The 60948-nt window shown below is 53.8% G+C and overlaps 2 protein-coding genes across 4 annotated transcripts; both read left to right on the top strand.

Annotated features, from left to right (window-relative positions):
* The first annotated feature begins 950 nt into the window (after positions 1-950).
* Positions 951-11520, top strand: Sumo3 (small ubiquitin like modifier 3). Of its 2 annotated transcripts, XR_009226241.1 has the most exons (5): positions 951-1112; positions 5328-5456; positions 8341-8412; positions 8703-8873; positions 10246-11520. XR_009226241.1 is itself a non-coding variant. In XM_046439030.2 (4 exons), exons 1-4 carry the CDS (start codon positions 1092-1094, stop codon positions 10360-10362), a joined length of 339 nt encoding a protein of 112 aa, XP_046294986.1. In that variant the 5' UTR covers positions 956-1091; the 3' UTR covers positions 10363-11520. The 2 variants fall into 2 exon arrangements, 1 of the variants encoding a protein (XP_046294986.1); XM_046439030.2 differs by lacking the exon at positions 8703-8873 and having other exon boundaries at positions 956-1112.
* Positions 11521-13793: 2273 nt separating this feature from the next.
* Ube2g2 (ubiquitin conjugating enzyme E2 G2) lies at positions 13794-46177 on the top strand. Of its 2 annotated transcripts, none has more exons than XM_046439026.2 (6): positions 13794-13915; positions 25711-25746; positions 25847-25892; positions 35203-35321; positions 37118-37213; positions 38301-46177. In XM_046439026.2, the coding sequence occupies exons 1-6, from the start codon at positions 13873-13875 to the stop codon at positions 38411-38413; spliced, it is 453 nt and encodes a 150-aa protein (XP_046294982.1). In that variant the 5' UTR covers positions 13794-13872; the 3' UTR covers positions 38414-46177. The 2 variants fall into 2 exon arrangements, with proteins under 2 accessions (XP_046294982.1, XP_046294981.1); XM_046439025.2 differs by having other exon boundaries at positions 13795-13915; positions 37073-37213.
* Positions 46178-60948: the final 14771 nt, after the last annotated feature.

Genomic DNA, 60948 nt, shown 5'->3' with positions numbered 1-60948 from the left:
GGGTGTGGGTGACTTAGGACAGCATTCTAGAAATAGCAGAACCGTGAGTCACAAGGGTGTCCTCCTGTGTCTCCTGCCACTCTGTTCTCCCAGGTGCTTTCTACTTTTGGGGTTCCGAAGGCCCCAAACTGGAATTAGGTAGGAAGGAGGATGGAGAATGCAGTCTGGATTTAAGTGTTGAGTGGGAGGTGCAGCCAGCAGGACTTGGCAGCTCTCCCCTGTCTAGGGGACTTTGGATGGTTGGCTACCCCACCTAGAATTCAGGATCCAGGAATCTGTGCAGGCTCACTCAACCAACAAAATGTGGGTTATCTTCAGTGGATGAGGCTTGCAGGCCTGGAACACTCCCGGCCTGCAACTGGGACCTTCACCTCAAGTCAGTGAAGGGCGTAGAGCCTATTCCGAAAGCCAGGACAGGTCACTTGCTGCTTTCCCTGGGCCCCTGAAGAGGGTTGGCCAGGCTGCCCTAATTTTCCTTTACCTCCTAGAAGTGCAGTCCGCACCACAGGAAAGGGGCCTGGGCTCTGCCCACGGAACTGAACTTGGTAAGGGCTAGGTGGGTGGAACGGAACCACCAGGGCAGGTTGTGCCCAGGCCCCGCAAGACACCGTCCAGGCCCTGACCTTGCACACCGCTGGGCCTGCCACGCCCGAGAGCCTCCCAGGCCTGAGCGCAGGCACCCACTACCCTGAGCCCCCGCCCCCACCCCGGGCCCTGCGCACCTTGGCGCCGTCCCCAACCGAGAGCCTGGCGCGCCCAGGGCGCCCTGGGTCCCTCCTCACCCTGGAGCTCTGCGCGCCCCCGGCCCTGCGCGCCCCCGGGGCACGGGACGCTCGGGGACCCGCCCCGTGACGCATTTCCAACCGCCTGGAACCGCGACCGGCCGAGCGCGCCCCCGAGGCACGGGGAGCGCGCATCGTGCACGCGCGCAGCCACGTGACGCCGCCCAGCCAACCGGCACGCCGGGATTTGGGGATAAAGCGCGGCCCCGCGAGCAGTTGCGGCGGGAGAGCGGCGGGGCCCAGAGCGTGACTCGCCCGCTTCGCGCTGCCTCTTCCGCCTCCGCGTCTCGCTGCCGTCCCCGCGCAGCCATGTCCGAGGAGAAGCCCAAGGTAAGCGCGACGCCCGTCCCGCCAGCTGCCCGCAGAGCCGCAGCCGCGGCCCGCCAACCTGCCGGGAGCTCGGCTCGCGGACCGCGCCGCCGCCCCTCCCCCCGCCGGCGCCCGCGGCCCCCCCTTCGCGCCTCGCCACGCCCCCGCCTCGCCCGGCTCCGCCCCCATCGCGCCTCGCCACGCCCTGCCTCGCCCGGCTCCGCCCTGGAGGCCTGGCTTGCCGGGCCCCGCCCAGATGGTGCCTCGCTCCCATATGGCTCCGCCCCGGAATACGCCCCGCCTCCCGGGCCCGCCCTGGCTCCGCCCCCGGGCTACGTGCCCGCTCTCGACTCCGCCTCTTAGGCCCGTCAGCCTGGAGCTCTGGGGAGCCGCTGGGCTGGTGGCCTGGGACCCGGTCTGCTCAGCCTGCCGTCTCTGGCTGCCGCGGTCGCTGAGCGCAGAGCCTGCTGCCGAGTGCAGCGCCCGCATCTGCACCTGGCGTGTTCTCCTCAGTCCTCACTCGAGTGCAACCGCCCCTCTCCTCGGCATAACCTCTGGCTGCAGGTCGAGTCCAGCTTCCCAGGCAGCGCGTTACTGTGCGAGCATCAAGTCGTCCCTTCTGAGCAGTCCCATAGCTCCTTGGTGCTGGGACACCCCCATAGCAATCCTGTAGGGCAGGCACCTATGAGAGTCCTGGGCTGCACCCCTCTTTTACGTCCTGGGGTGCACGCCCTCCATCTGAGTACTGAGGTGGGTGCCCACCCCCCATCGCTGTCCTGGTTGCACGTGCTCACCTTGATCGCAGTCCTGTGATGCATTGCTGGCTATCGTGGTACTCGGGCTTGCGCCTCTCAGGCCCCACTGTAGTCCCTGGGAAGGCCAAGGTTGCTGACTCCTAATTAAATGTAAAGTTTTGGTCCTGTGTTCTGACCTGTTGAGGTCTGTTTTAATCAGTAGATAATAAAGTGTTGAGCCGAATGCTTTTTGCCTCTCCATCACCTGCCTGGTCCTGAAATAGATCATCCTCTCTTTCAGTTGAGGGCTCCTGGCTGTCAGGACTGGGGGAACCCACCCGAAAGCCTCCGCTGGCCCCATGAGTGATAGTTTTGAGGAAAGGTCCAACTGCAGCCCTGGGCCTTATTACACCACTGTCCACCCAGACCGTTTGGGTGAGCACCTGTTGATCCTAGGCCAGGCACAGATGCCCTTGTGCTTTGTAGGTAACTTTGTAGCACAGAGCATGGGGTTGGGTGGGTTCTTTGTCTTATGAATTTGAATGAAATCCAGGGACACAAAGGGCAAGAGCAAAGTAACAGGATTTATTGGAGTAATAGAAAGCAGAGCTCCTGAAAGGGTGGGTCCCAGGAGAGGGTTGCCAATGGATGTCTGTTGTCTGGGGTTTTATATGGTAAGATCAGAGGGGAAGAGGTTGGCCTTGAAGGCTGTTGGCTGGAGGTTAAAAAAACAGTGGGTCTTTGAGTCCAAGTACCAGGAATCTGGTGTTCATGTGTGCCCCTGTCCAATTAGGTTACTGTGTTGCAGTTTGTCTTTTTTTGGAGAGAATATGGTCACTGGGTCACAGATGCTTCACTGTCAGTTTCTTGAGCTTGCATGGGTTCTGGGTTTCTGCTTTGTTACATGGGAATGTGACCTTGGTGGGCCAACTTTCCTACTTCTCCCAGCTCTTTTTTTTTGGGGGGGGGAGGTACCAGGGATTGAACTCAGGGGCACTTGACCACTGAGCCCCATCTCCAGCCCTGTTTTGTATTTTATTTAGAGACAGGGTCTCACTGAGTTGCTTAGCGCCTCGCCTCTGCTGAGGCTGGCTTTGAACTCGGGATCCTCCCACCTCAGCCCAGCTCTTTTCTACCCCACCTTCCCTTAATGAAGGTAAATATAATAAGATTTATGTGGTCTTTTCATTTTCTTCTTTTTTGAGGTACTGGGGATTGAACCCAGGGGTGCTTTACCACTGAGCTACATCCTCGGCCCTTTTTAGTTTTTATTTTGAGATAGGCGCTAAGTCGCCCAGGTTGGCCTCAGCTTTCTTTCTTAACTCCTGAGTTCACTTGCTTATTAGATTCACTGAGGGCTGGGACAGTTCCCTCTTGGTGTCTCTGTTAGGGGGCCAGAGTGTCTCAGGCCTGCCCCCTGGCCTGTGCTGGCACCTGCTGTGCTTCTGCTGGCTTCAGGGTTCTAGTCCTGCATCTGTTTAGATGAAGAAGCCTGAGCATCCTTACTCTCTGGGCAGTGAAGGGGGAAGCTCAAGGGGTCCTGTGGCGGAGCAGGGGCCTTGGGTCATTCACGTCCCTTGATCGGCATTGCCACCTTGCTCAGGCCTGGAGCTGTGCTCTGGAGAGGGCTGTGGCTTGCAGGGCAAGCCCTGGCATTCCCCAAGAGGAGGAAGGCACTTGGCCACTGGCCCTCTCCAGAGGGGTGGGTAAGTGCTACAGGGACATGTGTCTACCAGCTCCTTGCTGGAGCCCCTGACCCCAGGTGCCACTTTTCAGGCCACCATAGCTCCCTGGACAGGCTCTGCTCCTGCCAGATCTCCAGGGCTGTGCACAGGGAGCTCCACGGCTCATGAATGTGCAAGCCTTCCGCACCTTGCTCCCCTTTTCTGGCCAGGTGTGCCAGGTGTTCAGGGAGAGAGTGAGGGCGCCTGACTCTCCCCATTAGGAAAAGAAGGGAGCAGCTGGCATCAGAGGGACAGGGTGCTTCCGTGTAGTCTGGGCTCTAGCCAGGCCTGTGTGTGAAGACATACAGACTCTGCAGACTGCCCTGGACTTGGCCTTCCTCTGGGTCGGGGGGCCTCACTGGGTTGTTAAGAAACAGGTCATTCCTGTGGACTCCCAGGTAGCCAATCTGGTGGGCCAGACGTACTTTGGAAAACAGAAAATAGCTCTGGAACCTCACTTCCTTTTCAGACTAAGTGGCCTATATAGGTGGCTCACTGCCCCTTAACATAAAGTTTGGAATTGATTCAAAATGTGCTTCCAGGCAACAAAGAACCCTCATTATGCTATTGTTGGGTAGCTTGTGTGTCTCTTGAATTATATAAAAATAAAGCACCGGGATGACTGCCATCAGATAGGCTGATGGGTTTGGTGGGTGGGGGTAGAGCCCAGGGCCTTGTGCATGCCAGGCACCTGCTCTACCACTGAGCTCCCCCAGCCCCAGGACAGGACTGCTCGGAAGTGGAGACTTCACAGAGGTGGCTCCTCTGGTCCTAGTGATGGCATCGCAGCGGGGAGCCCCCCGATGGAATCTGGTCCCCACAAAGCCCTCAGGGTGCCAGGGTCCCTCAAGGTTGTGGATGTTGATTTTGTCTCCCCAGTCAGGTAACCTGTGGACATGTGTTCTTATTACCTTCATAAGAGCGATTTTAGGACAAAGAAGGATTTCCTCTTAATTTTTTCCAAGATTGTTATTAAATGACTTTTTTTTTCTTTGACTCAATCAGCTTTTTCTGCGGGACTCCAGTTCTGCCCCACATTTCTTTATGCGTGGGTGCTTAGTGGGAGGAAGTTAGAAATAAATTCTGTGTAAAAATAAAAGTCACATGAGTGACTCTGAATTTTAAGAATTAGGTTGGTTTTAATGACTTTTTAATAAAACCAACTCTTACCTAAAGACTTGCCTTTTAAAATCAGTTATCTTTTTTTTATACCTTTATTTATTTACTTATTTTTATGTGGTGTTGAGGATGGAACCCAGCGCCTTCACTTGCTAGTTGAGCGCTCCACTGCTGAGCCACAACCCCAGCCCCTATGCACATTATTTTGATATGATGAGAGAACAACATTTAACTTACATGAAAAAACATACATAATTCATTTTTGTACTGTGCACCTGTTATTGTACTATTTTTATTTTGTATGTATTGTAAGAATTAGAAATGGGCTAAATTATTTAAAAATATTTTGAGGCAGACTGAACAAGGGGAATGGAGAATGTCATTAAGTTCAGATCTTTTCATTTATCATTCAATATTTAATAGCACATTGGTAATTGGCAGAATATTCTTTTTTTGGAGAGGTACTAGGGATTGAACTCAGGAGCACGTGACCGCTAAGCTACATCCCCAGTCCTATTTTGTATTTTATTTATTTAGAGACAGGGTATCATTGAGTTGTTTAGTGCCTGGCTTTTGCTGAGGCTGGCATTGAAATTGTGATCCTCCTAATTCACAATTATCTTGAGCCAACTTTTGAAGCTGTGTCCTGTCTTTTGCAGGAGGGTGTGAAGACGGAGAATGACCACATCAACCTGAAGGTGGCGGGGCAGGATGGCTCCGTGGTGCAGTTCAAGATCAAGAGGCACACCCCACTGAGCAAGCTGATGAAGGCCTACTGCGAGAGGCAGGTGCGGGCTGGCCACAGGCTGCTGCCCCAGTTCCTAGGCGGCCTGGGGACGCAGGTGCCCTCCCTCCACAGTTGCACCAGGGTTCTGAGGGCTGCCTCTGGCTGGGGCATGGGTATCTCCCATGTTCCTGCAGTTGGCAGATGGTCTTGGGCTAGTTCCCACCAGTGGGACTCTTTCTGCCCACGCCTTCATGGGTGGTGGTGCATTATGGGCAGGCACGGCGCTCTGTGATGCCTCCTGTCCAGCAACCCCTACAGTCTTTGGATCCTGGGCTTGCTGCTCTCTGCTGTGTGCCTGTGGTGGGCCAGGCTTGCTCTTCCTGGATTCTGCCCCAGCCCTGTGGTTGGGTGGCCCTCGGCAGGGGCCTGTCCTGAGTGGGCCCCTGGATGTGGCGTGGCTTGTGAAACTGCCTTTCTTCAGCACACTGTCACCTCTGCTTTCCACACTGGCTTTGGCAGTCCCTGCTTCCAATATGTTTTAAACAAAATCTCTGGAATGCAGACCTGGGCCTCTGGCCCCCACTCTCACACCCTGCTCCTGGGGCAGCCGCTGTCGGCCCCTGGGAGTGCAGTAAGCTGCACACTCACACTCCTTCTTCCTAGGCTGTGGCCTTGTGTGATTCTCAGCTGTGGAGGGTGGGAGAGGAGCCCCCGAGGTTGCCCTCTGCACACTGTCCCGTGGCCCCGAGTTGGCACCCGTTGCATGGTCGCAGCAGGACACGTCCACAGTGCTGGGCTGCTCTCTGCTGTCTTTGCTTTGCTGGTCTGTAGTGTCTGGGTGTTGGTGGATGGAGCCCCTGCATCTTCCAGTACTGTCCCCTGCCTCCCCTGCCTCTCCTTGGTCCTGCTGAGGGCCTTGCGAGTTCCCTCTCCTCAGCAGCCACTGCATCCCTTCCTTTCAGCCTGCAGCGCAGTTTCCATGACACTGATGACGTCCTGATACAGTCGTGTGTGGGGCCCGTCTTCTCTGTGAAGCTCTGTCTTGGGTATCCTGAGCGTCTTCCCGGGCCTTAGTTTCACCTTCCTCCTTAGCCTCCCTCTCCGTCTGAAGTTGGCTTTGACTAGGGGGTGCACTCTGTCCTTCCTGGTCGCAGTCCCTCCTGGATTCTTGACCCTGCTGCAGTCACCGTCCTCCACGGTGTCCTTTGGCTGGTTTTCCTCTGTCCTGCTCTGGGTGTACCTGTTGCTGTGGGTCCCTTTCTGGGCATTTCCCCCGACTCTGTCTTTGTACACGGCCATTCTTATTTCTGTCAGGATTGTAATTTCCAACAGTTCTTTGTTCCGTCTGTTCTTTGCTTGTGCCTGTTGCTCAGCAGCAGCCAGCGGCTGTCACCTTGCGGAGGGCTCTGTGTGCACGCATGGGGCCCTTCTGGTGCGTGTCCCCTCTCCTCGGTGCCTTTCCCCTTCTGTCTGAGCTCACCTTCTGTCTTTCCTGGAATGTCCTCTGCCCCTAGTTCCCTGTTCATGGTGAAGGAGGAAACACCAAAATGCTGATGGCGAGGGCTGTGCTCGGGGGTGTGCTGAGGGGCCCACATGTCCACAGGTGCTGGCCTGCTGGGACTGCTGACTGGGGCACCCAGATGCTGCCATCTGAGGGTCACTAAGCATCCCAGGAGTGGATGGCTCTGTCCTGCATCCTGGAACACAGGTGGAGGACTGAGGGGCTCAGGCCCATTGGAGTACGGTGCCTGCTCCCAAGTCCGCGTCTCCAGGAAGTGGACATTTTGTTGGTTGCTTTGGGAGGGACACTTGGTGCCATGACATGGGGATCTGCTCAGCAGCCATCAGAGTCAGCTGCATGCTGATTCTGTCCCCGGTCACTGGCTGACCCCTCCTGCAACTCACTGGTTTCTGCACCCTGAGACCCGAGGTCCATGTCCTTGGACCAGCAGTGACCAGCCCTGCGGCACAGCCTGTCTGCTGGCTCCTCCCTTCTCCATTTGTCCTTAGGGTTTGTGCCTTTTCATTTCTCCATGTTATTCCTTGCAGCTTCCTGCCACAGTCTGGCTGGGCACACAATCACGAGCCACCACACAGCTTGTAGATTCAAACAGCAGCTCTTTATTCCCGAACTCACACCAGCCGTCTACAATCACGTTCTGGGGAAATCCACGTTCTCTTCCCAAATCCACGTTCTCTGCCCAAATTCACCTTCTCTGCCCAAATCCACCTCCACTGGGCTTCTGTCTCCCAAAATATACTGTCTAAATCCCGTGAGAACTCAAGGGGAACTCAGGCAGCAGGATACGCCCTATTCCCAGCAGGAATAATCTTAAACCTTAAACCTGGAACCTAAACTGGGAACGCCCTAAACACGATTATCTTAAAACCGGGAACACCCTAATCTGCCTTGGTCCTTGAGCAAGGTCACGTACATTCAATGTCACTGCAACATGGGGTACGCTGGCAAGGAAATTGTCATACCTACTTGGGTAATGGCTCCCAGCAGCTTCCGGAGGCAGCCAAGCCGCAAGCCCTGTTTGTCCTGTTGCAGGGAAGCAGAGCTGCTTGACCAATGAGTGTTTCAGTCCTCAGCCACCTTCACCTGCTCCCTCAGGACGTGGATGGGTCATTGCCCCTCCTTCCTGCTGCCCTCCATGTGGCTTTCTTGCCACTTCCTTCATTGCCACCTGACCTGTGTGTCCATGGGGACTTTGTAAAGGGGAAGCAGTGGTGCTGGCTCACAGAAGCGCTGCTTGGCTTCTGGGTGGAATGGAGAGGGTGGATCAGGGAGGAGGAGGGTGTCAGAGGGCCACTGTATTCATACTCAGCTGGGTCATAATTCAGTGCATATTCAGAATTCTGGTAGTTTGACAGACATTCTTGTTTCTTGAATTAAGCTGTGTTATCTGGGATATTTAATGGTGATTGCTTTTTCTTTCCAGGGCTTGTCAATGAGACAGATTAGATTCAGGTTTGATGGGCAGCCAATTAACGAAACAGACACTCCAGCCCAGGTATGAAGCCAGCTCTGTGTGTCCAGGACCTCCTCCCCATCTGCGTTTGCACAGTGGCCATTTGGAATGCTTATTTGAGAATTACCGAGGGCTGCACATAAGAGAATGCCTTACATTTTCTTGATCATTTGAATTATTAGATTTTAAGTTTTGGCATTTGGGGATGTTTTTCAAATGAGAACATGGCACTGTCAGACCTCACCCTGTCTTTGAGGTGGGATCTGAGGGTGGGGCTTGTGCTGTAGGGCCATTGGTGGGACTGCCATTGGCTTAGTCATGTTGATTTCCAGGGCCATTGGTGGGACTGCCAGGACCCCTGCCGTGGCTCTGTGGACTCCTAGCTTGTGGTTGCAGTCAGTCAGTGGCTAGACGTGGGCCTGATTCCTGTCTCCTGTGGCATCTTGTGTGAGTGCTGCGGGTGGGCAGGGTGCCCGTCATGTCCTGTGCCATCGGAAGTGCAGGTGAGCACCCGCATTCCTCACGGCAAAGGGCCTGGTGCTGTGGTGCAGAGAGCTTGTCCCTGGAGCCAGATGTTCTCCAGCTCGAGTCCCAAGTGCAGCTCTTTCACCACACCCGGCCCTTGTGGCCTCAGTCACTTGCTTTGGAGTCTCAGTTTTGTCCACCTGTGAAATGGAGATGGTACTTGTTTTTTCTTCCTTAGAGGTGGTGAGAATCAATTGGAATGTTTCACGTGAAAATATTTTTGCAAGACATTTAATAGCATAAATATTGAAAATATTATTGTAATATTTAGCCACCTTTGGGAATATTATTGCAAAATATTATTGCAAATATTATTGCAAAAAATATTCTAGCCACCTTTGGAAATCATACATGACTAAGCCAAAGGGGTGGGCGCTGTAAGGACTCCCCAGGGAGGCAGACAGCAGAAAGGGTTGGTGGGCATTGGGCTGGAGTGGGGAGCCAGGAGCAGGTGGCATGGAGGAGCAGTGACGCTTCCTGGCTCCAGCCTCCCCAGGTGTGTCTGCAGCGGGCCTAGAAGGGACTTCTGGGACGCCTCCTGGGAGCTCCCACTCCTGTCCTGGGCTCAGTCAGTCTTGGGAATTGCAGAAGCTCCCGTGCTTAGAGAATGGGGAGAGGTCGGAGGATCTCTATCCCTCCTGTGTCGGAGGAGCAGGAAGCTTGTCCACCTCTGCCTTGGTCTCTGGGTGACAGGATCCCTGTCCGCAGTGGGCTTTTACTTTGTGGACCCTTCCTTGGAGATCCAGTTGCCTTTGGGTTTTGTAGGCATGACCATCACACTTGCATGGCTAACTGGAAGCTCTTCACTGGAATTTGATTTTGTGTAGTTGTCCCAGGAATTTTAGATATTTCAGTTTACTTTATTTATTATTATTTTTTAAAATTCCTTTTAGTTGTAGATGGACACAATGCCTTTATTTTATTTTTTTAAAATGTGGCGCTGAGGATCGAACCCAGTGCTTCCACATGCTAGGCAAGTGCTCTATCACTGAGCCCCAGCCGCAGCCCCAGTTTATTTTATTATTCATTTGTTTTTTTGGTGGTGCTGGGATTGAACCCAGGGCCTGGTGCATGGAGGCGAGCCCTTCACCAACTGTGCTGTATTCCCAGCGCTCAGTGTATTTTTTAATCACTGCTTTTCTATCAGAACTCTTAGTTGTGACTATTCTTCTGAGCTTTGCGGGAGCACACGAGGTGGGGAGCAGTCACTGTGATTTCCCTGCGTGCTGCACAGGAGGGGTGGCACAGCACAGCAGGGGGTGACTAGGCTGTGGGGGGGGGCAGTCGGACATCTTCCCTTCCTCTGATGTTCCCTGTCCCTTCTCGCTGGGCTGCCTGGGACTGTGACAGCTGGAGATGGAGGATGAGGACACCATCGACGTGTTCCAGCAGCAGACGGGAGGCCTGGCCTCCAGAGGGACCACCCCACACCCTGCCAGCGTCCTTGCATTTCTTATTGAATGGTGAGCGACCACGCTGATCACAGAGGAGTCCGAGAAAGACAAGGACAGTCACCGAAACGATCCTTGAAGCACTTCAAGTGCAGCTCAAAACTCTGCAGGGATGAGTCTACAGCTTACATTGGGCCAATCACATTGTTCTCTTTGTGAAATGAGTTTTAAGGTTTTGGGTTTGTTTTTGTTCTCGGTTTTGTTCATCGCCCCTCTCAAAACATGTTTTCCTTCAAACCTGTGGCCAAATGTTGGCGTTCAGTCTGTGGCCAGGCTCTCAGCCCTGGAGAAGTGGTCACTGCTGGAGCTACCTGTCCGAATCACGTGGAGAGCTCATGTTCACACTGTGCGTCTGTGGGAGAGTGTGAGGGGTGGAATTCCTCCAGGCGCATTATTAAAATTCTAAAAGCTGCAAATGACAGACTTCATCAAGCATATGGTATAGCTGGAGGCAAAATACTGGAACGCTTCTTCAAAGGTAAAAAACAAAATAAGTCCTTCAGTAATAAGGCCCAAGTGCTTTCTGCTCCTGAGTGTGTCCCCTCTGGGTCTGAGGCCCAGGATGCCACCTCTGCACTCGGTGCCTGGGTGTGGGTATGTGGGCAATGATTGGCACGACCAAAGCCAGCTTTTATCCTTTCAAAACCAGGAAATAATTACCATGTTTCTCATTTGGTAATTGTATTGTGGCCTCAGATTTACTTCTAACAGATAATTATGGTCTTTATATAAAGTAAGATGAAATATCACTGAATTTGCAGTTATGTTGTATAAAAGAGCTGCTTCAAAGTGTGGTTGCAAAAGAAACCCACAGAAAGGTGACTTAGTGTTCTTATGGATTTTTACTTTGCCACTGTCCAAATAAGTATCGAAATTATGCATTAGAACAGTGACTCCAGTTCTGTGAGATATTTGGGAATCTTTACCAATTAAAATGTTCATAGTTCTGCCTATCGTCCTGTAAGGATCCATTGCTGCTTGATGGCCATTCTCTGCCTTTTATAGTCACCTGACAGTGACCCATCACCTCGCTTGCTTGAGATCTTGCAGAAATGTCCTCATTTCCTGTTTTGCTGTATGGGCTCTGGTGGGATGTTGTTGGCTCTGTTGTTTGTTCACCAATTTGTACATTATGTTACCCTTTACTACTGTAAACAGTAAAGATAGTTTGGTATTCTGTCTTTTGGCTTTTATTAAACACTGCATTTGAAGGTTGGGCACATGTCATAACTCAGCAAGGCCTCTGGGGCACCTGCTTTGGAAGCTAGCTGCTGGGCCGTGGAATGCCCCGACACCTGCTCCCCCACTGGTACATCATCCATGTGGTCCACCTTCCTTTTACCCAGAGTTCATCCTCTGCCCTCACAGAGCCCACCTTTCCTTCAGCCTCACCTTCCTTGCCTGGACTCCTACGTAAAGAGGAGGAGGATTTTGGAGGCAGGCGAGTCTGGATGTTAGCTTGGGATGTTTCGGTCTTAAGATGTGCAGTTGATGATAACTTATCCCCCCCTTTTTTTAATATAAATGTTCTCTTAGTTGTCAGTGGACTTTATTTATTTATATGTGGTGCTGAGAGTTGAACCAGTGCCTCACACTTGCTGGGCAAGTGCTGTACCACTGAGCCACAACCCCAATACCACTTACCCATTTTGAAAATGAACTACTACCAATTTGCTTTGAAAAGTCTCAGTATAGGGGCTGGGATTGTGGCTCAGCGGTAGAGCACTCGCCTAGCAGGAACAAGGCCCTGAGTTCGATCCTCAGCACCACATAAAAATAAGTAAATGAAATAAAGATATTGTGTCCAGCTACAACTAAAAAATGAATATTAAAGTCTCAGTATATGATGGTGAGACAAGACCAGGGTTGAGTGGCTGAGCTGATTTGGCCCATTGCCTGTGTGAGCACTAGGACAAAGATGGCAGGCAGCTGGGACAGTGGAGCTGCAGGTCCAGCGATCAGCAGAAGCACATGGATTAAAGCACAGTGCAGAGATGGGACCATTTGCCAAATCACCTTCATGGCACATGGCGGGAGGTGGTCTGGGGGTGCCTTTGGTTTGATAAAGGAGGCCAAGAGGTACCTTGTATGTAGAACAAAGTCACTTGAGCTTTTTTCACCTCAACAACCTTGAGGTTGTCCTTCATTTTTAGGAATTTATGTAAATTGTGAATTTGGAGTAATATCTTTTGGCATTAAGAAGCTTGGGGTTCGATGGAAGCCTTAGGGGATAGGGCCTACTGCAATCAGAGTTTGAGATGAAGCTTGAGGCTCCACTGCCTTGGGTAGTGGTGGTGTCTGGGTAAGCCAGGGGCCTTAGCAGCCAAGAAAGCCCATTATAGTGTTAGCACCTAATCACAGCAGGGGATGCGGGACAGCTCCCTGGGTGGCTGGGTTCTTCTCCACTCTCCAGTGGTGCGGTGCAGCTCTTAATGTGGGCTGTGCCCTCCAGCAGCTCATCGCCAGTTTCTTTTGGGATTCTTGTCTCATAAATGACATTCACGGGCAATAACCAATGGCAGGAATGAAAGGAATAGGATTTATTCAAGCGACTATAGACAGCTCCTGCAGGGGTAAGAGGAGACCCAGCAGGGGTTGGCGGTCTAAATGTATCAGTGGGGCATTGCTCAATGTTTGCTAATGGGGTCTTGGGAAAATACCAATGCTATTGGTCAAAATGTACGCTGATAATCAGCCCCCGGAAAAGTACTTGGTTAGCCCTGGAGCCCGAACATTCTTGTAACTTCCATTTGGGTCTGCCTCCACTTGGGTTTTTCTGAGGTTCAGGGGAAAAAGCTTGGCTGGAATGTTTCTACCGATTACTATCAATGAGTAGTTTCTACATTTTGGAAAAAAAACTTCAGTTGGGGCCCCATTGACTATTCCATCTTAGGCCCCCGTGCAACTCCGTGCTGGCTGAAGGGCCTGGTCCCAGGAGCCCCCACCCGCGCCCAGCAGCCAGGGCCTTCTCCGCTGCAGACCCGGGCTGGGGCCCAGGAGCCAGGCGCTTGCTCCCACTTGCTGCTTAGGAAAGCCACACTGGTACACACCGGCTGGGCAGGACCCTCGCTGGGGGAGCACACGACGCCACGGGGCGCCCGGCCGGACCGCTAGGAGCTGCGCGGTGGCGGGGAGACGGGGCGAGCCCGCTCCCTTCTGGCCCGCCGAGGGGCCGCCTTCCGTCCGGCCTCCCCGCTGCGGCTCGGGGATCCAGCCCCTCGAGGGTGGCCGCTAGCGAAGCCGCGACTGCGGGACGCCGCGCTCGCAGCGGCAGGAAGACAGTGGGGTAACCCCAAGCACCGGGCAGAGGCTGCAGCACCGCGGCGCGCTGTGAGGCGGGGACGTGCTCCGCGCAGGCGCGGCGTGCGAGTGGGCGGGACGCCCGGTGCGCGCCCCTGCTCACCGTCGTAGACGCTGCGCACGCCGCTCCGCGCCCCGGAAGCGCTCCTGGCGAGGTGGTGACCCGGAAGCGACCCCGGCGTCGGGGCGCGGGCGAGGTGAGGCGGCCAGCTCAGCTGCTGGGGGCATGGCGGGTACGGCGCTCAAGAGGCTGATGGCCGAGTACAAGCGTAAGTTGGGGTCCCCGCCGCACCGGTGCCGGGCCTCCGGGTGGATATCGCTGTCGAATCTTCGCGGCTGCCGGGGCGTTCGCCCCCCGGAGGGCGGGAGGGAGGACGGGGCCGGGGGAGCCGCGGAGGAGCGGAGACCAGGGTCGGGCCAAGGGACCCGGGAAGCCACGGAGGGCGGGAGGGAGGACGGGGCCGGGGAGCCGCGGGGAGGATGGACTGCCCTCGCGCCCCAGCTCCTGGCGGCCCGCCCGAGTTGCGCCGGAGTTTCGGGGTGTCTGGGTGGAGCGTGCGGCCGCGGGATTGGCCGGTGCAGACCGGAGCCGGCCTGGTTGTGGCTCCCGCCGACCCTGGGCGCGGGATCGGGTGGTCCGCCTGCCCCTGCGTGCAGCTCTCAGCCCCGAGAGCTTAAAGCTGGTCCTGCAGTGCGAGAGCTTTGGGAGCCTGACACCTGACCCTCCAAAGATTAGCTTGTTGCTGTTGTTGCATTGAGGCAGGTTTGGGAGAGCATTGAAAATAAACTGATATCATGAATCTGATTGCAGCCTGGTGACCCTGCGCCTGGAGTTCATGTTTACCTGAGTAAGCTTACGTGTTGCAAACACAGGCTCATTAACCAGGGTCCTCTAAAGAAGGCTCTTGTGTTTGCCCATTTAAGAGAGACTTTTAGAGGGCAGTAGGGACAGAAGGTTCACTCTGAGTAGGGTTGGCTGTGGGGGCTGTTAAAGTCAGGAAAGTGGTCACCTGTGAACAGCATTTCTTGGCATCTGGGTTTTGTTTCTGTCTCTTACATTTTTTAGCTCTGTGTCTGGACTGTGAGCAGATATTATTTTCTCATTTTTATAGAGAAGGAAACCATTAAGCCCCTTTATAGGAAATCAAGAAGTTGCTGCTGCATCTGTCCAGTCTTTGCATTGTTGAACCTGTATTTCCTAAGGATATGTGCATTAAGAAAGATTTATTTTCCCCCTTTACTGCCTTTAATAAAAGCCTCATCCATTATTTCAGTCATACCAATTAAATTGCAGTAAGAAAACTTGAGTTACTATTGATTCCTAAAACTCTGTCACAGAAGTGTATTATTATTATTATTTTGGTGTGTTAATAAATGAAATTTTGGATTGCATTTGGAAGGCAGCACTCTAAAGATGTCTCCTTTGAACCTCAGTGCCCTGATTATTTTAAGCACTGTCTAGGGCTACTGAAGTGGGACTTGGGAGAATGTAGTTGAGGTTACTAATGAGCACCCAAAGAGAGGAAGATTATCCTGGCTTGTTTTCATGGGCTCAAAAGTGAGAAGGTCAGAGGAGGAATAGAGAAGGACTGTGTCTGCTGAGCTGCTGTGAATGGAAGGAAGGGGGCCCATGGGCTGATGGGGGGCAGGGGGAGAAGTTGAGAGTGACCCTGCTGCAGCCCATCTGGGGCCTGGAACCTCAGTGCTGCAGCCATGTGACTGAGTTAAGTCAATAGTCTAAACCTGGACCATGGCCCTACCAGCACCTTGATTTTGGCCCTGTGACCCAGTAAGCAGAGAACCAGTTGGCCCATGCTGTGCCCAGACTTCTGTTGCTTGGAAACTGTGAGGTCATCAATGGTATTGTTCCAAGGCACTTAGAAGTTTGTGTTGAGTTGCATAGCAGTGATGGGAAATGAATACAGCAGTACAGAAAATCAGTGCAGTATTTAGGGCATCTTTTCCTGCCTCCTAGTAATGTGATAGAATTCCTTTCTGTGTTTCTTGTCTTAGCATCTTGTCCTCCGTGTCCTTAAGGTAGCATGTTCCAATGTACAGGGAGACTTAACAGAAACCTTCTGTGTGGAATGGAGTGTAGGGAGATTGGGATAGGTGTGCAGGCATACTTGGTTGTATTTGGACTAGTCAGAGTCTGTGGGCGTTTAGAGGGGTAGGACTCTGGATGTGATCTGTTCAGGCCCCCTAGTTTTACAGGAAATCTAATAAGAGGCAAAATAATTTGCCTCATTCATACAACCAAAAAAAAAAAGAAAAGAAAGAAAAGAAAAGAAAAAAAGAACCTGGAGAAGAACCCAATTTTTTTCCCCCATCAGGAATTGAAATCAGGGCACTCAATCACTGAGCCACATCCCCAGCCCTATTTGTATTTTATTTAGAGACAGGCTCTCTCTGAGTTGCTTAGCGCCTCACTTTTGCTGAGGCTGGCTTTGAACTCATGATCCTCCTTTCTAAGCCTGCCAAGCTGCTGAACCCAAATGTTTTAAACAGCTGTTTGATGTTGTAACTTCACACTTCAGCCTTTCCTGGGACTGTGGGAGAGAAACTGAGGGAGGAGTGTCTTAGGGGTGCTATAACAAAGTACTGCCAACTGGGCGGCTTAATGGAATTCACTTTCTCTGGAGGGACAAGTCCAAAATCCAGGTGAGGGCAGGATCATACATGGGAACAAAAAATTTGCAAATACCTGCCTGCCAGGAAATCCTGTTTAGATAGGAGATGGCATACCCGTGTTTAGGGCTTACTCGGGACTTCAGTCCATGCTCAGGGAAATGTAAATAAGTCATTACACGTCTGACTCGATTTCAGTAAGGTCTCCTGAAAACATGCTGAATTTCATTTGATGTCTAGGGTATGGTTGTAAAGTTGTCAGCCTTCTAATCTGACCTGAAGCTGCATGAAGGGTTGGTTGCTCTATTTTGATTTCTTTGATATAAACCTGAGTTGCTGCAATAACCTTTTCCTGACAAACTAATCAAAGTGGAGTTTAAAAATTTTATTGGGCATATTTGTTTTATGGAAATTTTGCGTTTCAAAAGAAAATATTGTGCTTCCTGTTTTTTCTATTTTGGGGATAAGTGAGGTAACAAAACTGTATCGACTATTTTTCCATCCCTTGTCTGAAAAAAGTAACCAAAATTATAGCCAGGTGAAAATATTGTGGTTCCCAGCAAACTGCAGTCACAGATTCCAGGTGTGGTACCCCAGAGTATTTTCAGGGAGTCAGAATAGAGTTTCTAGTACCAGTTTCAAAATGCTAATTAATTTGTCCAGAGAACAGACTCCTCTTCTTGCGATGCCTTTTCATGGTGAGGTGGGTTTCCACAGATCGCTCTCCCCCTGGGGTGCTGGCACTGTGCTGGATGAAGACCAGTCCTGACCACAGTGACTGATGGCAGCTCGCGGTTGTTGAAGCTGGGGTGAAGGGTTCTGTCCGACACACCCAGGTCTCCATCCCCTTGGAGGCTGTACAGCTTCAGAACCAGTACTCCTCAGGCTCAGCCTCAGGGAGCGGTAGTTTCTGGCTCCAGCCTGGCGCTGAACCTCATACGGGGAGCCACTTGAGTAGGGCCACTGCCTAAGAGTCCAGAAGCATCAGTAGGGCCCTCTTTCAGGGAGCCATTCTCCAGGGAGTGGCCACGGCTGGGCTCTTAGCTTGGGGTCTTCCTCATCTATACCTACTCTGTCTGCTGTGCCTCAACAGGTGGAAGAGAGCCCTGTTTTCAGCCTTTTTGTGTGTGTGTGTGTGTGTGTGTGGTGCTGGGGATAGAACCCAGGGCCTTGTGCATGTGAGGCAAGCACTGTACCAGCTGAGCTACATCCCCAGCCCCAGTTTTCAGATTTTATAGACATGGCTGAGCATTTTGAACACCCTTGGTATGTGTGTTCATGGTATACATTTGGAGGAAATGAGGCCATGGAGTTGTTCTAGAGGGGCAGACCACTTGCTGTGTTCCTCAGGGCCTGTGTCCCTCCAGTGGCAATTGAGTCAGTCCTCGGTGTGCAGTACCTGGTTCTTACTAGTTTGGGAGTGTGTGGCATCTGTATACTGTGGTCATAAATGAGGTAGAGCATCTTTTCTCATATGTAGGATTTTTTTTTCTCTACATACAAGACAGAAAAAAACAAGTTTGTGGTCTTTTTTTCTCTGAAGTGTTTATGTCTTTGCTAATTTTGCGCAGGGCAGGTTGTCTCTCTTGGGGACTGCTAGGGGTCCTTTCTCTGCCCCAGTCCTATGTGGTCATCTGTGCTGCAGTTACTCTGGGGCTTTGTCTTTTCTGCCCTGTGGTATCTCTTTTTCCCGCACCTTTACAAAAGTAGCCTGTGGGGTATCATTGCTGTGCAGCGAGGTGACCAAGCCTTCATGTGGTCGAGGCCATGAGCACGGCCATTGTCCTCATCGTCCCCTGCCCTGGTCCGCCGTCTCTCCCTCTCTGCCCTCCTCTGCCCACTTCCCAGGCCTACTGACCTGCTTTCCTTCCCTTCCTGAACGTTGTTTTGGGCTCCTTCTGTCTGACTTCTTTCAACTCCATGCAGTATCCCCTGCTGTCTTGGGAATCATGACACCAATACATGGAATAATTAGTATACTGTTACCAAAGTGAGGTGAGCATGATCTCTCCACTCCAGGGCGCATGTGGTGTGTCCAGCTTGTGCCTGGAATGGTTCACATCACATTCTGGTGGCTCAAGCAGGATGGCATGAAGTTTCATTACAGTCTCTGAATTTTAAATTTATAAACCGTTTATTTCTGGAATTTTTCATTCATATTTTCAAACCTTGCTGGGCCAGAAGTGATTGGTACTGCAGAAAGTAAAGCCAGATATAGATAACAGGGAGCCACTGTAGTCGTCAGTTCCTTTTTTTTTTTTTTTTAAATATTTTTAGTTGTATATGGACACAAAACCTTTATTTTGTATTTTTAACTTTTTTATGTGGTTCTGGGGATCGAACCCAGTGCCTCATGCATGCTAAGCAAGTGCTTTACCACTGAGCCACAACCCCAGCCCCAGTTGTTCCTTTTTATTGCATGGTAGTAAGTCCTTGTGTGATAGACTGTATTTGTATGTTGATGGGCATTTGGGTTGTTTCTAGTTCTTGGTTGTCACAAACTGACCTGTGTGTGTTGGCTCCATGTCTTAGTTTTAAAGGCAATCTCCCAAGCAGTCGTAATGTTTCCTTCTCACTGCAGTGTGTCAAGAGTTCAGTTGCTCCACCTCCTGGCTAATGCTTGGTATGGTTGGCTTTTTGTGTGTGTGTGTGTATGTGTGGGAGGGGTACAGGTGATGAACCCAGGGTGCTTAACCACTGAGTCACATCCCCAGGCCTTTTATTTTTTATTTTGAGACAGGGTCTCTCTAAGTTTCTTAGGGCCTCTCTAAGTTGCTGAGGCTAGCTTTGAACCTGCGATCCTCCTGCTTCAGCCTCCAGAACCTTTGGATTTGTATTCAGGTGTGTACGCCCAACCTGGTATGGTTAACTTTAAAAATTTCAGACATTTCCTGGCTGCAGTGATGCAGGGCTATGAACGCAGCTACTTAGGAGGCTGGGGCAGGAAGGTTGCAAGTTCAAGACCAGCCTCAGCAACTTAGTGAGGCTGTCTTAAAGAGCTGGGGATATAGTTCAGTGGCAGAGCACCCCAGGGTTCAGCCCCTAGCACCATTATCCTTTTATTGGGTGTATATGAGTATCTTAACTGTAGTTTTAATTGGAATCTCTCTAGTGACTAGTGGTGTTGAGCATCACTTCATGTATACTTGCCATCTATATGACTGTTGTGATAAAACGTCTGGAGTTTGTTCATTTTTAAGTTGTGCCGAGTGTTTTCTTGGGTTGGAAGATTTATGTTTCGTAATGCAAGTCTTTTGTTGGGTATTCATCTTGGGAATGTTTTCCTTATTCTGTGTTTTCCCCACTCTTGTGTTTATTGTGGTTACAAATGCGTATTTCTGCCTCTTTAACAGTCTTTAGATACACATTGTAGTTTTGCTACTGGTGTTCACTGTTTTAGCTGGGTATCTGGAACTTCCTCACTTCTCCTGGCTAAAACTCTACCTTTGACAACACCTCCTATGGCTGGTCTTCTCCTTTCACAGTTGTGCCTTTAAAAAAATAGACTTTTAAAAATTTCAGAGAAGTCCAGTAGGTTGACTTGAAATGATTTCTTGCTTTTGTTTTATATTTAAGACTACTAAATGTAAGGTCCCTAAGGTGTTATCTTATGATTTCTTCCAGGGGTTGATAGTTGTAGCTTCTACATTTTAAATCTGATTCATGTCAAGTACAGCTTTATATATGGTATGCGATCAAGGTTGAGGTTTGTTTATGTATTAGTTGCAAGTGTTCCACTCTGGTAGTTTTCTAGAGCTGCTAACTTAACAAATGAAGCTCTTTTCTCACAGTCCTGGAGGTGGGAAGTCCGAGATGCAGGTGTGGGCAGGGCTGGTTTCTCCTGAGGCCTCTCTGTGCTTCTGTGTGTCCTGCAGTCTTCTCATAAGGACATGGTTAGACAAGATTAGGACCCATCCGGTGCTCTCATGTGCAGGCCCTAGTCAACACTTCTCCACCTGCAGTTCATTCTGTAGCGGTCTGTGGAGGTATTTGCAGGTGCAGAGTGCTCCCCTGCATGCTGTGATTCCACTGGCCCCTGCTGGCGACAGTGGAGGATTTCCAGGCCTTCTTGCTATTAGGGGTAGTCCTGCAGTATTTTTACCAGTGTGATTGTGGGACAGGCTCTTAGGAATGAGATGTCTGGGTCAGATGTCAAATGTACTTCATTTTGTGTGGCAGTTATGTTTTAAGCCACTATTTTAAGAAAAGCAATGTTTAAGCAAATCAGTATGTTTAAGGAATTAGTAGCAAGGAATGTGCTCATTGAAAATTTCTTGTTAAGAGTTGCTTCTCGTTTGTAATTTGTTTTTGTTAGTAAACATGAAGCTGTATATGGATGTGCGTGCGTGCGTGTGCGTGCGTGCGTGCGTGTGTGTGTGTGAAGCAAAAACAAAACAACCAACCAACCCATAGTCTTAAGTGATCCTCTCCTTCTCTGGGGGAACCCCTTAACTGCAGTTCTCCAGTGACCAGCAGGTGGCGCTGTTGGCTGACGCTCCCTCTCCAAGGAGCTGTCTGTCACAGGGAAGTGCCAAAGGAGAGCTCCACCCCAAAACGAAGCAAGGCCTCTTGGTGTAGGTACCCCCTCGTGGTTACACCACCACAACTGGAAGAGCTCTGCCGCGTTTTTTTCTGGCACCCAGCGGGTCTGCCACTGGTGTGGGTGTGGCTCCTGTCTGTCTGCGTGGTCCCTAGTGCGCTGTGCTCTGAGGTGCCCTGCTTCCCCACCTCCACCATCTCAGCAATTCAAAATGCACATGCCTTAATTCATTACTTGTTCTTATCCGGGTATTGGTTGTAGACACAAACTGGGCTAGAATTCTGGTGACTGGGCGTGGGAAGCTGAGTGTGGGGTGCGATGTTCTCTGCCATTTTGCTCCCTGCGAGAAGGTGCAGCCATGGTGGAAGTGTGTCCTGCTTTCTTGGTGCTGGACCCTCCTACATTTGCTTCTCCCTCCTTGACGTCTTCAAGGCACTGGACTTCAGGATATTGCTCTTTGCTTTACTTGGCTGGCCTCTGCTTGATGTCTCCAGCTGTCCCTCTCCTTCCCGGGCTCAGTACAGCCCTGGGCTGTCCTCTGCCCTCTAATTGTTCCCTGGATCAGCGCTGTTGCTGGCATTTTGTGTCAGTTTTCTCTGCTGCAGGCCTTGCTGTGCCAGGTGTTGAGCACTGCTGGCCCCTTTGTACTATTCTGCAAGATCATTTCTCTGTTCTTGTGAAATCTGTAATGTCACCTATTTCCAGATGCTTCCTGGGAAACACTGCTCCGAGGGTCCCCTGCCGTCCCCTGGGGTCACGCATATCCTGTGTGAAATAGCCCAATTTACGTCTCCACCCTGTCTTTCCCCAGGCAGCTGGCCACTGTCTCCCTTGCTGTTAACTGGACATGCTAGCATGAAGCGTTTAAAGGGGAGCACCTGGCTCCCTGCCCTTGCCTTCCCCACTTCCCCCGGTCCTCCCACCTGGGACCAGGCTGTCTTCTCAGAGGCTGTGCCCACCTCATCAGCAACCCTGCCCCCCTGCCTGTCGCCTCTCTCTTCCCTTCCTGGCTGGTTCGGGTACAGCTTTTACAGCTGCATTAGTGTGAAGGAGAGGAGTTCAGGGAAGAGTCCCTGCTCAGGAGCCACTGCCAGCCTCAGCCCCTGCCCAGAAGAGAAGGGGCCTGCTGCAGATAGGACGTGTTGTGCCATCCCAGGGCAGCTGTCGCCTCTTCCTGTCCCTTTGCATTCTTGGACAGTGTGGCTTTTTGCTTGTGTTTTGGAATGTCTGTACTTGTGTGTTGTGTACCTGGGCCCTGGCTTCACTTGGCAGCAACACTGTGGGCAGTTGTGGATCGTTTATTTTCATCCTTGTCCCATGGTATGAAGACCACAGTGCGCCGATCCCTCCTGGTAGGTGTCTGGGTGCTGTTTCCGTCTTTTGCCTTGGAGTAACCTGCTGTGGGGCCTCTTGGAGCTGTGGCTGGAGCGTGCTCTCATTGCTGCGGAAGGCCGAGGCTGGAGGGGGCACTCTTCACCCCTGCCCACGGCGTTCGCTCAGTCTTCGCTTTGGCAGTTGGTGCTTCTGGTGGTGCCATGGCTGTCCTGTGATTTCAGTTGGCATTTCCCCAGGTTAATGTGCCATGCTCCTTGCTGTGTGTCTAGGCCACGTACTTTTTTTTTCTTTCTTTTTTTGGTGAAATGCTAGTTCAAGTCTCGCTTCTTTTTTCTTTTGGGTTGTTTTTGAACTTGGAGTGCTTTACCACTGAGCCACATCTCCAGTCCTTTTCATTTTCATTTTATTTTGAGACAGAATCTCGCTAAATTTAAGCAACTTAGGGCCTCCCTAATTGCTGACACTGGCTCAAACTTGCGATCCTCCTGCCTTAGCCTTCCAGATCACTGGGATCTTAGGCGTGTGCCACTGTGTTGGGTTTGGGTCATTCATGTTTGTAAGTGTTTGTAAAGCATTCTTGAAACATTCTGGACACTGCCTTTTGTGGGTCATATCTGTTACAAATTTCTTCCTCTCTGGGACTTGCCATTTTCCTTAAGGTATCTTCTGATGTCAGAAGTGCTTGGCAGGGACTTTTTTCAAAATATATTTTTAGTTGTAGATGGGCACAGTACATTTATTTTATTTATATGTGGTGTTGAGGGTGGAACTCACACGTGTTAGGCGATCGCTCCACTGCTGAGCCACAACCCCCCCACCGTCCTGGGCAGGGGTGTTTGCTGTGCCCATTCTTCCTTTTATGGCTGCTGTTCCTGGTGTCGACTTTACTGTTGGTCCTGTGAAGAAGTCTGTGTGAAGAGCATGAAGAAACTCTGCATTATCATCCTGAGATTTGTTGTTTTAAATTTCACAAAACAACAAATTAATTTTGTGGGCAGCTTTATTGAGATAAAATTGATGCATAATAAAATGTTGGGTTTGAATACATAATTCATTATATAGTCATCATTACAGTCACACTGTAGAATACTCTGTTGCCCCTAATGCCCCTTTGTGCTCTTTTGCCATCCCTTCCCTTCTCTCTGTTCTCTGGCAACATTGGCTTTGGTTTTTACAACAGGTAGAGACCCATAATTCAGAAATCTGGAGTCCTAGATGCTCCAGAATCCCGAGCTGAGCAGGTGTTGGCTGAGCCCAGGCATGTTTGATAGGGGTGCTCGCCCTGTGCTGCTGTACTTTGCTTTTGCTAGAATTTCATGTAAATAGAACACAGTCTTTTGTGTCCCACTTGTTTTACTTAGTGCTTTTGTGAGGTGTCTGTGTTTTTTGTGTTGGTGGCCTGTTCGTTGTCCTTGCTGTGTGATGTTTTGTCATTTGGATGTGCCATTCTTTTGCTCATTTACCAGCCAGTGGATATTTGAGGAGTATCATTTGGGGGCTGTTGGGAATAGAGCTGCTGTGAACTTTCACATAAGCTTACGGGGACACGTGGCACAGGAGAATTGGGGGTCTTAACTGAGCTTCACCAGAAGCAGACTGTTCCCCAGAGCTATGCCAGCTCTTCACATTCCCTGCACATGACATCCAGCTACTAAACTTGCCAGTACTTAGTATTGTTGGTCTTTTTCAATTTTAGCCGTTTTGGCAAAATGGAGATATTTATCACACTAAAGAGACTGTGCTGTACCTCATTGTGGTTTTAACCTGCTTTGCCTCATGGCCCACAGTGTTAATATCTTTTTCTGTGCCTGTTTGCTATGGTCGCTCAGTCTGCTGGGCCAGGGAGCTTACTCGGGAACGTTGATCTTCATACTTCTGGAGGCTGGGACGCTGAGGTCCAGGCACCACCCTAGGCTGCTTTGGGACTGAGTCAAGGGGCTGTTGGGAAGGGTCTGCTTCTGTTCCCTCCGGCACTCTAACTCTTGCTGGTACCACCACCTATTGAGACTTGAGCTTTAGAGGAAGCCTGGGCAGGGTGGGGGTGGTGGGGGGCCGGTGGGCGGGCAGGCAGGCAGTGTTTCCTTCTCTTTAAAGTGCCCTGGCTGCTCTTGGTCATTCACATTTTCTTGTATCTTTTAGAATCATCTTGTCAGATTTAAATGGGAAAACTTGCTGGGATCTTGACTGAAGTTGCATTGAATCTACAGATTCAGTTTGAGGAGATTGATGTTTTTAATCTTATGAATGGAATACAATCCCCATTTATTAAGCTCTCCTAGAACTCTTTGTTCATGTTTCCTGCTTTGGTAGGGATCTTGTATATCTTTCAAAAACTTATGTGTTTTCCATTATAATTTCCATTACATAACTCATTTTTTAAACCTGCAAATAAATAGAAAGACTATCCAGTTACTCAGTGTTGACCTTACATCTCACAACTCTGCCACACTGTGTCAGTCTGTTTTTCATTGCCACAACGAGAGAGAGAACTTTACAAAAAAGGGGGGTTTATTCAGCTCACACTTGGAGATTTAAAGGTACAGGATCTTTTTTTTTTTTTAATTTTTAATATTTATTTCTCAGTTTTCGGCGGACACAACATCTTTGTTTGCATGTGGTGCTGAGGATCGAACCTGGGCCACACGCATGCCAGGCGAGTGCGCTACCGCTTGAGCCACATCCCCAGCCCCAGGATCATTTTTTAAAAAATTATTTCTTTTTTAATGTGGGGCAGAGGATCGAACCCAGTTCCTCTCATGTGCTAGGTGAGTGCTCTACTTCTGAGCCACCACCCCAGCAGGATCTGCAGCACTGACTCTGGGAGGGCGGTGGGTGGCGTCACATGGTGGATGGCACTGGCTGGAGCATGTGCCTGATGGCTGGTATGGCTCTAGCAGGAAGCCAGAGTGGAGGGCAGTGTGCTAGACCCCCCCATGGGTCCCCCTGCAGTGCCACCCCTGGGACCAGACTTCAGCACCTGGGCCCTTGGGCACTCACCAGCTTCAAACAACAGCACAAATGAAAGTGAGGCCAAGGTTGAAACAACCCGTGGTGGCTTCACAGTGGCCGCACAGGTCTGTCTTCAGCAGTCCCCAGACCTGAGTTGTGGGGCGCGGGCAGGGCACCGTCTTATGTGCTTGCTGTCTGTCAGTGCTGGTGTCTGGCTGTCCACCTGCAGAGCCTTTGCTCTACTTGGTGTTGTCAGGGTTGTCTGCTTCAGAGAAGTCTGTGATGACTTAGGGTGACAGAAACCCATGTGGGTGGAGAAGAGTAATGTGCTGTATTAGACTCCTGAGCTTAAGTCCAGGTGGCAAGGAGGAGTATCCTGGAAGGACAGTTTACTGCCTTTGTTCATAACATGCAAAGGTTGGTGGCTCTGAAATTGTTGTGTTTATGTGGAGGACTGTTCTCAGTCCTGTCGATATGGTGACCGCACTGGCGTTCACTTGGGGCAGACAGAACTGTTCTCTTTCTAAATGTGTTCTCTATAACTCACAGTCCTACACTTTGTGAAAAAGGTTTTTAGAATGTTTCATAATGTTTTGCTTTTTCATTTTATAGAATTAACCCTGAATCCTCCAGAAGGAATTGTGGCAGGTAAGGTACTTAAGTAACTTCCTCATATAGTTTTCTTCTAATTGCCAGAGTTGTCTTCAAAATTAAGATGTGGTGGACTTTTTTTTCTCTTCTCCTGCAGGTCCCATGAATGAAGAGAATTTTTTTGAATGGGAGGCGTTGATCATGTAAGTTAACCATGTCTTGCTGATGTCTGGTGCTTCCTGGGAGCTGGACCTCAGTGCTACACTCTGCAGAGCGCTGGCTCTGAAGCACTGGGCAGGCAAGAAGGCCCAGTGGGTTTGACACGGTCAGCTCCTCTCCAGCTCTGACCTGAAGGCCGAAGACAACAGGCATCGGGCAGAAGGCACCAGGTGTTTCCTTAGAACTGGTGGAAACCTTAGTTGTCTGAGTGCTTCCTGTTTGTTGTTGGGAGATATTAGTATGGTTCTGTCAGGAAAAACAATGGGCCTTGTTTTTCCCTCTGCTCTCATGTCACAGTCAACACAGAAGGCTCTAGTGACCCCAGACAGGATGGGTATTTCTCCCCTCCAGTGAGCATTCAGTTCTCAGTGGATACCAGCTGGATGCCCTCTAATTTTATTCATTTCAACACCATCTGCCTAGGGCTGCGTCATGTCCCACAGGTTGAGCACTTGGGCCCCAGCGGGAGGCATCGCCAGCTACTGGACCAGCCGTGCTGTGGTTGGGTACGGTGTTAGGGTTCTGCCTGTGTCCCTTTGCTCCTGATGATCTGTGTGCTCGTCTGAGAAGTCGATGGCTGCTGTGGTCGGGAGGGTTAGGTGATAGGAGCTTCGATGTGAGAGTGAGGGCTTAAAGGATGGTCACTGAACACACTCTAGAGACTGCAGTGCGGCAGACGCTTCCTGGTAGTGCAAGGCCCTGGTTGCTTGGGTTACGGGTTAAAGTGTTTGGAACTAATGTGTGGTGCATCGTCTCCCTTCATCCTTGGGTCTAGCCAAGACCCCAGTGGACAGTACCAAACCCTGTATGGACACTGCCTTTTCCTGTACATGTCCATATTAAGTTTATAAGTGAGGCAAAATAATAATAGTAAACAGAACAGTTATAACACTGGTCTGTAATAAAATTATTTAAAACTTAGAAATTGTTTGTTTCTGGAATTTACCATTTCAAGTTTTCAGACTTTGGGTAACAGAATGCAGATAAGGGGAACTACTCTCATGTCTGTTGCCCAGGCAGCCACGGGTGGTGGCAAGCCCATGCAGGTGCTGTCCTGCAGTTGGTGGGCTGTGGTGCTGGCCCGTGTCAGGTCAGCTTTGTTTACATTTCAAGAAGCCATAGATCGTGTATGTGTGAACCCATGTGTGACTTGCTTGTTTCATCTGCCATGTGCTGTGTCAACACAGACGCACCTGCACGGCATTCACAAGCTTCCGCCGCCCCCCCTCCCCGCCCCCCTGTCCCCCCCCCCAAGCCTGCCGCAGGGTGCGTGTGTTGTTAGGAGACCTGCTGGAGTGCAGAGGTCAGAGGCACCTGAAGGTTCTGTGGCACTCAGGAGGTGCTGGCTTATGTGCATCCATGGTAGGCATGTTCAGAAGCTCGTGAGGGAACAGTTGAGCCTCCAGTGTGGATTTTAAAGTGTTCATTGTTAAAATCTGTTAGGGTAACTACCACTAATTTTAGATAAACAACATAAAATTAAACTAATATTTTGAAAACCTGCCTTAAAAAGTAATTAGAGCCATTTTTAGGGAGAGTGTTTTTGTGTTTGAATAAGGCTTTTGCATTCGTGTGGAATTCCCCTGCTTGAAGATCTGGTTAAGTTTGTGGGTTTTGGTCCTATTCCAGACCCTTCACAAACAAGAGGCCGTTTACAGATGTACTTAAAACATCTATTATGGGAGTTAACTGTCCTCCGTGATTCGTCTCACCTGCTGTTTTGGCAGACGCCGGCTGTGCTCTTCCTATGGGTGATAGGTCCCCTTCTCCCTCTTTTTTGCTGCCTTCTAGGGCCTCCTGTGTACCTAGTGCTCTGAGGCCTCTGGCTTGTGCCCACACCTGCCTTCAGGCCTGCAGCTCCTCCACACTCTTCAGCTGGCCAGGCGATGCGACTGAGGTCTTTTACAGCAGGGCCCTTGTGCGCACATGCAGCATGGACCCAGATCTTCACCTCAGCACATAGGCTGATGGCACGGGCTGGGAACACCAACTAAATGGATAAGAGAGGGCCAGGTCATAAAGTTCCTGGCAGTGTCTGCAGTTAAAAGTGGAAGGTGGCTGAGCACAGAGCTGGCCGCTGCCCTGCTGAGTGTGGCTGAGACCATGGGCCACAGGAAGGCATGCACCCTGCAGCTGTGCTCGGGACTGGGCACTTGGCCTTTCCAGCCCTGTCTGGGGTCAAGATGGGCCCAGGATTCTTTGCATGGCTTGAGGTCTCTTCAGCCACTGGGTCAGTGGCTGGTGCCACCCTGTTGCCACTAAGCCTAGCTGTTGGGGTGCAGCACCTCTGTAGAACAGAGAGCAGGATTGGCAAGGTGGAAGTCATGGGCTCTCATATCCCGTTGTATCCTGCTCTGTGTTCCAGAAGCAGCTAGCTTTGGGGACCTTCCTGCCATGGGTTATCGCCGCCTCTCCTAGGTGGCAACTTAATGCTGGGTTCACAAAATCTAACTACTCCAGTTACTCAAGAAGACAACAAAGAAAGCACGCAGACACAGAAATACCTTTCCAATATTCCAGAGACAGCTCTGCGACCCTAAGGGTCTGTGGAGAGAGAGCGAGCCACTGGAATTTTTTATTCTTATATAGGGAACGCACAAGGGGAGGTTCCATGGAAAATTCTGTCCCAAAAAGGGCAAAGGGGTAGGATTACCAAGGAACAGGTGAGTGTAGCTCAACCTTCACAGGTGACGCCTATACCTGGAGCCACGCCTTGCTGTCCACGCTGGGACAATGCCCAACTTATGTGACCTGGCACTCTCATGCCAGACTGAAGGCAATAATTAGTGCCCCGGCATCAGGACTTGAAGATCTGCATCCAGGGCAGCTCCCGACAGTGGCTCACAACTGTATCCTCTCTAGGCCAGCAGGCTCTTGAGAAGGACCTTCCCTTTCCTGAAAGGTGGAGGTCCCTGTTGACTCTACCTTTGTGTTCCTGACACTGCCTTTGGGGCCCAGGTTCTCTAGCTGCCTTGCACAGTGAGCTCATGTTCCTAGCCTGTTGTTTCTCTTGCCAGGGGCCTGGCCTGGTCTGGTACTCACAGTATGATTCCTGTGGCTGTCTTTTATATGAGCACTTCTTGTACTTGGACTGCAGAGCATCTGGTGTCAGTGTGAGAAGACCCAGGAGTCGGCTTCTTGCAGCCTTCATGGCAGACGTTACAAAGAGGAAGCATTTCTGTCCAGCATAACCTGTGGCACCTCTCCACAGTGGGATGCCCCTGAGCACTGTGCAGGGTCCTGCAGTGTGTTTGTGTATGTGTGTGTAGAGCAGACCGCAGATTTGTGGGTCTCCGCCAGTTGTTTGATTTTTTTATTTCTTGAGGGTCATTTGGCAATGTCTAGAGATGTTTTTGGCCATCACCACTAGGGTGGGGGAACGCTACTGCAGCATCTAATGGTGGATCAAGACAGCCCACAGGGCCAGGACAGCCCTGGAGCAGAGCCGTCTGGCAGTGCCGAGGCCGGAAGCCCTGGTGTCCTGGTATCTTCTCTAGCAGCCTCAGGGATGTCTTTCCTGTGCCATAAGTTCTACCTGAACTAAGTGTGTTCGCCCAGAGTTGGGTAGATTTCTAGAATCTTGCGGCCATCGCTAGGTTGGTTCTCTAGCCTTTCCAGAGAGACCCTCTTACCTGCTGGCAGCCCCAGGCAAGTACACGCCTGCCTTCTGACTGTGGTGCCTTTCTGGATACTTCTGTGAGTGGGGCCATACTATGTCTGATGTCCCGTGGGGCTTCACTCACAGTGTGACTGGCCACCAGGGTCATGGCGGTCAGTGGCTCCTGTCTCCACCTCTGTTTTGTCCACTCACTGGACACTGTATGTTGGATTATCCTCACTTCTTGACTGCTTTGAACAATGCTGCTTTGAACACTGCATACAAGCCTTTGTCCAGAGGTTTCATTTCTTCTGGCTCACTGTGTAGGTGTCCAGTTGTTGGGATGTGCAGTGGAGGTTGATTTCCAGAAGCCACCAGGGGTTCCAGGAGCAGCTCACCATGGCTCACGCTGTGGGCAGTGGACCTGGGCCTCTACTGTCCCCTTCCCAGCACTGCGTGGTCTCACCAGAGCTGGCGTGGCCATGTGGAGCGCTGCTTCCCTGTGGACTTGACATACCTTCCCTAGTGTTTGCGGAGGTCCATTGTCTTCTCATGGACTCGATAGCCACTCATATGTTGCCTTTGGACTTCAGAAGTTCTGCCCATTTTTTAATTATCTGGTTTTCTTATATTTATCTACTTATTTTTGGTTCTAGGGATTGAACCCAGATGCACTAAACCACTGAACTATGTCCCCAGCCCTTTTTATTTATTTTTTTTAAATTTGAGACAGGGTCTCACCAAGTTGCCTAGGGCCTCACTAAGTTTATGAGGCTGGCCTCAAACTTGTGATCCTCCTGCCTCATCCTCCCAAGCCACTAGGATCACAGGTGTGTGCCACCATGCCTGGTCTTTTTTTTTTTTTTTCATATTAAGTCATAAGAGTATGTATTTTGGGTACAAGTAAATTGTTTCTTTTGATGACATGCAATTTAGCAGTTTTTTTTTTAAATGGGTCATGCTTTTGGTGTCATTCATAACTAAGGTTACAGAGTTGTTTTTTGTTTGTTTGTTTGTTTTTTAAGAAGTTTAATGATTTGTAGCTCTTGATGTTTAGTTAGAGCCATTCATAGTTGGTTTTGTGTGTGTTAGGTAGGGGTCCTTTCTTTTGCACCTGGAGTCCGTTTTCTTAGCACCCTTTGTTAAAAAGATAGCCCTCTCCTGTTGAGCAAATCAGGCCCTCTTATCAAAAGTCCCTTGAATGCAAGGTTTATGTTTGGACTCTGAGTTCTGTTGCACTGATCTGTGCTCCCTCATTGTGCCAGTGCCACAGTGTCTTTATTACTAGTAAGTCTTAAAACTGGGAAATGCAAGTCCTCTAGCTGGGTTCTTGTTCGGGTTCATTTAGGCTGTTCATGGCGTTGTGCGTTTCCATACACGTTCTAGGATCAGCTTGTCAGTTTCTGCCAACACGCAGGTGATCATTTTGATAAGGGATTTCCTTGAATCTTTAGATCACTTTGAGGAATATTGCCACCTTAACATTGAGCTCTTCAGTACATGAAGGTGGAATGTCTTTCCATTTAAATTCTCGGCAATACCATGATACCTTTTTTACCTTTAAGAGAGCCTGTTTTGGTGCTAAGGGCAGTGAGCTACACATAAGGAAAGCCTGAAAGAAGAATGGGCAGGTCACCTCATTTCCTGTAGGAGGTGGGGGAGGGCAGGGAGGGGAGAGAGGGTTTGCTTTTGGGTCTATATACTTCTGTATTTGAATATTTTCCAAGACTTACATATTTTTCTAGATAGATAAGGTTTATGTTAGAAAGTGATTATGTTATAATTCACCATAAAGTAATTGATTGATGCACTTTTGAATGTAGTTTAAATATTTTTAAAGTTTTTCAGGAATTTCTATTCCTGAAAAAATAATCAGGGTGTAGCTGTGTTTCCTTTTGGACAGGTTTAGTCATGAAAACAAGGGTATGGGATGATACGATCTTCGTTACCACCACTGTTTTCCAAATGGAAAGCTCCCTCCTCGTCTCCCCAGAGTTCTTGGCTTGGTTCCTTTCTAAAGTCACCTGGGGTGACCAAATCCATGCAGGGCACTGCTCCAGCAGAGGTTCGGGAGGGCCCTTTCCCCAGGTCACAGCTTCCTATAGCCAGCAGTGGGAAGATCTGGAGCAGGCGCCTCCCAACTGGGCTCCACACCCACATGTAGTCAGCACCCCTTAGCCCTGGCTGGGTCAGCAGGCAGGCCCAGTGCGGCTTGTGTGTGGCCTCCTCGGTCTGTGGCACTGGCAAAGGGGATGCCTGGTGACAGCCTTTGTGAACCACAGAGCCAGGGCTGAAGGGAGGTGGGCCTTCTGCTGGGTGCCGGTCGGGGTGAGGGGTGGGGAGGGGTGGGGTGGGGTGGTGTGGTTCTGTTGCTCAGGGTTCCCACTTGCAGAGCATAGTCGTCCCTTACTGGTGTAGTTCAGGTTCCCAGTAGTGACAACTGGGTATCGTCTCTGATATCTTAGCACCATGTTGTATGTGTGACCGAGGTGTTCTGTCCTGTGCTGTGACACACTTTGTGAGAGTGAGAGACAGCAGCCTCCAACACCTGCCTAACCTCCCGTCACAGGCAGACTGAGGGGGAAGGTGCTCGCAGCAGATGCCCACCCAGGCATGCTGGCCCCCTGCACCATCCACCCCACCCCCACCCCCGTGTGCAAGAGGTGAAAGCCCAGCACATTTGTCATGGAGTTTGATGGAGTTTGACTCTCACAGGGCAGGTGAGCCACGCCTGTGGGCTGGCCTGGGGTGGGGTCTGGGGAGTTAGGCTCTGGCTTGCAGGAGTGGGAGCTGCAGTCGGTCAGCCTTGCCTTTTCTCAGGCTGGTTCACCTGAAAGGTGGCTTCCCGTCTGCCATGCAGTACTGTTACGACGCCGCACTCTGATGTGACTGAATTCCCTGTTGCAGGCCTTTGAGGTCACTTAGACTGTCTTTTCTTTTTTTTGGTTGTTCAAAACATTACAATGCTCTTGTTAGACCGTCTTTTTAATCAGGGAGATGAAAAGTCATTGGTAGACTCATTTGCTTTGGATGAATGTTTTGTTTCCTTTCTTCCTGTTCTCTTTTTCTCTTAAGGATCTTGAGCCGAGGCTGTCTTTTTTGTTTTGTTTTGTAGTTGTACTTGTAGGTGGACAGCATGCCTTTATTTTGTTTACTTTTATGTGGTGCTGAAGATCTAACCCAGTGCCTCACATGTGCGAGTCAAGGGCTCTGCCACTGGCTACAGCCCCAGCCCTGAGGCTGTCTTTAGTGACAGAAATAAGGTGTCCAGAGTACGGGAGTAAAACTTGTCCACAGGCTGTTGGTTCTGTCTCCTGACCTGGCCAGTCGTGCCCTCGGCACTCCCAGTCAGCAGGATGCCCGCACACTGCCCACCTGCATGCTTATCCAAGGCCGGGCATTCTAGGAACGAGAGAGGTCCCTGCGCAGACCAGCTGTGAGCTGTGGCTCTTCAAGTAGCTTTGAGAGTCAAGGTGTGGGCGCACTTCAGGAAATGTTTGGTCATGCTTCTGAGACTGGGAGTGACCCAATTTTTTTTTTTTTTTTTTTAAGAAAGCCCCATTATGAGAAACAAAGAACTGTTATCAAAGTGTTGGGTAAACCCCACGTGGCTCATTCCAAAGGCACTACCCAGTCATTTTTCTGTTCTAGATTCTGGTGCCAAAAGTAGGCGGCACAGGCAGGCTGGCCTTCTGACACGGTTACAATGTTACTATTAAAGATTGTGTCTTTGTCTCACCTTCTGACTTGCATTTTGAGCTGGGTCTGTCCCTGAGGCCAGTGCTGAAGTGACTTGGGACCTGGACTCAGTCCTGCAGTCCTTGGGTTCCCCGTTGCTCGGCAGTAGATGAAAGCAGCAGTCGCGCCCCCTTTCTTCCAGCCGTCGTGTGTGTGCTGCGAGCCCTGGTGCTGGATGAGGTTTGGGGGATGGCCGCATGCTCCTGAGCATGTCTGTCCCTACCTTGGGAGGGGGATGCCCTGCGGTGTCTCTTGAGGCCTGGCAGGAAGAGCAGCATGACCCTCGCTGGGGGTGGCTCCCAGCAGCTCCTGGCCGCTCTTGGCTGCTTCTGGCCTGTCAGGCCCGCTGGGAGTGGCTGTGCCCAGCCCTGTGACACACTGCTGCTGCGCCAGTAGCTAGACTCAGGCCTGCCCCTCTTGGTGTGGTGGCCATGCCCTGGCCTCGTGCCAGGGCTCCCGAAGGCTGTCGTGCAGTCACTCCTCCAAACAAAGGAGCTCTTTTTTTTTTTTTTTTCCTGAAAAAGTAGCAGGACAATTTTCAGAGGCAAGGTTTGTCTCTTAGCTTGAAAAAAAATGGCTCCACAAAGCAGTGCATTGTTCTCCTAAGGCCCTGAGTGTCACCATCAGATGAAATTACAGCTCTTTCTGTCTTTTTTCCTTAATTGTAGAAGTAATATTACCTCTAATGTCTCGAAGACCTGGAGCAAAATAATTCTGTTGGTTTTGAACAGGTTTGTACTGCTGAGAGTTCTGTTGGAGGAATGCTAATTTAGAGCTCCTCTCCCCTGTGCCGTGCCTGGATTCAGCTGGGAGAAGGCAGGTCTGGGGGTGACCTCTCCCTGGAATCCAAGTCTTGGACCCTGCTGGGTTTTTTTCTGCCGCGGACCTGCGACCAGGAAGCAGGCTGTGGGCGAGGGCCTCATCCTTAGTTGTCCACGTGCTGGGTGCTCCTGAGGCAATTCCTTGGATTTCCGTGTTGGTGACGGTGAGTTGGACCCAGCTGGTCCAAGACCTCCTGAAACTGCTCTTGGCGGGCTTGATCGGTGAGGGGAGTGTCTCCTGGGCAGCTGCAGGCTGGCTCCTGCCACTCGCTCTCCTGCTGCCTCCGGACCTCCACCAAGGTGAGAGGATTTCAGGATGTGAACAGACCTCTGAGATGGCTTGGTGTGTTTCTGCCATGACGTGTGAGGAGCACGGCCCCATGGGGGTGGAATGTGTTGGTGGGGGCCGGGGCTAAAGGTCAGGTGGTCTTGCTGTGCACCCGAGGCCTGGCCTGTCGCCCTGGGTACACACGGGATCACACACCTGCTCTGTTAGAAAAAAAACACTCCTTAGGCTTGTTTAAACTTTTAAAATAGAAATAGCTTTTAAGGGCTGGGGATGTGGCTCAAGCGGTAGCGCGCTCGCCTGGCATGCGTGCGGCCCGGGTTCGATCCTCAGCACCACATACCAACAAAGATGTTGTGTCCGCCGAAAACTAAAAAAAATAAATAAATATTAAAATTCTCTCTCTCCCTCTCCCTCCCTCCCTCCCTCTCTCACTCTCTCTTTAAAAAAAAAAAAAAAAGAAATAGCTTTTAAAACATGACTCTTCACCCTCGTGGGAGTGCCGTGGCTGCACTTGGTCCTTCAGTAACCTTGTGCCACCTGCTCAGGAGCGGGTCCCTAGGCCCTGCAGCGCTGGTGGTGCTTCTCTTCCGGGCCGTTGTGAGGCAGTGCTTGCCTGGCGGCTGCCTTCCTGATGTGAAGATGGCTGCACTCTGTCTAGGTGCTCACCCTCAGGTCCCGTCAGCTGAAGGGGACCCTGGGACACACTGGCCACCCACAGAAAGGAGCAGTTCCTCCTCCTCCTCTTTCTGGGCACTTGTGGGTGGAAACCCGTCCTTCCCTCACTTCTCAAGTGCGGTGGCCATTGCGGAGTATACTTTGAGGTTCTGTCTACGGTTCCTTTCTTCCAGGGGCCCCGAAGACACCTGTTTTGAGTTTGGTGTTTTTCCTGCCATCTTGAGTTTCCCACTTGACTACCCACTGAGTCCTCCCAAGATGAGGTTCACCTGCGAGATGTTCCATCCCAACAGTGAGTACTGCTGCAAGCAGTTTGGGTCCACGCCACTCTGAAAGAACTCCCCAGGAGGAGTCCCCAGCGTCACGTGCTGCTGCTCGCAATGCTGGGGACTGACCCTAGGGCCGTGGGCATGCTGGACACGTACTCTGCCGCTGAGCTACACTACTTCCCCAGTAATCATTCATTATTTTTAATGTTCAGATAATTAATAAACATCTTTTAAATTTTGACATACCATAAAATGGACATTTTTATTTTGCAAAAATAATTTTTGAGAACTTTTCTATAGGTCCATATATATATTAAGACTGGTCATTTAGTAAAAACTGTAAGAAATAATTCAACCTCAACATGGTGGTGCATGCCTATAATTTTAGCAGTTTAGGAGGCTGAGTCAGGAAAATTGCAAGTTCAAGGCCAGCCTCAGCAACTTAGTGAGACTCTGTCTCAAAAAATAAAAAGAATGATAAAAAAGGCTCAGTGGTAAAATGCCCCTAGGTTAAATCCCCAGTTGCCTCTCACTTCTCTCCCCCCAAAATAATAATGCTGCACATTTGTAGAGTTGCTGGGTGTCATGGTGAGTGTGACAGCCCTGATGTGGGGGAGTCACTGTTGAACACTGAGCCACAAAGGAAGGGCCTAGCACCGTGGAGGTGTGAGCTGACCACCTGTGGGCGTGAAGCAGGAGTTGCCAGCCACCCGGGTGGGTCTGATGTGGGGGCCCAGGGTCAAAGGTAGACCCGAGCAAGGGGAGGAAGGCAGGCTGAGTCAGGGCCTGCCTGTGGTGTGAAAGTGGAGGCTTATCCTAGGGCCTTTGGAGGGAGGGAGCTTGACCTATGTAGTGACACCCGGAGGGCTACTCTGGTATTGTAGAGCGGGCTACTCTGGTATTGTAGAGCGAGCCTGGGAGGAGCTTGGGCCTTGTCCCTGCAGGGGAGGGGGAGGGTAGCCAGCAGCTTGGCGTTGAAGCTGTAGAGACTTGGCAGATTCACAAGAGACTTGAGGACTGTGCCTGATAGAACTGAGTGAGAGAGCACTGGTGGGTGGGGGACACTTGAGTTTTGGTCTTTCTGGGGTGCAGTGTTGCCACGTGACATGAGGAGGTGACGTTGGGGTTGAAAACTTCTGATGTCTGTGGTCCTTCTACTGTGGCGAGAGAGGTTCTGTATCCAGATTCTCTGTTTGTGGACTACAAGTGGACATCCTGGGGCCCAGGACCAGTGTGCACCTTGTTTTTCAGACCCTTCTTGAACAAAAGTCAGTGATGTAGTTCCTTAATATTAGAAGGAGTTACTGCAGTGCTGTTCTTTTTCTGGGTACTTAAGTAATCCCAGTTCCTTTATCCTAGCCACATGAGTGTGTATTTTATGGTCACATCCAGGGATTTCCTGGTAAAATTAGGAATGTCCATGAAACCTGGCTCTCAAGAATATTGTGAGTAACCCTGATCATGTTCGATATGTTGGTGAAATACATAGCAGATTGCCTCTCGCTCACTCCTCTTGAAGATCATTCCTAAAGACATCCTAAGAAAGTAGGCTCCTGCTGTGGCTGGTTAGGCAGGCTGGCTGGCCCAGAGCTCCGTCAGCACACAACAGGGCCTTGGGAGGCCCAGCCCCTGGCTCTCAGGCCCTGTGCCCTCTAGCTATGCGCGTGGTGCTGTGTGTGTCCGCAGCCTTGCCCTCTGTACCCACGAGCCCGCCTCATTCAGCGCCCCCTCAGTCGCTGCTCCCTGCGCTCACCTGCCATCCTGCCCCTTGCAGTCTACCCAGATGGCAGAGTCTGTATCTCCATCCTTCATGCGCCAGGCGATGACCCCATGGGCTACGAGAGCAGTGCTGAGAGGTGGAGCCCTGTGCAGAGTGTGGAGAAGATCCTGTTGTCAGTGGTGAGCATGCTGGCAGGTAAGACACCGAGCCATGGGCCTGTGCGGCGCCGTCTTCCTGAGAGCCACTCACAAACACTGAGCAGTCTGCCCTACTCTGGGTAGTTGGCTTGTACCTGCGTTTTACACTTAGTGTAGCTCGTCTGCACTTTTCAAGCTGAGGGCATATTTTCCCTGTCGTGAGTCTTAAAGGCAGTCTGGTGTCTTAGAGTGTGTTGACCATGACTAGCCATCCTCTACACCTGGGGTGTCTTGTTCTCAGTGTGCATTTACTGGGGTTCTCGTGTATGTCACACTGCACTGGGTCTGCAGAGCTCAGTGTGTCAGAGACCCAGCTTCAAGGTCCCATATCCTAGGGCAACTTCTTCAACCCACAGTCACGGGCTAACGTGGCAAATCCTGATAAGCAGATGCACGCTGGGGCTTTTGGACCACTTCCCAAGATGAGGAAGGAAGGAGGGAAAGTGTTTGGGGCCAAGGAAGCAGCCGGGCTGAGGCTGGAGGTGGTGGGAGCCAAGGCTGGGGAGGGAGGGGCCCTGCAGAAGTGAGCAGGGTGGCTGGCAGCTCTGGGAATGGCAGTGGGTGTCATGTCCTTGAGTGGTGCCTTAAAAAGACATGCCTACAGCGGCTGGCAGATGATGTGCTGGATCAGGAGCAGAGCCGAGGGGGTTGCGGGTCTTTGCAGCCCTCAGTGGTCTCCGGAGGGTAGGTGGGCTCAAGAGGGCCTGGCTGTGCGGGCTTCGGGCTTGGTCTCAGTGGTGTGCACAGACTTGTTTCCAGTGTGAACATGGGTATTGTACCATCTCAGTCAGGAATAGAGAGGGGGGAGGATTCTGGCAAGAGGAGAATTTGGGGTGTGTGGGATAAGGGCCCCTGTCCCTCTAAAGGAACCACCCAGACACTGGTGGTGGGAGCTGCCGATCCCAGGGCCTGGTGTGGGAGTCATGTGCCTCCAGGCCAGGCAGGTTGCTCCTGACCAGTTCTCAGCCTCCTTCAGGTGCCAGGGCCCTTGCTGAAGCCACAGACCTTCTTTCAGGGGCCCGCGTTTTCAGGTGACATGGTGGCTTCTGCTCCTGTGTGCGGTGATGGTCTCTCTTTTCTTTCAGAGCCCAACGATGAAAGTGGAGCTAATGTGGATGCTTCCAAGATGTGGCGGGACGACCGGGAGCAGTTTTACAGGATTGCCAGGCAGATCGTGCAGAAGTCTCTGGGGCTCTGAGGCTGTGCTTCTGCGGACGGCAGGATGGCAGGACAGCACGGCGTAGTTCCAGTGCTGCCCTCAGGACACTCAGTGACAGTGCTGCCCATGCTGCCACCAAAACAGGCAAGCTTGCAGAACCACAGCGCTTCTTGTTTCTTAACCTTTCCACCCCAAACAGGCTGCTCTTCTGGAGTCATGACCTGCATAGTGTAAGGACAGCTTTGCGGTTTCCAAGTGCTCCTCCCCATGGGGGGTTCAGGAAGGGCACCAGGCTGTCGTACCTCCCAGCCACCCTCAGTCCACATTCCCTCCCGCACCTGCCCCGGCACTGAGGGCCCGGGCAGACCACCTGCCTTGTGCAAAGGCATGGGGCCTGTGGCAACCCTGGGGAAGGGGCTGGCACACTTTGTACCCCACCCCCAGTTCCACCTGCCCTGTGAGGCGTCCATGACGTCTCATCTGTGTTCTACAAGCAGAGGTTGTAACAGCCTAGGTAGAGCCTCTTCATTTGTTGTGCATTACAATCACACTTAGAAATATTTCTGGGGATGCTTTGCAAACAGTCAGTGAGAAATGGGGACACAGAACAGAAGATTATTGCTGGCCATGAAGACCAGTGGCTTTCCTGCTTGCAGTTTTAGGAGACTAGCATTCTGTCGCCATTGCTTGTGCACTGCCAGAGCAGGCAAGGGGAGGTCTTCAAAGTTTTACTGACATTTTCTCCTGAGTCCTGCAGGGGGTTTTCTTTTCTAGACTATAAGCTGGGTCACTCCAGGGCTCTGCACCATGGTGTGGTTGTGCCAGGACTATTCTTTGCCCTTGGGGTCAGATGGGACTCTATTATTAGTTGGCACAGAGTGCAGAGGTGTGCCTTTCCCCCGCAAAATGGACCTGGGCTGCAGCTCCAGCCCCAGGAGGAGGGAGCACTCCTTGGCAGTCTGTGACTTTGATGCTGCCTAGGTGTCTCTGACAGCAGAGAGCTGGGCAGCACAGTACCTGGAGGGGACACCACAAGCAATAACACACAGATCTGTTGTGTGGGGATGCCAAACAGGTTGCATTTCCCCAGGAGTCTGTTTTTTAAAATAGGAGATGGCCGGTGTGACATGCAACAGATCTCCCTTCACACTAGCCTCTTCACTTCCCTTCGCGAGTGTGCCCGTCTCTCACCAAAACTCACTTTTCATGGTGTTAACAATTCCTAGTGCAGGGCCTCCTTGTTGAGCTTCTGTGGAGGCCAGTTTTGTTCCTTCTCAGAAACGTTTAATGAGTAAACATTAAATGTCTGAAATTCTGTAGGAGGACTTGAGTTTGGAAGGGTGGGAGGCAGGGTGCTGCATAGTGTTTGCAGGCATGAGCGAGATGCAGCCTCCTGGAGTAGGAAGCGGTGGCCTTGTGGGAGGCTGCTGGCCTGCTTCAAGACCACGGGGACACAGTCACCTGTAGGTGTCCATGGGAGGTGGGGAGGAGTGGCAGTCTCTTTACAAAACATAGTATTTTTATTAATTTGTATTTATTGAGTGAAAAATGAAAAACAAAACGGTGTCCCTTTTTTTGTGGTGGGATTGAACTACCATGTTAAAAAATAAAGTTCTGTATTTCCCCTTCTTCCACAGTGTGGTTTTCTTTGTGGCATGCTGGCTGGACCCCTGGCAGCTGCGGTTCCCCAGGCAGTGCACAGCCCGACTGCAGGCATCGCCCACCGCAGGGGTGCTCTGCTGCCGACTTGGCTTAGCCCTGGGAAATTGCATTTGCTTTACGTCTTATGTCTGGTGTCCACTCCTCCATTCTCTGTGTTGTCCCTCTGGAGCCCCCAGAGTTCTTGCTTGGGGTCTGTGACAGGCTACAGGAGACGGAGCTGCATTTTGCATTTCCGAGTAGTGGGGGTAGGCAGCAGTTGTACGAGGGTCTGGTCACCAGCAGACTGCAGCAGGATGTGTGGATGGCCCAGCACTGCAGTGGAGTGTGTCTAAACCATGTTTAATGTGCTGCTCTGGTTTTCTGCAGTGGCCTGGTATGTCTTGGTCCTGTGTCCCCCTCGGTTGTGCCCGTCTGGTTCCTGGGAGAGTGCTGCTGGGTGGCAGTGGGAGTGCCAGGGTTGCAGCTTCTGGGTGTGGGGGCTTTGCACCTTTCTGGGGATTGGTAGCTCACACTCACCGTTTGAGCCCCGGTCTGGCCCTGGGCAGCGGCGGCTCCTGCTCCCCTGGCTGTGGCTCACAGCTGCCCCGCCGTGGGTGCATGGGGCCCCACAGCTGCCCAAGCCCATGTGCAGCCGGGGAAGCCCGGTAGACTGCTGGGAGGGGCCTGGCTGGCACGCCACAGGGTGGGGTTGGTTCAGGATGCCTGCCTGGAGGGAATGGAGAGACGAGCAGCCCGGGTGTGAGGTGTAGTTGGGGCTGGCCCTAGTGGCCTGGAGAGGGGGGGCATCCCTGGTCGGCCTTCCAGGACCCTCACGTGCGGGGTGGTGATCCTGTCAGAGGTGAGTGGTGTTGGACATGGGTCCTGCCTGTGCTGAGTGGAAGCTGAAGACGTGTGTGTGGATTGTGTCCCCCATAACAGGCAGGGCTGTACCAAGGGGACCAGCGTGCACCGTCCTGCAGAGGTAAGGTCCCTCTGCTGCTGAGCCACTCAGCTGCCTGCAGCCTGTGTCCCTCCTGCCAGGATCTCATGACCCCACCTCTGTCCCAGGACCCTGTGCCCACGGCCATGTGGTTCTATCATGCTGGCTAACCGGTGTCCAGGACAAGAGATGACCCTGTGGGGGTCCATGTTCCTTGCTGCCCCTCCTCTGGCGTCACAGGCCTCTTCCCTGAGCCACAGGAAGTCATACCCCCTCGGAAGGCCATATGCCTCCCTTCCCACACTTGCCAGCCTACATCCAGGGCCCTCTGGAGTCAGAAGTCCCCCAGGGCCAAGGGAATGTGGACATTTCCGCCCCACCTGCTTCTGTATGGACTTACTCACCCAGCTCTGCACCCCTTGTGCAGTCCAGACCAGATCCATCCTCGGAGACCAGCTCCTGCCACCAGCCACCTGCTGCCTGAGAACTCCACACCCTGTGCTCACCTCAGCTCCTGGGCCCTTCTACCACTGCTGGAGAAAGCTTGCCTCACCTGCCTGGCACTGGGAGCCTGCAGCCTGGGGGTTCCTCGGGAGGCCCCATCCTCACTCCTGTAGGTTGGAGATGATGTGCCCTGGGCCTGGCTGCTGCCTGATTGTGGGTGTAGGCAGCAGTAGTACGAGGGGTTCTGATCACCCGAGTCTGGTGTCTCCCCCTTGGGCCCTGCTGCCAGCACTTACTCAGCTCCGCAAACCTCTTGTCTGGGCCACAGAGTAGCCATACCAGCCCTGTGCTGAGGCGGGAGCAGGGCTGGTGCTTGGGGATGGGGACTGAGCAGCCTGCCAGCGGCAGCCCTGCGGCCTGGGCTCTCTCTGCCCGGGAGAGCATGCACACCTGCAGCAGCTTTGCTACTACTCCTGCGGGAGCTGGCTTTCCAGAGGCAGAAGCAGGGTGCACACAGAGTCGCGAGACACAGGCTGGGCTTCATGTGGCCTCCCGTGTGGCATCCTCTGTCCTGTGATGGCTGAAGGACAGGACTGAGCACAGAGCTGCTCTGTGCTGTGGGCACCCTTCACCAGCCCCAGAAGTGGATGTCTCCTGTGTGCAGTTATTCGATTCTACCAGGTGGTTCTCTTTAAAGCTCTTTTCCTTGAGCCTCCGATTTAGGATGGAGGTGAGGGCAAGCGTCGCACGTTCCCCTTGGCCAGGCCAGTGGAACAGGGTGCGCCCAGTGCTGAGCTTTGTCTCTGGACTGTATTGCCCTCTCCCTGGGCGATCCATGCAGGGTGGAGGCAGTGAATGGTAGGGTGGACTGTCCTGGGGGTTGGGTGCCTGGAAAGGTAGGCTGTAAACCACAGGGTGCCACCTGGGCAAGTGGAGCGGGCTGGTCAGCATCGGGGCATGGCACCTGCTGCTACACTTCTGAGAGTGCTGCTGCACCAGCCCCTGACCCGTGCCTGGCAAGCTAGTGTGCTACAAGTGCTGGCTGGCACAGGCCCTGCACTGAGTGGCCCCACTTGCTGCTGCCCAGCTGGCGTTGGTCTGGATGAGGCAGGGCTTCAACTAAGGGTTGCATCCAGATCTGGGGAGCCCCAGGCCTGCCTTTAGCCGAGCCTGGTGCCTGAGGAGCACGTGGCTTGTGACCTAGCCCAGTGAGTGCCCTGCGGCCCTATAAGCCGCACAGAACACTTCAGGTCTGTCCTGCAGGGCTACAGAGATGGGCGTGAGGTGGACCTGCTTGGGGTGTCAAGACAGAAGGAAGGACAGATGCACTTCCTGGTCCTGCTACAGCGGGCAGAGGCCTGATGTAGCCTGTTGCTGGTGCCCCTGGGCTGTTGGCTCTCTGGGCCTTTGGTGTCTAACCTGAGAAACGGGTCTGAAGGCAGAAACATCCAGTCCTGCATAGTGATCACCAGGTCAGAGAACCTGTGCCCTCTCTGCCCTGGTCAGCTGGGAGGGGACAGCTGGCTCTTTTCTCAGAGCCCTCCTGTTGGCCCCCCAGGGGGCAGTGGGCATGAGTGTTTGGGTAGGCGTCAGGGAGCGTTGTGACTGATGGACGGCACCAGCGTCCCTGAGGCTTGTCAGCAGCAGTCAGCAAGGAGTCCCTAGTGCTGCTCCATCCAAGCCTGTCCAAAGGGGAGCTGCCCTGTGTGGGGTGGCGGAGCCTCTGCCCTGGGGGGCACCTGGGGCCTCCCAGCAGGTTCAGTTCACCCGTGCCTGTGCCTGTGAAGCTCGCCGACAGCACTGACCCAGGATACTGCTTGCTGGGAGCTGGGGAGGGGCAGTTCCTTTGAAGGTACGTGTGCGTGTGCATGCGTGCTTGTGCGTGTGTGCCTTTAGCTCTCTGGCAGAGGACCTGACGTTGGAACCGATTCAGGTGGAGACAGGAGACGTGCAGAGTTGTCCTTTGCTGATGGGTCTCTGGAATCCTGGGTAATGCACCAGGTAGTTGGAACCACATGAAACAGCTGCAGCTCATGGGCAGAGCTGACTCGGGTGCTCACGGGTTTCCCTCCTGGACCGCTTCCCATCTGCTGGAGCAGCCAGGCAGGGGTGGAGGCTGCAGCACACCCCGTCGCCTGCTCTGGGCCCTCCCAACACGGTACTCTGGGCCGGGTGTCACCGAGCACGAGTGTGGGGTGACTTGGTCATGTCCCAGGGAAGCGTTTAGCCTGCTCATTGGTGCACCTGCTGTCTCCACCTCTGTCTCCCCTCCCACACTTGGGCTGCCTGTGGCTGGCTGACTGTCCTGATGGCTGGGGAGGTGGAGTATCCACTGTAATGGCAGCTGCAGCTCCTGGGCTTGGCCTACAGATGTGGACAGTAGAGACCTGGCCAGAGTAGAGCTGGCAGGTACCCTGGCAGGTGGACCCCAGTGTGGGACACATTGCTGAGTTAGACTGTGGCAAGAACCGACTCCTGCAGCCAGACACGTAGACTTAGCTGGCAGCATGCAGTGCGCTAGGGGCCTGGCTGGGACAGAAAGGCGGAGGAGGGGTGGGGGGCGCATCTGAGGAGCTGGGGCTGCTGCCAGCTCCTGCCTTGGCCCTCCTGGACCTACAGCTTGCAGCAGGAGGTTGGGGGTCTCCTTACCTCCCCAGGTGTGTGATCTGCCTCTGTAAGTGTGGCTGTCCCTTGATGGTCGCAGGGAATGGGCTCCAGGACTGTGAATCCCTTCAGATGGCTGACCACCGTGTCAGCACAGGTAGATGCTGTGCAGGGAGTCACTCTGTGTGGTCAGGTAACGGCAAGGGATCAAAGACAGGCGCAGGGTGTTCCTCAGCGCTTTGGGTCTGGGACACGTTGGCTCCCGGGACGCGGGACCCACCGAGAGGAGGGCTAGCTCTCACGCACCCCTTCCACCGGGGTGAGTCTGGAGGCCAGGTGCACACACATCCTCAGGGAGGTGCACCTGCCACAAGCCGCCTCCAAGAGGGAGGGCTGCCGAGCGCCACCACCCTCCTGGGGCTCCTGGGCCGGTGGTCCTCCTGGAGTGGGCTCCAGGGGCAGCGTCTGCAGGTTCTGCGGGTCCGCCTTCGCCAGGCTGGCGCCCCTCCCTCCTCACACTCGTGTGTGCACCAGCCTGCCACACCTGCGCCTGCTTCCCACCCCGACTGGAACCTCGCGTGGCTCTGGCTCCTCTTCCTGCGTGCTTGACTCGAGCGCCAGCTTGAAACGCCAGGCTCTTCTGCCTCAGCGGGAGTTGTCTTCCCAGGAGCCAAGGAGGAAGGCCCATAGGGTGAGTCTGCCCGCCCCGTGCTATTTCTGGGCCTGCGCTGGCGTCCTCTGGTCCAGGTGCCCAGTGCTGCTCACCCAGCAGCCCTCACCCACCCTGGCCCCTGTAGATGGAGCCTGCGACATGTAGACTTAGCTGGCGGCATGTCCAGGCTTGAGTGTCCAGCAATAGTTGCCTGGCACAGCAGCAGAGGCAGTGTGTGTCTCGGCTTTGTGGTGATCCCCTAGCTAGAGCCAGGGTGTCCCTTTTATAATTGGAAAAGCAAACCCAGGACGAGAACGCTGGCTCCAGCCATCACTGCCTTCGCAGGTACAGGGCTGACCTCATTGGGGGTCATTCGCTCAGCATGCTGGGATGGGGTTGAGGCCTCCTGTCGCTCCTGCTCAGAGTCACTGCAGTGACCAGAAGGGTCTCTAAAGAAGGATGTGAGCATAAACCCAGTTTTAAAGCTACCGTGGGCTGATTTCACAGCAGCCTTGCCCCACCTGTGGCCTGGCTCAGAGGACATTCCCACACAGCCTTGATGTTCTGTCTCTCTGCAGAGCAAGCAGGACAGAGCCCCGTGGTGGGTGCTTGGAGCTGGGACAAGTCCTGCTGGAGGAGGGGCTGGCCAGCAAGCTCTGGGTGGGAGGGCATCCTGTCTCATAGCTGCAGGCCCTGGAGGGCAGGGTGGGTGACAATGCTGGCTGCTGTGACGCACCAGGGTGAGGGACCCTGGGCAGCTGGGCTTCGAGCAGGGCTGTGGGGCAAGTGCAGAGCCCGCCTGCTGTGGTCAGCATGTTCCGACTGGCTGTGCCAGCTGTGCACAGTTGGGAGCCCTCACTCCCAAGGCCCGCTGGACCTCCTCATCTGTCTGCCAACATGATAACCTGGTGAGCAGGGTGGCAGGAGGAGGCCCCAGGCTGGGGGCACAGCAGGGAGGGCCGAGGCCTCAGTGGACGGGGCCTGGTGAATTCCTGGGCAGGAGTGGAGCAGGTTCTGGAGTGAGGGTGGGGTTCAGGGAGGCAGGGTCTTCTGAACCCAGCCTGGTGGGGCTGAGGCCGGCTCTGCAGCCCAGGGTCCAGATTTGCCTTCTGAGAGGTTCACCGTTAGCTGTTGGAGAAAGGGATTGCGGGCAGGAGATCCGGAGAAGGGGCTGAGCGGGGAGCAAGCTGCCTCGCGGGAAGGTTCTCAGGGCCACTCATCTGATGAGCGCCGCACGCATCCTGCACCTGGGGAGGGCAAGGGTGCCGGGCCGGTGGGCACACTGCAGTCTGTGGACCCAGAGTAGCGGCATCTGGAGGCCCCTTGTGACCAGGCCCCCGGCTGCTCACAGAAGCCTCCAGTGGGGCAGAGGCCTCCAGCCCCTGCCACCTCTGTGCCACACCCGCAGGCTGGCATCCGGTCTATCAGATAGTGTTGTGCTTACCCAGCAGCGCGCAATGGGGCCAGCTTCAAGTATTTTCATGTACCCTCGAGACAATGATTAAAAAGTAATTAACCTAAATTTAGCGTGATTGTCATAAATAAATTAGCCACATGAATCATCTGTGATCTGCCAGCCTACACATGCTTGGCTCCCAGGTGAGCGTCACCACGGGGGAGAGCGGGTCCTGCGGCCCCCACCGCGAGGCTGAGGACGATGCCCTTGCACAGGCCTGCCACAGTCACATCCAGGCCGAGAGGGGGGCACTGTGCTGGCTGCACACTGCCCGGGAGCAGAGCCGCCTGGACCTCAAGCATTGGCGCCCCTCCCGCCCCCGTGCTCAGGGGGTGGTGGGCGATCTCCACCATCAGGCTGCAGGACTGCCAGCCTCGGGAAGGGCCTGGTGGGCTTCCAGGCCACGGGGCTGGTGCTGCAGTCAGATTCTGCCGACCTGCAGAGGGCATTTTGGGGGCCTGGGAGAGGCAGGTCTCTTTGGGGCGAGCGGGGGTGGTCAGGTTCCCTTCCAGTACTGCACCAGCCTGACTCCTGGTCCGCAGAGTCTGCCGTGGCCTGTCCTTGCTGGTTCTCGGCTGGCTCTCTGCCGCCCGCCCACTGCGAGCCCTGCCAAGCCGTCTCCCCTGGTTCTCCTGGAGCCTCTTTCTGCTCCCTGTCCTGAACCTCTCAGTGCTGGCCCAGCTGGTACTGTCCCCTCCTGGGGTCCCTCTCACTGCCCAACCTTCCTGTCTGCTCCCCTACCTGCATCATGGCAGTGGCCTCTGGTGACAACAGATGACCAAACTGAGGAAACCTTGACCCCTACTGAAAGTACGTGTGGTCATTCTGGGAAAGTTGGATAAGATCAGCCAGAGCAGGGGCTGAGGCAGACCTATGAGGGTCAGCAGGGGCAGTTCCTGGTGCCTGGTGCCTGAGCCTGGTCTGTGCACAAGTGATGTCCGGTACAAGGCACGGCACTCCCTGCCATTGCCCCAGGCAGCTGAGGCTTTCCACAGTGATGGATGCCTGTGACCAGCTGCCGAGGGTCCCTCGCTCCAAGAGCTGCCAGGTCCCTGAGCCCAGACGGCAGGGCTCCTCAGCATGGGCGCTGGTCCTAAGGCACCACACAGATGTCTGGTATCTTCTCCCACTGCAGAGCCACTGGGCTGTCGGCTCCCCCGGGGAACACAGGACTGCTCCCACAGACACCATGGCCAACAGCTTCCTGGGAGTGTTCTTGGTTGCTCCCACAGCTGGCTGGACAGTCAGCAGGGGCAAAGGAGGCAGAGGCCCCATCGCAGGCCAACAGATGAACCTCCTGAGAAATGTGTCAGCTGGCGTGAGGCTGGCCAGCCTCCGTGGGGTCTGGTGCTCTGCAAGGCAGGTCCTGGGTACTCTGGGCCTCTCCGCACTAGGACGTGCCTCCTCCTCCAGGGTGACCTAACCCTCCTAGCCTTTGATTTTTTGCAGAACCTTCCCAGAACCTGGTAGCAACATCCTCCCCCTCTTTCCTATCACTCCAATCCTGTCTATTTTTCAATGGATTAAAAAAAAGTAATTTGAAGTTTGATTGAGACGTCTTAAGGAAATTATAAAGAAGGCCAAGATTTTTTTTTTTTTTTTTTGGTTGTTGATGGACCTTTGTTTTATTTATCTCTATGTGGTGCTGGGAGTTGAACCCAGTGCCTCACACATGCCAGGCAAGCGCTCCAGCCCTGAGCCCAGCCCAGCCCATGGCATTCTGTTTTTTCTTGCAGTGCTGGGGATGGAATCCAGGGACACTCTTCCACTGAGCTCTATCCCCAACCTTTTTTATTTTTTATTTTAAGACAGGTTCTCACTAAGTTACCAAGGCTGGCCTTGAACTTGGGATCCTCCTGCCTCCACCACCTTAGTAGCTGGGATGACAGGTGTGTGCCACTGTGCCTGGCATGGTGGTGTTCCTAATTCATAAAAAAGATCCTATAGAAGTGTCCTCCTGATTCTGCAGGACCCAGCCTGGGAGCCTTGCTGCCCCAGGTCTTCGCACTGGCCGGTCCCTCTGCCTGGCCACCCTCACCTTCTCCAGGTCTCCTTTCCCTTCAGTGTTGGGGTGGACCCAGGGCCTCACATGCTGGGGAGGGCTCCATACCGCCCAGCCCCGCGACCCGCCTCTGTCTGGTTCCTCCCGACCCCACCCACTGTACGGAGGCAGCATGTGCCCTGGCACAAAGCACATCCCATGAACATTTCTGGAAGGCCCCTGCTTACCAGCAGCTGCTGAGGGGTCCGCGGCTGTGGACGGGCAGTGGTCTGGTGGCCTGCAAGTCCCCGCTGCGGTCAGGTTCCTGCCGCTCCTCTGGAGAGGCGCTGGTTGTCTTCAGCTGCTTCAGGGATTCCTCTCTGACCTCTGTTCTCTGTAGTCGCGAGGGTGACTGTGGATTACTCAGCTTAGTTTTGCTGGATGGAATCTGTAGATCCGATTTGGTCAATCTGGGGACATTCCCAGCTGCTATGTCCAGATGTCCTTTCGGTTTCCTTTCCCTGTCTTTCTGGACCCTGAGTCTGTTGGAGCTCCCCACCGCGTCCTCTAGGATCCTCGCTCTTTCCTCCTTCCTTGCCTCTTCCTGGGTACAGGTGGTTCTGTTTTCATTGTATCTATTCTCTTTTGTGCTGTGACTTAAGTTTGTTAAATCCATCTGTTGAGTAGTTGATCACGGTTACTGTGCTAGGCAGATGATGGGCCCCAAAGATGTCTGTGTCCTAAATTAGACATCTGTGCATATGTTATCTGATGTGGCAAAAGGGACTTTGCAAGTACAGTTAAGAATCTAGAGCTCGGGAGGCTGAGGCAGGAGAATCCTGAGTTCAAAGCCAGCCTCAGCAATGGTGAGGCGCTAAGCACTCAGTGAGACCCTGTCTCTAAATAAAATACAAAACAGGGCTGGTCAAGTGCCCCTGAGTTCAATCCCTGGTACCCCCTGTCCCCCCCCCCCAAAAAAAAAAAATCCAGAGATGGGAAAATTTTCCTGTGCCATCCAGGTGCGCCCACCCGGACGAGCGAAGAGAAGAATGGCTAGTGACAGCCAGGGAGGAGCGCAGCCCCTCGAAGCCGGGAAGGTAGGAAAACAGGTCTCCCTTGAACACCCCAGAAGGAGCAGCTCCGTGGACACTTGACGTTAGTGCCACAAGCTGGCCCCTGACCTCTGGAGCTGCCGGGGTGGCTGCCTGTTCTGAGCCTCTGTCGTGAGTCCGTTGTGGCAGCAGTAGCAAACCGACAGTTACAGTCACTTTCAGTTGTTGTTTCTTTGTGGTGTTTTAGAAGCATGTAAACTTCACATTTTTTTAACTGATTTTCAACTTCCAGAATCCTCAAGCTTTTCTAGATTCTTACATCTGTACGTGGTCATTCCCCGTCTGAAGTCTTTGGAGACCGTTTCCGGTTGTTGGCGCTGGTTTTTGTTCATGGGTCCTTGGCTTGTGTGCCTGGTTCCTTTCAATCCTGGGCACTGTGTTAAAATACACTCCTAGAAAATCACTTGAGGCTGAAGATGTTATTTTCTTCCAGATTAGATTTTAAAAACTGCCTCTGCTAGGTGCTTGCAGCCACTAGTATATGGAGATTGCCTTGAAGTAATTTCTGGGCTTGGTATTTGGGGGCCACGGGGTGACTGTTGGCCACGCTGTGGCTGTGCAGGGTGGGCTGGCCTCCCCCCTGGACTGGGGCAGGAGTACTCTCAGGGAGTCCGTCCCTTTTGGGCACTGCTGGCTCCTCTTCTCTGCCTTTGGGGAGACTCGGCCTCTGAGCAGCCTCCTGCCATTGTGAGGCCCCCTGAGCAACGGACGTTGTGGGCTCAGGTCGGGTCCTGTCTTCTCCTGGGCTTGCCCGCGGGGTACACTGATGGCATTCTGCAGGCGTGTCCGGCTCTGTCAGTAGTCTCCCCTCCGCCACAGAGGTGACCTTCACCCCACCTCCTGGTTTTCTAAGTCCAGGGTGGTCTTCCTCTCTGAACTGTACGCATACCCATTTTTCCATGGTGATTTTCTGCACTGGGGATTCCCTAATCACCCTGCTGACTGCAGACAGCTTCTCTGAGAAGCTCTAGTGGTTTTTAAAAATCAAAGTGTGGGCTGAACCTCCGTAAGTGCCCTCTTTCTGAAGCCATGGGCATCTTGTCCCCGACACCTGGCAGGTGCCTGGAGATGGGCTGAGCACTAGAACTCTGGGGTCAGGCGGCCTGGGTCTGACCTGGGTCTGGACACGGGCTCTGTAACAGGACGACATGTGGCTTGACGGAGCCTGGCCCAAGCTGTTTGGCAGGCACGCTCCATCCTCCTTCCTCCTCTGGGTGCCTCCTGCTAGGCCAGGCTCTGCCCCTGAGCCACGCCCCCGGCCCTTTCTGTTTTGAGAGGGGCTGGCTTGGTTGCTGGGGTTGGCCTGGGGCTGGGGACCCTCTTGCCTCTGCCTCCTGCGTGGCCTGGACGAGGTGTGCCACCGCCCACTGGCACACTCACTCTTTCCAGCGTGCTTGTCGGCACCGTCACTGTCCCAGGCAGGGGGTGAGCAGGCCCCTGGGGGTCCTGAGGTTGGGGTTCCTTGACCAGTGTCCCCTCCTAAGGGGACCACCACAGTGAACACATAGAGCCGGCCACAGATGCCCAGGGCAGGGAGGGGACCAGGGCTGCAGGGAGCCACTGGCAGTAAAAGTGCAGGATCCTCTCAGGGGAGCTCTTTCATCTTTTACGGGTGTAGACACAGGTCGAGACCCGTCGTGGGCTGCCTCATTAGCGGTGGCTCCGCTGCTCCGTGTCTCACACTTGAAACCCCCGGAGTCACACTCGGAACATGTCCAGCTTCCTCCCCTTCAGCCACCTGCAGATGCAATCAGTGGCTGATCTGGCTCCTATCTGGACCCATCTGCTCCGTTCAAAGCATGGGCTCCCCAGGTAATTACCTGTGGCGGAGGTGACTCAGCCTCAGGCTCTAACGAGGCTGCTGCCCTTGCTGGTTAGGACGCACATGCCACACACAAGCAGACACATACACGCACCTACAGACATGCAGACATGCACACTCCCACCACACGGACACACACATGTACACCTACATATAAGCAGAGATGCACATACCCACTGCACACATGCAGACAGTGCTCATGCGTGTGCACGCAGCGTGCCTGACACAGACTCAGCCACTGGGGCTCTGCCTTCTGGGAATGGAGCCCGGAGCCGAGAAACCCAGAAGTGCCTTCCCCTCGGATAGCTGCACACATACATATGCACATACCCATACACATGCACACACGTGCACCCTCATGCACACAGAATGTACACATGATAGACACACCCGCACATGTCACACATGCCCTATACACGCATGGATGCGCACACGCCACAGACACACCCATGCATGTATGCACATCACCCACACATGCTGACATGCATGCACGCTCACACACACAAGCAAGTGCACACACACCAGAGAGCCACATGGGAAAGCAGGGCCTGTCATTGTGAGGGGGCGTTCCCAATGCCGTGTTCTTCCCATCTGTGTGTAGTAACTCTGAGCAGCAGGTTTAAAAGTGCCGAAGTCACGCATTCATTCATTTCCTTTTGTCCGCTCAGCACTCCCCAGGTGCCTGGGATGAGGGTGGCGAGCAGATGTGGCCACCGCCGAGTCCCTGGTGGATTCAGGACATAGCAAGTAGAAAGGGGTGAGGGGCAGCCAAGAGGCAGCCCCAGGGAAGCAGGGGGCCCTGGGATGGAGGGGTGCACAGAAGGCAGGGGAACAGGCTGAACAGGAAGGTGCAGGTCAGTCCCTGAGCAGAGGGTCCCCAGGTAAAGCTGGGGCCGGGACCCAGCCCAGCGGTCCTGCAGGCAGCGTCTGGGGTTGGGGGCTACCCTTGAGCATCAGGCACGCTCCATCCTCCATCCTTGGGAGGCTGGAAGGAGCCATGTGTGTGTCTTCCGTGGTCCCTCTGGTGAGTGCATGGGGTGGGGGTGGGGGTGGGGGTGGCAAAGAGGCCAGCAGCTGAGGCCGGGAGGTGGCGGTGGGCTCTGCAGATGTGGTGCAGATGGCAACAGCAGCTAACTGGACCTGACTTCAGAGTGGAAGTGGAGGGCTGGTGCTGGGTCAGGGGGGCGTCGGTCTGTGGCTGGAGCGGCAGGGGGCTGGCGGGGGGAGGGCCACAGGGGTCTGCTCTGGACGCCAGGCCTGTGAAGGGCTGTAGTGACGTGCCCCGACTGTGGTGCCCCAGTTTCCTTAGGGCATTGCTCTCCACACGGTGTGCCACTGGATAGGACACAGACTCGGCCACTGGGCTCACCTCCTGGGGATGGAGCCCCGAGCTGAGGACCCCGGGGACAGAAACACCCCAAAGTGCCTTCCTCTCTCAGAGGCCCCAGGTGGGGTGAGAGACCTGAACCCTGGTAGTGTCGTCTTGGGGACCCTGGTGGGCTTCCTAAAGGCTCTGTGACCCTTGGCCTAAGGGCAGGTTTGTCCTCTGCGATCTGAGGAGCTGACACTGGTGCCTCTGAACATTCACCCCACAGGGGCAGGGCGTGCACCCAGAGGCCAGAGGGCAACCGTGGCCTGGGGAGCAGATCCCAGTGACCAGAGCCCTGGGGTGGGTCGGGCTGCAGCTGAGGCGGCCTGGGTAAGACGGGACCTTCCTGGTTTTGATGCTGACCTATAACTGGCACCTTAAGTTTCCGGTGAAGTCCAAGGGAGGCTTCCTGCCAGGCTCTGCTCCCTTGGGGAGTGTTCGTGCCAGCGCCCGGCGTGAGCCAGGAGGAACAGGCCAGCACGGGTTGGTGTGGCTCCAGCAGTTCGTCATCCCTGCGGCTGACAGTTGTCATGCTGCCCCCTCGCCCCACCTGCGCTGGTGAGCTCAGCTCGCCTGTCTGCGCACACACCTGGTGCTCAGGTCTCCCGCCTACAAAGCTCCTCCCCGCTGGGGCTCATGGCGCAGGTCTGCAGTGCTGGGACAGGAGGCCAGGGAGAGCCGGTGTCGCCGCACGCTCCAGCGTCTGTGTGGGTACGGAGCGAGGGCAGAGCCCGGAGAGGCCACTCGTGGGAGTGCAGTGGCCAGAGCTGAGAGCAGCAGATGCTCAGCTAGGCTGTCACCAGAAGGGCCGCCGGATTGCACAGTCAGGAGGCCTGGCTGCCTCTAGTGCTCTGCCTGAGGCCAGAGAGAAGAAATAGGGGAAAGGAGGCACAGAAGAAGGACCACCAATAAAAAGGATTTGATTCCAAGTGCCGTGCCTGTCACCCCTGGGCCTCTCTCTCCCTCAGGCCTGTTACTCTTGAATTCTTGAGAAATCTGTAAATCTACCTGTGCAGTGTTAATTAACTCCCCATAATCAGATTCGGCACGGAGAGATAACTCGAGGAACCTATAATTTAGGGGACTTTCCGGTACTCTCTACTGATCAGATAATGAAGACCACGTCCACCTGAGGATCAGGAGACTGACCAGGACCTCCAGACCTGTCTTGAGGCCACCTGACAGTGCCACTCCCATGCACCTTCCATGCCCACCCTCACCCAGTTCCTCGTAGAGGAAGAGCCGGGAACCAACCTGCCTCTCCCTGGACGCCGCTGGCACTGTCCTTGGTGCGTGGCCCTTGCTTTACCCCCTTGAATGTGTGCCACTTCCCAGATCGTCCCCTCCGCTCTCTGGCTGTGTCTGCTGAAAGTCTTTTCCGTCGCATAAGCCAGGACCCTGCTGGTCCTGGGCCGACTCCCCCCTTCTCTCTGGGGACCCCTGGACACCTCTTCTCTCAAGACATGCCCACTCCAAACCAGTGCAACACGCCTGTGCCCCAGGCCCCGGCCAGGCTCTGGGGGTGCAAGGACGTGGCAGAGCTGCCGTGAGGGGCCTTGTGTGGCCCCCTGCAGGGTCGTCATCCCTCAGCTGGGCCGGGCTGGCGTTCACTCTCTCCTCCACCTGTCCATTTGGCCCAAGGCTGCATTGCACTCAGCCTGGGGGGCAGATGGAGCAGCCGCGAGGCAAAGACAGACGCTTTGGGGAAGATGTGGTAAGAGGCCCCGGGCCTCCGGCAGGCTGGTGTCTGCCTTGCCCCTAGACATGCCTCCCAGGCTCGGCTGCCAGCCCGAGGACAGCTGCTCTGGGCACGGCTGTCTGACGGCAGGAGCTGTCAGGCAGCGTGGCTGGCAGGTAGGGTTGCAGCTATGGGTGGGGCCGGCACATAGGGCCTCCCCAAGGTGCCAGAAGCCCTTCTTGTGCCTGGGAGTTTCCTGGGATCAGCTTGGGAAGAGGTGGGGTCAGTGGCCAGTTCCTGTTGTCTGGACCCCCGTTACCCTGTCCTCCCTCCTCAGCTTCGTTGCCCCAGACCTGGCGGATGTCTGAGCCTGAAGCTCAGCCAGATGGGGACACAGGCAGTGGTCTGGGAGGAGGCCTGGAGCCCCTAGGTCCACAGACCCAGGCTTTCCCAAGCAGCCACAGGGCTCATCCGTGGAGCCCCACCAGATCTTGGTCCACCCAGCCTCTCAGTCCCCCTCCTTCACACTGCTGGCCAGGTGGACAACATCCCGCGGGAGGCTGTGTCGGAGTGATGGTCCTGGAGTCTCTGAGAAATCAACACTTGGTGTGTTTGGAACGGTGGCCGGGATTTCCCAAGCCAGGCTTTCACCTCCTGTGGCCATGTCTATAAATTGCTGGGTGGTCCTAAAAGTAGCCCAGGAATGTTGCCCACAGGCCACTGCAGCCCTGCCCAGTCCCATGACAAGTCCACATGGGCCGTGTTCCCTTTCCTTCCCTGCCCCAGCTGCACTGGAGGCCTCAGGCTGGCCAGTGGCCAGCTCTGTGGATAGTGTCCATGGATGTCTCCCAAAGCCCCGTCCCTCCCCTGTAGCCTCTGGATGCTGTGGGCACCCATCCGAGAACTCCAAAACCTCAGGGCACTTCTCTGCCTGAGCAGGCGCCAGCCCTGGTGAATGAGCTGTTGAGGGTGCTGACACCCAGACCCTGCAGAAGCCCCGGAGAAGAGGAACTGAACGCCCACCTTCCAAGCCCGAGGCTGCGGGTCAGAGTGCGCCTGCCCAGCCTGCCCAGCAGCCCCGTCAGAGGCACTAAAGGCTCACGAGAGGCCTGCTCGGCGCCTTCAGAAAGGGCTCCGTCTGTCTGTGTGTATGCAGGTCCATCTATCTGGCTCTTACCCACAGCACTGACCTGTGCTGGGCACTGTCCTGAGAGCCACCGTATTCTCCCCCTGTGGAGAAGGCACTGTCTTTGAGCCCACTGACCACTCCTGAGCAAAACTTTCAGGGATCACTTCAGCCCCGACTGGGCCAGGCTTGTGGGGTCAGCTCATGGCTCGGTGGGAGTCTTTGCTGAGTGAGGACAGTGATCAGGTCTTCCGTCGTGGTGTCCATTGTGAAGGACCATAAACACTCGGGACTTAACTAACAATGAAGGTGTGGCCCACTACGCGCCAGGCTTGCTTCCTTAAATTGAGCTAAAACTCGCCATTTTCACCTGTGGGGTCCTATGGTGGTGAGCAGCCACGCTGTGGTGCAGCTCTGCCTGTCTACCCAGGACTCTCATCACCCCGGGAGGAAACCCTGCACCCCTTTCTGCCTGGCTTTGCGTCTGTCCTGGGCACGTCTTGTCTCTGGGTGGCAGTCCCTCTGCTCTTTTGTGGCTGGCTTCTTGCACTTGAAACACACTGAATTTGGGGACCCCTCTAAAGTTGAGAGTGACTTCCTCAGGCTGAGAGTGGAAGCTGGGGTGCCCACGGCCTGACCGAGACGGGCTAAGAGAGGAGAAGACCATTGGCCAGGTCCATGCTCCACCTGCGTGTGCCCCGGGACCTGGGAGGGGGCAGGCTGGCTGCCTCTCCGCAGCTGGACCAAACTGCGTGAAGGTCACTTACTTCCCACCAGTGTCTATTTCTCACGTGGGCAGAGGCTGCATCCAGCCAGCTGGGTCCAGGCAAGTCCTGGGCCAGGCTGCCACCCACACACTGAGCAGTGTTTCTGGGCTCATCCTGTGGAGCTGGCTGTTCACAGAGTCCCTTCAGTACAGTGGCCCCGGGGTGAATGACCACTGCCCTCAGGTGGGGCTTTGGGCACCTTGGGCTGGGGAGGGGCCCTGCTCTGCCCCATTCCTTGGCCTTTTCCCCAGGGTCCTGGCCCGACACTTCTGAGTGCCAGATGTCCCAGCACATGGCCATGCCTGCTGACCCTCATCTGCCCGTGCCTGGGGTCGTGGTCACACTCAAGACAGTGGGGTTTGCTGCCTTTCTGTGGCACTTCCTTGAGTTTCATTCCAGTTCCGCCCTCTGCCATCCCCCGCCATCCCCCGCCATCTCCGGCCATCTCCCGCTTCCTGGGGCCCTCAGAGTTCCCACTCCCAGTGGGAGCCCTCTTGCTCCTGCCCGACTGGCCCCAGAGGCTCACCCACAGGGCTGGGCAGGAAAGGACTGCCTCAGTAGTGGGTCCCAGCTGATGCCCCTGGGGCTGGTCCCTGGAGGCAGCAGGACCGCCTGGGCCCCAGGGGAGTTGATGCCAGGGCCAGCCTGGCTCAGTTGTGGCTGGCCCCTGAGCCCAGCCTTCTCTACTGGCCAGGGAGAGCAGGACAGGGAGACCCAGCGGCACGTGCAGCGATGACCTGGACCACTCCCTCCTGGCCCCACATAGCTCTGCAGCTGAACCGGCCGTGGGCGTTGAAATGAGAGTTAAAGCAGGCACTAGACGTTGGATAATTTCTTTCAGATTTTTTTCTGGATTTCTCTTAATTAATAGTAAGGCAAACTGTGTAGAAGTGTCCACCATCATACTTGCTACTGTCTGAAAGAACTTTGAAGCACAGCAAGCGATTCCTTGGAGAGTGCGTTCTTGGGGTAGGGTTTCTGATGCTGCTTCTGTTCAAGTAGCCCCTGTGTCGCTCGCTGGCCATGGGGCAGCTGGGGAAAGAAGCAAAACCACAGGCCACGCTAGCTCTGGGTCTGACGGCCTCAGCTGAGGGACATTGTGCTGCTGCTAGTGTGACCTGAGTCAGCTCAGGATGCCTCGCCCCGAATGGACCCGTGGACGCCTGCCAGCCAGAAGGCTTGTGTCCAGTGGAAATCGCCCTCGATGCCCTTCTGCTGCAGAGATGTGGCCCTGCCTAGCTGCTTAAGACAGCCAGCAGGGTCACCTCACACCTAAGCTGGGTGCTTTGACACAGGGCACCTGTGGGGTTGCAGGTGATGCTGGCCGGGAATGGTCTCTGAGGCTCGGTGGGGCTGGAGGTCACTCCCAGAAGGCTCCCTCTGGCAGTGGTGGTCGTCCAGCATCACGTGGCCTCTCCGGCAGGAGAGCTCTTTCACGCAGCAGCTGGCGCCGAAAGAAGGCGGGCAGAAGTCCTCACGGGTGTCCTTTCCCTCCGAAGCCCCTCACTGACCCTCGAGAAGGAAATGCTGGCCTCCTCCCTGGGACACCGAGGCCGAGGAAGGGGTAAGAGAACCGGTCTCCTCCCTTGGCCCAGAGCACAGGATGCAGAGGTGTGTCAGTGTGCTGTGTGCACACCCAGAGTCGTCCTAAGAGACATGTGTTGGTGGACTGATGGGCAGGTGGGCTGTAGAGGAGGGGACGGGGCTGGGCCTCGGGTCTCAGAGGGGACGTAGAGTCCCACCCCACCTTCGCCTTCCTCCTGACATCACCACCCACACAGCAGCTTCCTGGGCCCCCGAGGCTGGTACAGGTACTGCCACTGCCCCTCCCTGCCCTGGGGACCCTCTTCTCATATCACCCTTCAGCACAGCCCAGGAAAGAAGTGTCTTTCAGCACCGCTTCCGGGAGTGGAGGCAGCCCTTGGGGCTCTGCCTTAGGGCCCCTGTGGCCACGCCCCCTGCTCCAGGGTCTCTCTGTGGCCACACCCCTGCTCCAGGGTCTTTCAGTGGCCACGCCCCCTGCTCCAGGGTCTCTCTGTGGCCACACCCCTGCTCCAGGGTCTCTCTGTGGCCACGCCCCCTGCTCCAGGGTCTCTCTGTGGCCACACCCCTGCTCTAGGGTCTCTGTGTCCATACCCCCCTCCAGGGTCTCTGTGGCCACGCCCCCTGCTCCAGGGTCTCTCAGTGGCCATGCCCCCTGCTCCAGGGTCTCTCAGTGGCCATGCCCCCCGCTCTAGGGTCTCTGGCCACGCCCCCGCTCTAGGGTCTCTGTGGCCACGCCCCCACTCTAGGGTCTCTGCGGCCACGCCCCCACTCTAGGGTTTCTGGCCACGCCCCCGCTCTAGGGTCTCTGCGGCCACGCCTCACTCCAGCTCCCACTGGCCCTTTAAGTCTGCAGGGTGTCCCCTCATCACCAGGACTGTTCCTGCCTCCCCGGTGTGCTGTGCCTGAGTGGGAGGGTGCCTATTCAGAGGAGCTGGCTCCGTGCTGTGCCAGGCCAGGGCCCTGCCTTCCGCGGGTGGACAGGCCAGCTGGAGTGGTCTTGCCTGGTCGCTGATGGAGCTGCACAGAGCAGGCTGGGCTCCCTCCGCCTTCCTGCCAGCTGCAGGGCTCCTGCGCCCTGGGAGGGACAGGTGTGCGCCTTGGCCAGTTTGTGAGGGTCGCTGTACAGTCCTCCTGGCTGCCCGGGCTCCCACGTCCGCAGCGTATGCACACGCACTACCTTCCCTCCCTGTGCTGACGGCCGGACGGGGCTCTCCAGGGACAGACACCGTCCCTGCCTGTTGCCTCACTTGGCCTTCATAGTCGCCCTGGCACAGGCCTCCAGGCAGGGGAATCTGCAGGGGAGCTCTGAGCAGGAGTCGCCGGGTCACAGGCTACTGTTTTCTTTCTTTTTAAATAATTTTTTAGTTATCGATGGATATAATACTTTATTTTTATTTTATTTATTTATTTTATGTGGTGCTAAAGATCCAGCCCAGTGCTTCACAAGTGCGAGTTGAGCACTCTACCCCTGAGCTGCACCCCAGCCCAAGGCTACTGTTTTCAATACTGAGGGACAACCCCGAAACAGGGCGCATGCGCCAGGCTCCCTGAGCTGAGCGAGAGCCACCTGCCCACCGTAAGACACCTGGGTTCTGGCCTGCCTTCCCTACCGCTCTGGGGGAGTTTCTGACCCTCTCCTGGTGAGGTGGCAGCTCCTTTGAGAAACTGAGACTCCTGCTCTCTCTCTCCATGGCCCGGGGCTCCTGTGGCTCCCGTCCTCGCCCAGGGCAACCGGCACTGCGGTCCTCCTGTCTCTGTTTGTCGCTGTTCTTTGACAGCAGGTGGCCAGCTGGGGCTTCGTGCAGCACCACACTGGTTCTGCCCCACGGAGGGCAGCCCTGGGCTCTTTCCTCACCTGCCTTCTGTTTGCTGGACCCTTTCCCTACCCTTGGCTCTGCTTCCTCTGACATTCCCTCACGGTCCCTCGGCCACCAGGCTTTCTGCATTCTGCACACATGCCCTGTCTGCAGCAGCCATGAACAGACACGAATGTCACACTGAGCCCTAGCATCTTGACTGGAGAAGTCTGGCCGCTCTGAAGTTTCCTTATTGAAAATCGGGGGTCGTCAATGGTACAGAATAGAGGACACAGAGGCGAATCCACAAAAGTACATCTACCTTATATTAGACAAAGGTGCTACAAACATGCAATGGAGGAAGGATAGCATCTTCAACAAATGGTGCTGGGAGAACTGGAAATCCATATGCAACAAAATGAAACTGAATCCCTTTCTCTCACCATGCACAAAAGTCCACTCAAAATGGATCAAGGAGCTAGGAATCAGACCAGAGACTCTGCGTCTAATAGAAGATAAAGTTGGCCCTAATCTTCATCAAGTTCCTTAATAAGACACCTATAGCACAAGAGTTAAAACCAAGAATCAACAAATGGGACGAATTCAAACTAAAAAGTTTTTTCTCAGCAAGAGAAATAATATGTGAGGTGAATAGGGAGCCTACATCCTGGGAGCAAATTTTTACCCCTCAAACATCAGATAGAGCTCTAATCTCTAGAGTATACAAAGAACTCAAAAAATTAAACAACAAAAAAGCAAATAACCCAATCAACAAATGGGCCAAGGACTTGAACAGAAACTTCTCAGAGGAGGATATATCATCAATCAACAAGTACATGAAAAAGTGCTCACCATCTCTAGCAGTCAGAGAAATGCAAATTAAAACTACTCTAAGATACCATCTCACTCCAATAAGATTGGCAGCCATTATGAAGTCAAACAACAATAAGTGTTGGCGAGGATGCGGGAAAAGGGTACACTCATACATTGCTAGAGGGACTGCAAATTGGTGCAGCCAATTTGGAAAGCAGTATGGAGATTCCTTGGAAAGCTGGGAATGGAACCACCATTTGACCCAGCTATTCCCCTTCTCAGACTATACCCAAAAGACCTAAAAAGAGCATACTACAGGGACACAGCCACATCAATGTTTATAGCAGCACAATTCACAATAGCTAGACTGTGGAGCCAACCTATATGCCCTTCAATAGATGAATGAATTAAAAAAATGTAGCTTATACACAATGGAATATCACTCAACACTAAAAAATAACAAGATCATGGCATTTGCAGGGAAATGGATGGCATTAGAGCAGATTATGCTAAGTGAAGTTAGCCAATCCCTAAAAAACAAATGCCGAATGTCTTCTCTGAAGACTGCCACTAAATAGAGAAGAGAGGTGGGAGGGAAAAGGAGGGAGAAGGGGAGTTGCACAGAAGATAGAAGGAGAACCTCATTGTGATACAGAATACATGTTTGATGGTGTGATGAGAAAAAGAAAAAAAAAGTGTGTCACATGAGATTGGACAGAGAGAAAGGATGGAGAGGAGGGGAGGAGTAGGGGGATAGGAAGGGCAGCAGAATAGAATAGACAACATGATTGCTGTATTACATTCCATGTATGTATTATATGTCAAAAT

This window comes from Marmota monax, unplaced genomic scaffold (genome assembly GCF_021218885.2).
Source record: "Marmota monax isolate L192 unplaced genomic scaffold, Marmota_monax_Labrador192_F-V1.1 WCK01_AAM20220418_F8-fsc00125, whole genome shotgun sequence".
NCBI lineage: Eukaryota > Metazoa > Chordata > Mammalia > Rodentia > Sciuridae > Marmota > Marmota monax.
This window is presented reverse-complemented; position numbering and strand designations above follow the sequence as displayed.

Excerpts from the sequence above, each read along its gene's own strand:
- Sumo3 (XM_046439030.2), top strand. The coding sequence starts at position 1,092 with ATGTCCGAGGAGAAGCCCAAG. Across the intron at positions 5,457-8,340 it reads AGGCCTACTGCGAGAGGCAG|GGCTTGTCAATGAGACAGAT; the intron begins GTGCGGGCTGGC and ends TTTTCTTTCCAG. Across the intron at positions 8,413-10,245 it reads AAACAGACACTCCAGCCCAG|CTGGAGATGGAGGATGAGGA; the intron begins GTATGAAGCCAG and ends GGACTGTGACAG.
- Ube2g2 (XM_046439025.2), top strand. The coding sequence starts at position 13,873 with ATGGCGGGTACGGCGCTCAAGAGGCTGATGGCCGAGTACAAGC. Across the intron at positions 25,747-25,846 it reads TCCAGAAGGAATTGTGGCAG|GTCCCATGAATGAAGAGAAT; the intron begins GTAAGGTACTTA and ends CTTCTCCTGCAG. Across the intron at positions 37,214-38,300 it reads AGTGGTGAGCATGCTGGCAG|AGCCCAACGATGAAAGTGGA; the intron begins GTAAGACACCGA and ends CTTTTCTTTCAG.